The sequence below is a fragment of the Suricata suricatta genome, chromosome 9 (genome assembly GCF_006229205.1).
Source record: "Suricata suricatta isolate VVHF042 chromosome 9, meerkat_22Aug2017_6uvM2_HiC, whole genome shotgun sequence".
Lineage (NCBI taxonomy): Eukaryota > Metazoa > Chordata > Mammalia > Carnivora > Herpestidae > Suricata > Suricata suricatta.
The window spans coordinates 75550333-75622421 of record NC_043708.1 but is presented as its reverse complement, the minus strand read 5'-3'; the positions used below and the strand labels follow the sequence as shown (position 1 = coordinate 75622421).

Genomic DNA, 72089 nt, shown 5'->3' with positions numbered 1-72089 from the left:
AATTTTTCTAGACTGAATATTATTTGCAAAATTTCTCAAAAGTCAAAAAGCACACAATGACATACAGTAAGATATGATATACTTTGACCACTGGCTCATCACATCAGTGCCAAACCTTCACGTATCGTGATTATGTTTCTGCAAGATTTTCATCAGGAGAACCCTTGAAGGTGATGCTGTTGCCATGGCACCGTACAAGTGGTTCCCTTAGATACTCAAATGGAAGAGTCACGTCACTCTAGGCTCAGGTTTCAGTTACTCTGGGCCACATTTATTTGCACAACTTCAATGTAAATGTGCCTTTAATCCTGCTTCCTGCTTCCTACTTGATATTAGAAATTGTCCACAATCATGGAATGGAATGTCTGCCCTCATGGGAAACTTGAAGCTGAAGTGTAACAGAACCATCACGGACACCCATTGTACCTGGGAAGTGTGGCTATCGCCCCGCTCTGCCTTCACAGCAGGTTTTTTAAAAACATAAACGATACTCCCCAGTTGACCTTGAGAGCAGCATCTGTACATGGGATGGAGATCCAGAGCACAATCCAGACCCTTCCAGAGTCACCGGATTTAAGAGAACAACAGTGAAAATTAGATTTCTAGGAAGAGACCGCCGCCAATGACACTGAGTGAACATCATTTCCCCAGCTGCTTGAGGAGCTGGTCAGCTGGAGAAATCTGAATTCTGTTCACACAGAATTTCAGTTAGTCAATTAGTCCACACTGCCGTTTTATTTTTAGCAGATTATGTTTAGATTCTTGTTTTCTCTTGGGTTGAAGTTTAAACAAATTTTTTTCTAGCTCCTATCACACTGCATCCTGCAGATTATGTGGGCTCTAAATCAGTCTCTCATATTTGGAGCCATAGATTTCTTTAAAGGACAAAAACCCAACCAAACCACTCCTGACCTCAAACTCATTTGGTAACATGCACCTGCAAAGTAGAAAAAGCCAACAGAATGTGGATAATTTGGGGGCATCTGGGTGGCTCAGTCAGTTGAGCATCCATATGGGGCCACGGTTGATGATGGGGAGACAATATTGCCAAGGGAGTGATTACGTGACCTCTGCACTCTGTTAAAATCGCCTGCACACTGCTGCCCCCTGACTCCCAGAGTGTTGGCAACCAGGTCTGGATTTCACAGGCAGGACACTAGTGGATTCTTGTTGGTAGTTCTGACCAGCCCAAGAGAAAGGTAAGAAAATACCTAAATCAGAGGTTTTTAAATAAATTGTCCAATGACATACCTCAGGATTTTTCAACCAAAATTACTGACATGTTGGGCAGGATAACTCTTTGTTATGGGGGTTGTCTTGTGCTTGTGGGATGTGCAGCAGCAGCCCTGGGATCCACCCACCAGACTCCAGTAGCACTGCTCTACCCTGAAGCCAGTAGTCAACAGGCCCTATCCAACCACTTAGAGTCTCCAAGCAGTTTCCTAGTACTTCATTCAGTCTTACGCATGAGTTGATAACTGGGGTGCCTGAGTGGCTCAGTGGGTCAAGCATCTAACTTTGGCTCAGATCATGATCTCACAATTGGAGGGCTCGAGCCTCACATCAGGCTCTGCACTGACAGCATGAGCCTACTTCAGATTCTCTGTCTCCCTCTCTCTCTGCCCCAACCCCCTTCCAAAAATAAATAAACATTGAAAAAAGCAAATACATGAGCTGACAACTAAATACGAGAAGATACCTGAGGAGGAAAGCCTGTAATGTGAAATATGGAGACAGAAACAAACTTTTTAAAATTTTTGTTCAATGTTTATTTTTGAGAGAAAGACAGAAACAGAGCATGAGTAGGAGAAGGGCATCGAGAGAGGGAGACACAGAATCTGAAACAGAATCTGAAATGCGGAGCTTGAACTCATGAACCAGGAGATCATGACCTGAGCCAAAATCAGACACTTAACTGACTGAGTCACCCATGAGCCCAAGACAGAAACAAACTTTAAAAATGAATTAAGTAAACACAGACCATGCAGGGAGAAGAAAACCTCAAAAATTATATTATTATCCTGAGAGATAGACAGGACAGTGCAAAAGAACTCTTGCAAATTAAAATTATGATTATAGAAATATTTAAAAAATAAAAGGAATGTAAGAAAAAGTTTGGAAATCTCCTGGAAAGCAGAACAAAGAAATAAAGAATTGGAAAGGAAGGTAAAAATTAGAGAACAAGTCCAGCAGGACCAATATCCAAGTGACCAATTCTAATGAAAGAGAACAGAGCAAATAGAGGTGAGGGTCAGAAGGAAATCATCAGATCATCAACAAAGTAATCCAAGAACCTCTCCCACAAAGGAGAGGCATGAGTTTGTAGACTGAACGGGTCTTCTGAGTATCCAGCGCAGTGGATGAAGAAAAGATCTACATTAAAGCAAATTATTATGGATTGTGAGAATACAAGGGTCAAAGAGAATAGCTGAAAAATCTTCTATGGAAAAAGTTGCACACATTTTGCAACAATGTGAACATCTTTGTACTTCTCAGGTGTCATACTCGAAGCTCTAAGACAACAAAGAGGGCCTATCCATTCTGAAGAAAATGGTTCTGCAACAGGAGGTTGAAGTCAATTGCAGATGTGAAAGGCCTTTAACATTTTCTTCCCGAGGGCTGTTTCTCAGAAAATTATTAGAGGAGATACTTCATCAAAACAAGGGAGGACCCCATAAAAGAAGAAAACCTGGGGCAAGCCATCGCACACAGGAGAGAGAGAGAAGGGAACACCCAGGATGGTAGTGAAGGTACATCCCAATGTATCAGCTGTTTACTTCTCCAATCAGTCCAGGTTAGAGAAGTCAGAATGTTCTGGAAAACGTTTCTCTAAGAAAATGTAATTGACAGAACATGGTATATTCAAATATTTTGAGGGGTGACTGGGAGAGAGAATTTGGGGTTGAAGAATTGATAAGACCTTAGAAAATCAAGCCAACCAAACAAAAATGCTCAAGATGAGAGAGAATAAAATTTTACACAAAAAAGGAGAAATTATGGAATTCCACAAAACTAAGTTGGGAATAGTACTTACATAACACAATATAAACTCTGATTATCTATTCAACAAAATTATGATGTAGTTATTTCAGGAAGATGGTAGGATAAGAAGAGTGAAATACGTGCTGAGTTGAGTTGGTAGTGATGGACGCAATTACTGAATCCTCTTCTTCCACTAAGGGGAATTAGACTGTGCCTAATACTTGATCAGTTTTGGTGAAGATATGCCTGTGTAGTTGTGCAAAGATCCTATTTCGTAGATAACATGTATACATCGATCTCATGGTTTTGCGCAGTTGTGCCAAACATGTATTGGCTTAAGCTTTCGATTTGTGTTGTGGTTTTTGGCTTAGCCATCTCCTAGCTGTATGAGTTGAACAGGTCATTTTAATGTCTCTAAGCTCCTAAAATGGGAGATTTTATTCAATGAAGAAGCAATTATTGAGCTATTCCCATGGGTCTTAGAGTAGGGAGATGAAGGACACATTCCTTGACTTGGAATCCAACCAGGGAGGCAGACATGGGAACTGATGGGATTTGTACAGAGTGCTGAGGAAGCACAAAGGGAGAGTGCAGATGACATTTATTAAGCACTTACTGTGTGCCAGGTTATATGTCATGTAATGCCCCCAGCAACCCAGTGATACTTTTGACAATTTTACAGTGAAGGAAATCAATATTCAGAAAGGCTAAATAATTGAACCTGAGTTGTACAGCTAGAAACTAGCTACAGAGCAGAATTTAGGCCCAAATCTCTCATGCCCTCATGTCATTCTCTCTTTAGAAACATATGCCCCCTAAGGGGCACCCAACCTAGATAAGAAAAATGTCAAGGTCAAAAAGGATTCCTGAGAAGATGGTGCTGGAGGTACTGCAGTATATAAAGTAAAAGCAAAACAGAAGGAAACTGCTCTGGATGTTTATGGTCTATTGGTGAGGATGATTATTATACAGCATGGAGAATTATATGCTGTGTGGGAGATGTGGTGGGGAAGGAGGGATCTTTCTAGAGGGCATAGCTGGACTGAGTCTGGAGGAGCAAGCGGGGGTCAGGAGAAGGCAGAGGAGCAGGATCACCCATGTGCACATCATAGCACCCTGTGAGTGCGCAGAATATTTTGGGAACAACTGCTGGTTGTATTTATTCTGGGCCTGGAAAGTAGGTTTCTGAATATCTTTAGTGATAGCAAACCCATTCTTTGAAGTGGAATTTGATATTGTAAAAAAACCAAAAGTTACTAGATATTCATGGACAACAGAAGGAAACTTTCCAACTTGTATCCTGGAGAAGCAGAAGGGACCCAAATCCCAGCTCACAGTTGCCAAGAAACCCAATATGAGGCAGGTGCAAAACATTTTTCCCTCTCTTTTAAATTCAGACTCATTAAAATATGTATTTTCAGAAGCCACTAATGAAAATAAATTGGGCAATCAGGCTGGCTCACACACTTATAGTAAAACACGAGGTGTGATTTTTTCAAGTAATGAGGATCTTCTTCCATGCTAACAAGGGGTTCTGGAGACAATTCTAAAAGAGGATTCTCAGAAATAGTTTGAGTTATGGCACCAAATTTGGAGCATATTTATATTCTCCTAGGAAAACAACTTTCATACTGTGTGCTGTTTATTAACAGCAGTGTTGATCTCCTTAGTTTCACTTGATAATCACGCCATCTTTAAACAATGTTATTCAAAAAAATTAGTCGGGGCACATGGGTGGCTCACTTGGTTAAGCAGCCAACCTCAGCTCAGGTCATGATCGCACAGTTTGTGAGTTCAAGCCCCGCATCAGGCTCTGTGCTGACAGCTCAGAACCTGGAGTCTGCTTTGGATTCTGGGTCTCCCTATCTCTGCCCCTCCTCCACTCCTGCTCTCTTTGTCTCTCTCAAAATTAATTTAAACATTAAAAAAATAGTCAAAATCTCAGGAAATTCCAAAATATTAGTGTCGTCTTCCTCCTTCAAGAACACTGCCCTCTACCTGGACTTTTCTCTGGCCCTTGCTGAACTGCGTAACTGAGGCAAAACATGGTTTTCTAGTGCAAAAAAAAGGTGCATGTGAGCCCTGTCCTCTTTGATTGGGGGACCCACTCTTACCATGTCTTTGAAATTGCTTGGTGCTAAGGGGCTGCCTTCCACAATTTGTTTACTGTTTTCAGAGATAAACATGTTTGAAAGAGGCATCATAATTAGTAATGCTCTTAAGATTCAACTAAATCACAGAGGTATTTATGTTGACCATTACAATCAGGGCCTTTTTATTTCTTATATAATTAAAGCAGATTATGAGTTTGGGATGGTTTCTGAGAAATCATTTAGCCCATTAACCTGAGAGCAGACAGGGTTACATACTGGAGGTGTTTCCTGGGGGTAGCAGCCACGTAGTCCCTGAGAGAAGGAAGGTAATGGGAATGGGTGTTACTTGAGTGTAACCTTTCACCAGAGGGTTGTCATCCCCAAGTTTACCTGCATCTGCTCTTGCCCACTCCCTCCAGTCTATTCTCTTCATAATGCAAATGGATTAAGCTCTAAGAAACAAACCTAATCATGTCACTTGCCTCTTTAGAAGCACTCAAAAGCAGCACATTACTCTCAGGAAAAATACCAATGTCTTTACCCTAGCCTGTAAAACACTGCCTGATGAGACCCTGCCTGCTTCTTGAGCCTTGTTGCGACCCCACCCTCACGAACCAACACTGGAGACTTCACGGTTCTGGGGATGTGCTCTCTCCTGCTCCAGGGTCTGCTTACTGCTGTTCCCTGAGTCCAGAATGCTCTCTTTCCACCGCTTTAACCTGCTTTACTATTCATGTTCCTGCCCTATTGTATACTCAGGGCTGCATAGTTCAGAGCTATCCTTTGGTAGCACTTACCACAATTTTGAAATTATACACTATTATGGATTAACTTGTATATATCTCTCCTACTAGATTTTAAACTCCATGAGATCAGGGACCATATTGTTTTACTCATTATTGTATCCCCCTGGCACATACTAGACAATGAGTAAATTTTTTAATGCTTATATATTTGTTTTGAGAGAGAGAGAATGAGTCGGGGAGGGGCAGAAAGAGAGAGAGAGAGAGAGAGAGAGAGAGAGAGAGAGAGAGAGAATCTCAAGTTGGCTCCATGCTCAGAAGGGAAGCCCGATGCCCACACTGTGGGATCATGACCTGACCCAAAATCAAGAGTCAGACGTTCAACCAACTGAGCCACTCAGGAACCCTGACAATGGCTAAATCTCCACTGAGCAAACAAATGAATGCAAGGGCCAATAATTTATATGTGCCAAGATAAAATACTAATTGTTTGGTATAACTTTGTCGTGGCAATGTACGTATATTTATATGTATGTATATTTGTCAATTTTTTAACATCTACTCTAGTAAGGTAAAAGGGTAGGAGAGAATGTAACTAGCTGATAGAGTGAGCACCATGCTATTTATTGGTTCATCCATTCTTCATTCATTTTTGTTCATTCAGATGTAACAGGATAGAAAAACTTCCTTTTTTATTTTTTTTGAATTGTGACTATAAAATTTCCTTAGAAGGAAAAAGTCTTGGTTGCAACAACAACACAAAAGACTGTGGTAAATATTTTGGCTAAGAAGTGGCTTCCTCCTTACTTTCTTCCTTACTCCACCAAGCAATGACAGAAAATACAGTCTAGGCAGTTGGCTTTCTGATCTTCTGACCTGTTGCAGAGAAACTAGAGAAAAAAAATGACAACTCAGTCTCTTGTTGCTTTTAGGTGATCTCTCTCTTTTTTTCAATTGTTTTTTAAAATTTTTTTATTGTTTATTTTGAGAGAGAGAGAGAGACAGTGCGAGTGGGGAAGGGGCAGAGAGAGATGGAGACACAGAATCTGAAGTAGGTTCCAGGTTCTGAGCTGTCAGCACAGAGCTGGATGTGAGGCTCAAACTCAAGAACCGCGAAATCATGACTTGAGCCAAAGTTGGATACTTAACCGACTGAGCCTCCCAGGTGCCCCAGGTGATCTCTCTTGTATACTAATTGTCACTACTTGGTTATTAACATGAATTATATAACAGACATTTTATTTTATCTTTTAAATGTTTATTTATTTATTGTGGGGGAGGGGCAGAGAGAGAGGGAGAGAGAGATAACAGGCAGCAAATTTGAAATTATATTGTAAGCAATAACATGTTTGATATAAACTCTAACCTTAATAGAAGACCATCCCACCCCTGCATGGAATAGAATAACTTGATTATTGACATCATGAGAGAGACAGTGATGCTGGAGAATAAAATATATAGACTATTCTTCTTCTGCTCTGAATAAAAGATGTAATCGGATGCAATCATTTCATTAATACACACATGGCCCTGTAATGGAAATACAGAGGACCAGATGGCCAGGAGTGGACTGAGATGAAATGAGATGGGTGTTTGCAGTTTAGCAACTAACTACTTAGCCTGTATGGATTATACTAAGTACTTACCCAGAACCACAGGAACACATTTTCAGAATGAAATACTGGCTTTGTGTCCAGAAGCACCATTCCCAGCACAAAAAGAAAGCCTATTTTATTGGGCTCTCACAGGGCTATTTTGCCTAAGTAGTTGGTAGTATTATTGCACTAGTGCACAAACCTGACTGTATGTTGGAATCACCTGGAGAGTTAAAAAAAAAAAATCAAAACATTGGGCCCACCTCCATAAATGTTGTTTTAATTGGTCTGGGACACAACCTAGTCATTGGGATTTTCCAAAGCTCTCCTGGTGATTCTAATGTACAGTAGAGTTTAAGAACCACTGTGTTAATGTAATTCCTGTATTTCCACAAGTAGGACCACTTTATAGGTCAATTAAAGAGGCAAATACCTGTGTGGTGTGATTTGAGGAAGCTCAGAAATCTCCTACCCCCAAAGAGCTATTCTCTTCTTCTGTATGGTGTTTGGGAAACTACCTAGAAAAATTCATGTCTTTGAATGAAGGCTTTCCAAGTTAAATGAGGATAATGCCTCTGAGAAGGATAATACATTAAGTGGTTATCAGTTATTAACACCCCAGTATGCTCATTTATCCGATTACTTTCCTTTATGGTGGTAGCCTCTAAGGGGTGGGGAGTGGGTGAAGTACAACAGTAGGAGGCTCAGAGGTCACCAGGTGTGGATTCAAGGTGAGTTCCTGGGATGAGAGGTCTGACCAAAGACAGTCTATAGTCAAAGTGGAATGATGATTTGATAACAAAAAGAGAAATCTGGTGAGGGATTTTGCAGATCAGAGAAGACTGTGACGTGGTTCAAATGGGCAAGTTGGCATCCACAGTCTTGACAAACCCTTGGCCTCCTTATCAAAACACTGCAGTGAGGGAGCTGAACACATGTTAAGCAATGAGTGAGTAATAGCTTCTTTCCAGTCTCACGCCAGTTCCAGAAACAAGAGCTCTCCATACTAGACTTGGTTTTGGTGCCCAAAAGTGATCAGAGGGCAGACAGGGAGATGAGAGCTAGAAAATGATAAAAGCTTCTGGGCTGGGTAATGCCTGAGTCTTCAGAGTCTTGGCAAAAAGAGAAATTGGCTGATTTCAGAAGGTCAAGATTCCAAGCAACCAGGAGAATCCATGTATGGTTACCAAAGCAAGAAACAGCCTTGAAACTAAGCTCCACATCTTAAAGAAGACTCCTTCGGGGATGAGTATCAATGTCACGCAATTATCTTGGCTGTTGATATGAAGCAACGAGATGAATCCAACTTTTAGCAGTACACTATGATGTGGAAGACCAGAAGGAAGGGCACACGTGGAAACTAATATCTATTCTCCCAGTTTAACAAACGTGCCAAAGGCAGGTCCAACCCATGTGCATATCCCTTGCAATTTCCTCATCTCTTTCATACAGCCTGGAAATTCACTCAGCTGGAAGCCTAGCTATATCCTGCAAGGCGGGGACTCTGGCTGGACAGCAACACTGAGAGTGTGAAGAGGCGGGTATCCAGACTCCAGGCGGCTCTTCTGCACTGTAGCTGAATGACTTCTGAATAGTGTTGACTTAAAAGAAATCTCTTCCTGTGGGTTTAATAATCCCCCGCTGGGATGCTCCTGATGTGAATGGGAATCACGATTTGACATAGATGTGAAAGATTATGTGTCAGCAGGACTGATTTGATTCTTAATGGAGTGTTAATTTATTTGCTGTGATTTCACGCATCTGCTTTGGCCACAATGTCATATTACGTTAATCCCTGAGATATCACCACACATAGGTAGATCCTATCTATACAAGGTGGGTGGAGAATGGGAAAATTGTGCATATGATTTTTTAAAAGGGATATAAACCTGGGGTGCCTGGGTGGCTTAGTTGGTTAAGCATCTGACTCTTGATCTTGGCTTAGGTCCTGATCTCACAGTTAGTGGGACTGAGTCCTGTGTCAGGGCCTCAGGCTCTGCACTGACAACATGGAGCCTGCTTGGGATTCTTCTCTCCTTCTCTCTCTCTGCCCTTCCTGCGTGCTCTCTCTCTCTCAAAAGTAATAAATAAACATCACAAAAGGGATATTAACCCTTTCATTCAAAGGACTAGCAAGCAGATTTTTTATTTCCTCACTATTTGGATACATGGTCTTTTGGGGTAAGGACATGGCTTGGTATTTGGGACCACAAGACCGAGGTATAGTTTTGAAGGTAACAGGCTCTGGGAAGAGTCACACAGAAGCCACCATATTCAGGGTTACTTATAATTGTGGGTTGGGCAGCTTTACTTCTTTTTTTTAAATTTTTATTTATTTTTGAGAGAGAAAGTGCACAAGTGAGGGAAGGGGAGAGAGAGAGAGAGAGAGAGAGAGAGAGAGAGAGAGAGAGGGAGAGAGAGAGAGAGAGAGGGAGAATCTGAAGCAGGTTCCAGGCTCTGAGCTGTCCGTGCAGAGCCTGACCTGGGGCTCAAACCCATAAACTGTAAGATCGTGACCTGAGCTGAAGTGGGATGCTTAATCAAGCACCACCCAAGTGTCCCTGGACAGCTATACTTCTGTAGAAAATATTACTCTTGTAAACTTTGTCTGGACAGCAAAAACAGAAGTATTTTCATAAGCATTTGGGCCGGGGCTTAAATATGGGGAAGGGAGCACAGAAGAAAGAAAGAGAAAAATCACTTTGCAGCAAAAAGGAGTAGATTTCACTTGCCACCTGTATTCTTTTAAGTTGCACAAGACAGGTTGGGTTTGCCCCCTCAGAAGACAACTTGATGGTTTCATTAGGAATCAGATGTATGTAGGCCATTGGGGGAGATGAAGCTCAGTTAATCCTAGCTGTTTGTGAATGAAATGTGTAGGACTTTAACACAGAGACCAATCCCAAACGGAATGTAGTCAGTCCTGAGCCACATAAATCCCGGAGGCTACAGATGCTGGCACACTGGAGTCTATGTATCCAGGCCCACGGTCAGCTCCCCAGTCTGCCTTGTCTCTGATGTGGCAGCATAAGGCTGGCAAGCCCAGCAGAGGGATGGAGACACGAGGAGTGAGAGCAGCACCAAGTGAGAGCAGAGGGCTGGAGATTAACAAAAAAGCTTTCTAGTGAGGGGTCCAGGCTGTCCCAAGTGTGTAAGGACTTTCACTTGGAAAAAGAGGACCCCTTTCCCCTCTCAGTCTGAATGTAACCTGTGGTCCCAGGGGAGCCAAGACCCACTTCTGCTCAGGGAATGTGCAGCTTTCCCAGGCTGAGGAGAATAGAGAGCCGGAGTAGCCACCCTACTCCTTCAATGAACCAAAGTCTCCACAATGCTAAAGTCACTATGGAAAGTACCATGACCTATAAGGTATGCCTTCTGCTCCCCAAGAATCCAACGTCTAGTAAAGGAGAAGTCAATAGATTTACTTTCATTCTTATCTCTTACACAAAGTTCCTAGTGGGGTTTCCTTTACCAGACGTTTGAAGCTGCAAAGCTAACAAGTTCACCTGGGAATCTGTGGCTGAGAAAAGAATGCAGTTCTAAGCATGTATAAGGATGAGAGCATACCCCAGACACACCCATGTAGTAAACTGGATCATTGTCAGTAACTCTCTGTTTTCTCCTTGTATTAGAATATGCATGCCCTTTGCTATGTGCCTTTACAGTTTTCGCCACTAAATGTGGAGAATATTTTCCTGTTCTATTAATGGAAATTACTGTTTAGTATGACATGGCTTTGCAAAACCAACAATCCAGGTATTACTTTCCTTTAGATGCTTATAGGTAGCTATGTCCCCATGATCTAAACCACCTCAATTCTCTTTTCCTTCTTTAAAGTTTTTATCTTCCATCCTTTCAAATTATTTGGTCGTCTTCTCTGGGATTCTTAAATAGCACTTTCTTCATAGTTTTTTCCTTACTAATATAAGTTTAGGCAACTCACTTAATTTTGAGGTCAATTTTAACATCTGTGAAACAAGGAGATGGGATTTCCTGATTATAGGACCCCTCTCTGCCCTAATACAGAAACAAAAGTTTTCAACTTTTTATTGTTATCAGGGCCACTGGTGAGAATTAAATGAAAATGCAGCATTTAAACTTTGCTTTCATAGATTTTAATTTAGCAGATTTGGGTGGGACCCTAGCAAATGGTCTAATGCATAGCAAAGGTTATTCTATGAGCTCTATTGTTTTTCATCCAAAGCCATTACTGTCATAGAGTAACATGAGTTTTAAATAAGAGCAAAAGGGAGGCACTTAGGTGGCTCAGTTGGTTAAGCATAAGACTTCAGCTTATGATCTCTTGGTTTGTGAGTTTGAGCCCCTAGTGAGCTTTCTGCTATCAGCCAAGAGCCCACTTAGGGTGCTCTGTCTCCTTTGCTCTTTACCCTTCCCCTGCTTGTGCTTCTCTCTCTCTCTCTCTCTCTCTCTCTCTCTTCTCTCTCTAAAAAAGAAACAAACATTAAAAAAGAAAGAGCAGAAGGAATGAACTTCCCAGTTGACTTAAATGATGATCTTCAATTAGAGGGGAACTGAGACAGTGAGAATCTAGCTGGATGAGACAGTGCTCTGAGGAAATTCAAAAGTGTCCAGCTTTACATAGAAACTTTACATATTTGGGGCACCTGGGTGGCTCAGTCTGTTAAACATCTGACTCTTGATCTCAGCTCAGTTCATGATCTCACGTTCATGGGATCAAGCCCTATGTTGGGCTCTGTGCTGACAGCATGGATTCCCTCTCCTCTTTCTGCCCCTGCCCCGCTGGTACTCATGAGCTCTCTGTCTCAATAAATAAATAAACTTAAAAAATTTATGGTCATGATCTCACGGTTCATGGGTTCGAGCCCCATATTAGGCTCTGTACTGATAGCTAGCTCAGAACCTGGAGCCTGCTTCGGATTCTGTGTCTCCCTCTCTCTCTGACCCTCCTCTGTTCATGCTGTCTCTCTCTGTCTTTCAAAATTAAATAAAAAAACAGAAAAAAATTTAAAAAAAACCAAAAAGAGGTCATTGTTTTCAAGGTGTAGGGATAAGAAGGCTTTCATCTAAAAACCGGCTACCAAATCTAAGAGGAGTCTTAAAATATAGGTTCTATGTATACATGTTTTTTGTGTTTATATGCATGTGTTGCATATATTCAATGTTGAATCTATATGACAGATTAAACTATTTCAAAATAATTAATGATTGACCCTCTAGTCATAACTTACTGCTTGGAAATTGCATTGTACAGACATTTCAAATGTATTTCTTGCAATCTCTGGCCTTAGGATCATCATCTTTAAAGGTTTGGTAAAGCCACATGTATAGATTATAATGATTTTGAGTTTTTTAGGACATTTGAAGATGTTAAACAGATTTCTATCAGACCGTCTCACTCATTCACCCCTTGTCTAAGATCCTTTACTGCAAAAGTGTCTGCCAAAGGAGAGAATATAGGGAGCCAGAGCCTAAAGAACCTGGAGGAAAGTCTGAAAAAACATACCATGTCTGAGCTGGGGGATCGCCATTCTATGTGGAAGCCAGCGGGATAATAAGATACATACATTGTCATCCTGTGTGTTCTCCCCGTCCAGCATCTGCCTCAGTCCTAGTGTACCATTTATATCCTACACCATTCCCATATTTAGTAGACTCTGTTACTTCTTTGCAGTGAAAAACTGCTTCCTTGGGGGTAAAGGTATCAGGCCTTGGAGAAATTTCACTGATCCCTCCTATACCAAATACTGAGTTGTGCTTTGAAAGTCACTTTATACAAAAGTGCAGTATGAGTGGACTTAAGCCCATGCCTGTTACCCTTCCTCCCAGAGCCAGGGCCACCAGCTACCCAACTACCTTGGTTGCTTTAGAATTGAAAGCTTATCATGGTGTGGTTTATATAATACACATATGTGCTTTGATCCTTATGGATAATTAATCCTTATGCATTATATACCTAGAATGAGTTAGCAACCCTTTTATAGCTGTATTTTCAAAAGGGTGACAACTACTTATCCATTGTGCTTTGGGTACATTTATATGAATCACTCCCAACCACTGTGTCTCCTAATACTGACCCCTGAGCTAATTAGCAGCCTGGTGTGATTGTTTCTATTTTGTAGCAATCAATTAGGCAGTTGCTGTGGACAGAACTGACAACAAAATGTAAATTTAAAGGCAGAAACCAGGATCCGTTGGTCAAGAGGAGAAAGCCAAGGCCAGATAAGGGAAGTGAAGATGGGGTGAGGTTGTGAGCGGATTTTGTTTCTGGTAGTAGAATACTGGGCCTCCTTAAGTTTAGAATTAGACCAAGGAACCCCATTACCAAATAAATAAACACATAAATAAATACACACATAAGCAAACAAACAGATAATTTAAAAAAAATAGAGCATTTGTGTTTGTGCTGGGAGAAGCCAGACCTTAAGTCATGGCCACCCACCTGCTCCCACGAGGCACTTCCTAGGTATAGACTTCTGCCCACACCCCTTTCTCAGAAGCAGCTTCACATCTGCATTTAAGCTTCAGCCTAAAGGGACTCTCATAAAGCCTTCCTCACACTAGTATCTGACCCACGGAGGCACCGAATCTCAGCCACTCAGTCCTCTCCAAGGGAGATTTAAAAGTGTCCTACTGTCGTTCCCACTCCCCCCCCCCACAACCAACATCTCCATTTAGAGAGGGAATTTCAGTTGCCTCCCTGAAGACAAAGAGCAAAAAGGTGAGGGACGCAGGTAGAGAAGCCACACGACCAACTCGCGCCCCTTCCCACTCACCCACGCATCTGCTCCCGGCTTTCCCTCCTCTCGCCCGGGGACTGGCGGTCAGGTGAGGTTACCTGTGCACCTAGAGAAGCCCCGAGAGGCGCTTCGATCCTTCCTCCCGAAGTCACCCCACTCCCCGCGGGCCCCCCAGCAGTCTTGCCCCCCTCTCCCCGTGCGCGCGTCCCCTGCCCCTCGGGCTCCGACGCGCGGCGACAGCCACACGCCGCGCTCGGCTCCCCTCCGCCGACCTGGCGTGACGCAGGCAGAGACTACTTAAGGGCGGATTAGAGGCGGCGGCCGCGGATTCCCGAGCCAGCTCCGCGCGCCGCGCCGGGCCCTTGCAGGAGGCAGCACAGGGACGCCCAGTGCCTGCAGAAGTGCCTGGCGCGGGGACCGGTGCGCGGACCCTTCCCTGGCCCCCAGCCCCGAGGGTGAGACCTCTCTCGGGCGGCCTCGAGCTCACGGACCTGCACGCTGCCTCCCCCGCCCCGCCCCACTCCCGGGCGTCCGTGGGCTCCAGACCTGAACCCCGGACGGCGCGGGAGGTTGGTGCCCGCTCTCCCGACCGCGCCAGCTGCCCCATCAGTTGGGTTGCGCTACGATTTCTTTCCTCATTTCCCTCTTTTAAGTGCAATAAAAGGGAGAGGGGATTCCTGGATTTTTTTTTTTAATTTGTTTGCTTCCTTAATTGGGGGGCAAACGCTCCCAGTCGGGAGGTGCGGCCCAGGGAGGGGCCGGGAGCGGGAACGTGCACGGTGCTGCCCAGTCTTTGTCTGCTGCCTCCGGATGCACAGCGATGGGGGAATGGACCATCTTGGAGAGGCTGCTGGAAGCCGCGGTGCAGCAGCACTCCACTATGATCGGGAGGTAAGGGCGCTGAGCCGACTGTCAGCGGGCCCCGTCGGGCGACCCCCTGGGAGTCCCTTCTCACGTTCAGACCGAGCCCCAACAGCCCCCAGACCATCCGCTGTCCCCTTCCCATCGCCCTCGGTCCGTGTGCCTGTGTCCCCTGGTAATTGTGCACCCGATGCCGATGCCCAGCGATGTCCCCCTCCCCCAGCCTCTCCAGATCAGCTCTCCATCCCTTCCCCCTGAAGCACCAGTGCGGGGTTGACTCTTCTATTAGAAAAGGAGTTGTTGGCTCAGTGGTGGTACCCCCACTCTCTGGAGTCAGAGCCAATCTCCATCCGGTTCCCTAAATAGAATCTACAAGGAAGGCAGGATTGTGTTTGGACAGAGAAGGGCAAATGGGGAGATGGATCTGCTCTTTGGAACAGATGTATCTTTCCCCATTAAATATTTATTAAGCTAAACTGATTTGGCTGTTAAAACTTACAGTAGCAGACACCTACACTCCCAGTTGATACTTTTATGTCTTCATGTATATACACTATAAATATCCATGTATATGTGTGGATATATATTCATAGCTATCTGTTTATATAAGACGTTAAGTTCAGTGTTTATACTGAGGGTAAATTAAATATCCACTTGAAATAGTTACATGCACACTCTGTGTGTAGACTTTGAAACAGGTACTTTCTGTTTAGATATTCCATTGGCATTTGTCATATCCAGAGTGAAGGTGTGTTTTTTGCCTCTGCGCATTCCTTATATGCAGATGAAATCTATTTGTTGCAAATACACCGTGTCCAATACATGGAGATATATATATGAGATCCTTGCAATGTGAAGTGTTCCCAGTCTACCAGCAACGGCAGAAAGGGAAGAGCCAAAAAAGATCTCCTACTTTCCCAGGTCAGAACCACTAGGGATGGACAGTTCCCCAGTCAAAGGACTGGCAAACACCAACTAGAGCAGGGAAAGGAGGAGCAGGGGTTTCCTAAGTCAGTGACTCAACCCTTGAGAACCTCTCTCCCTCCCTCTCCCCCTGCTCAGGATCCTGTTGACTGTGGTGGTGATCTTCCGGATCCTCATTGTGGCCATTGTGGGGGAGACGGTGTACGATGATGAGCAGACCATGTTTGTGTGCAACACCCTGCAGCCCGGCTGTAACCAGGCCTGCTATGACCGCGCCTTCCCCATCTCCCACATTCGTTATTGGGTCTTCCAGATCATAATGGTGTGTACCCCGAGTCTCTGCTTCATCACCTACTCTGTGCACCAGTCTGCCAAACAGCGAGAACGCCGCTACTCTACTGTCTTCCTAACCCTGGACAGGGAGCCCCCTGAGTCTATGGGGGGTCCTGGAGGAACTGGGGGTGGAGGCAGTGGTGGTGGCAAACGAGATGATAAGAAGTTGCAAAATGCTATTGTCAATGGGGTCCTGCAGAACACAGAGAACACCAGCAAGGAGACCGAGCCAGATTGTTTAGAGGTTAAGGAGCTGACCCCGCACCCATCAGGGCTGCGCACTGCTGCACGATCCAAGCTCCGAAGGCAGGAAGGCATCTCCCGCTTCTACATTATCCAAGTGGTGTTCAGGAATGCCCTGGAGATTGGGTTTCTGGTAGGCCAATACTTTCTCTATGGCTTCAGTGTCCCTGGGTTGTATGAGTGTGACCGCTACCCCTGCATCAAGGAGGTGGAATGTTATGTGTCCCGGCCTACTGAGAAGACTGTCTTTTTAGTGTTCATGTTCGCCGTGAGTGGCATCTGTGTTGTGCTCAACCTGGCTGAACTCAACCACCTGGGATGGCGCAAGATCAAGTTGGCTGTGCGAGGGGCCCAGGCCAAGAGGAAGTCAGTCTATGAGATCCGCAACAAGGACCTGCCCCGGGTCAGTGTTCCCAATTTTGGCAGGACTCAGTCCAGTGACTCTGCCTATGTGTGAAGAAGGGGCAGCTTTGGGGAAGGCCGGGGAATGAAAAGTAGCCCCAAGGCAGATGACTGCTCAGAGGGTGGCTGTATCTGCCCTCATTTACCATTTAGATATAGGACAAGACTGGTTAAAAGAAGACCCTGGATCATTGGGAGAGAAGAGAAGGTAGAGCCATTACCACAAGTAACACCGTTGGTTCCTACAGAGACCACTGCATAGAGTGATGAGATGGACGAGTTGGACTTCTTTGGGCCCTTTTCATTTATGGCCCAGTTTGATCCTGCTAACTGTGCTTGCACAGTTGCCCAGCAGGACTTAGCTCCACTGAGCTCTATTTCCTGGTGAATGGCATAAGACAAGTACTTCATTGGTCCAAAATTTGTGACCTATCTCAACAAACATCCCTTCATCCCGGCTGCAGGACAAATATCCTTGAGGCATCTTTTGTGTACCTCCCCCATCAGCATGCTCCTCACCTTCAACCCAGGATAGCATGCCAGCTTTTTTCTGAATCTAGCCTTACAGGAGACCCAATACGGTTTATCTGCAAGCTAGAGGGAGTTACATGGGGTGCTTTTTGGAGAATGGCCGTGACAGAGGTCTGCATTAAAGCCCCATCTGACTAGCCCTTAGTCATTGTGAAAACCTTAGGAATGTCTCAGTATCTCCAATTTTCTAACTCAAACTGCACTGGTGCTGTTTATTAGGGGCAAGGTTTGGGCGGGTGGGAGGGAATTGCAATATGCAAGTATAACACTTCTGTGAGATGGTTGTTGCACTGTTAGGCATGTGGCTGTGAGCTTTGGGATATTTCTGCCTTCCAGCTTATGGACTTTGGCTAGCATTAAAAACTTTTTGTTGCTGTTGTTGATATCAAGGATGTCTACCTGAGCCACAAAATTTCTAACTGGTGTATTCCATTCATTTTCTTATACTTTATTTTGCCATGGTTTGAATTTACCTGTGTGCTCACACCAGAGACCTTAATCAGCCCATGTCAATCCTAATTTATTATTTTATCAGTTATTTTTGAAACACACACATAATCACTAGCTTAAGAAACCTGGAATGAAACACTATTGGCTAACATGTGTTTACGGATGTGTATTTGAGACATATACCAAAGGTTCAAAAACCTATTTCTTTGGACTGTGAATATGTTTCCTTCTCTTTGCTCTTATTTATTTAAGTGCCATACTATACCTTTTACATCCACTGTGTATTTGGTTAAAGCACTGGCTGGGAATAATATTTGAATAATTGCTTTTACAGAGCCCTCAATTTCCTTTGCATTATCATTTATGATTTTTGGTTTAGGTATGCACATGGTGTAACACATAACTGAGGATTTGTTTAAAATAAAGTTCTTGCCTTTTTTGTAAATTGGGAAGAATCTTTATTTTTCTATTTTGATTTGAGTTCTATTTATTTAAATATATGTTCAAAACTGTTTTGTTTCATATTCAAAAGAGTGCAACACTGGGGGCAGGAAGTGAGGAATGGATGACGGATAAAGTCCAATCAGCCACTAACGGATGAGAAGAGGCTGGTACATTTTAGAATGTTTAGAAGACTGTGATGAGGTATTCAAATAGTATTTACTAACTACTTTCCATTTTAGCCCAATATTTCTCTGCTTACCCTTGGATATTTCTTGTAATAAAATGTCAACAGTATATCATATTAAGTCAATTCCATGAGCAAAATATTTTTCCTTCCCACATACTTTTCTGCCATGGCCTGTCACATCTGGCAGGTACACTGTGCTCCCCATAATCTCTTTAAGGCCTCATGTTTAAAATGATGCTAAACCAAGCTACGTGGGTGACTCAATAGGTTAAGTGTCAGACTCTTGATCTCAGCTCAGGTCTTGATCACAGGGTTGTGAGTTAAAGCTCCACATTGGGCTCCATGCTAAGTGTGAAGCCCACTTAAAAAATAATAAAATGAACAATTAATAAAAATAAAAATAAAAGGATGCTAACCCAGTAGTCAAACAGAACCCTCCAGAACACCACTATCCAATACAACTTTGTGTAATGATGGAAATTTCTACTATCTGTGTTGTTCAATATGGGAACAACTAGCTACATGTGGCTACTGAGCTCTTAAAATGTGGCTAGTGCAACTGATGAGTGGAATTTCTAGCTATTTAATCTTAATTTAAATAGCCATATATGGTTAGTTGCTATTGTATTATACAGCACAATTTTAGACTTTCAGTCAGTCATTGCTTATCGGGGTCTTTCAAAGGAAACTCATCCTTTGCTTATAGGTCATAAGGTATTGCTTTTTAGTCACACATTTCATTATTATTTTTGGCATTTTCTATCTACATGTGGTCCCATTCGCTTAGTAGGCTAGTGTTCTTCCTTCAGTTTATTACTATTCACCTTCTGATTCCAGAAGCACTTTTTCTGAGCGTTGTGTAGTAATGTGGCATTTCCTGGATGATTGTTTTTCAAATACAATTGTGCCACCCTTTAGCTATAGCAGAGCAGATGCCAATTTTAGAATGAAAATATGTTTATTACAATCTATAGGTTTCCATCTGCAGTATAAATAGGCAATTGAAAATTATTATCCTTGAGTAAAGAAACAGATCCTCCTCTATTTTCTGTTTGATGAGCTAAAAATGTTTTAAAACACCTCCCAGAGATGCAGGAAGAGTGTTGTTTGAGAGCTCTTAGCATATGCTTGGGTGTGAAAGAAGTAGGAATCTGTGGAAAACAAGGGCTGTTGTATTTATACATGATATAAGATTAGAAGAACGGTAGTGTTTCCTGGTGGAAATGCCTCCCAGATCAGTTGGACTGATCTATTTAAGTTCCTTGATGTTTCCAAACACCTGCAAATGGAAAAATGATTAATTCACTTGTCAGAAATGGAGGCGGGAACATACCTTCCTCTGGGCATGGAGAGTCATCCCTCCGAATGACTGATGTGTGTCAGTCTGATTCTGTTGCTTTCTATTTAATGAAGAAAATATACTGGCGATTTGATGTTTCACATAGCTATGTGACGGATGTGACCTTAATCTGTACTTTGTGAGAGGACAGTACCAATATATTGTCTTAGATTTTAGAGCCTGTTGGGGAACTGCAGGCCCTTCTGGCCTGTGTAAGAGTGTTTGTGTGTGTGTGTGTGTGTGTGTGTGTGTGTGTGCGCGCACATGTACATTGGTAAGGGTAGTGGGTGCCAATGTATGAACTGGGCTTAAAAGTTAAAGGATGGGTGCCAATGTATGAACCCTGGACAGGCTGAACTTATTTAGTTTGTGGAAAGAAAAGCTGAAAGTACAAAATTTGTACTTTTTAAATCCTCAAATATTTAAAGAGTTAAAAAAAAAGTGAAGGGTAACAGCTGTGTTCTCTAACCTCTGAGGACAGAGGCAAATTACTAGATTTAAAATTGATGGTGCAGGGGTGCTTCAGGTGGCTCAGTCGGTTAAGCTTCTGACTTTTGATTTCAGCTCAGGTTATGATCTCACAGTTCATGGGATAGAGCCCTATGTTGGGTTCTGCACTGACAACACAGAGCCTTCTTGGGATTCTCTGTCTCCTCTCTCTGCCCCTCCCCTGCATACGTGCTCTCTTGCTCTCTCTCTCAAAATAAATAAATAAACTTAAAAAAATTCAGTTTGGGTGTCCACTCACACAGGAACCTGTACTAGACTCTTCTCCAGGATGGCTTAGTGACCTTGCACTGAGCCTTCATAAAAGTTACTCTCTCTGCTACTTGTTGCATGGAGAGGAGTTGTTTCTAGATCAGAATGTAGCTCTCTGAGGGTAGGAACTGTGCCTTACCCATGATAACCACATGTGACATTTGTTGTCACCATCTCATTTACTACCCCAGAGATGGGTACCTCAGTTTTCCCTCTGGGAACAGTCTTATAGACTCAGAGTGTATGAAAACTAATGACATCAAATGAAGACATTAAGTCAAGGCCTTTATTATATAGTCAAAAAACCCCAAGAATCTAAAATCAAGACAGTGGGTTTCTGGGAAAATGCTGTAATCATTCGTCTTGGAGGGTTGGGATATTTAGGAAACAGTATTTGGTTTGGTTTTACTTTCTTTATATTTTACCAGGTGTGTTTGTTTGTTGTTCTGGTGGGACTTTTTGTTCATTTAATTTTTGTAACTGTTGCCAATCACAAAATATCATAGACTGGATGGCTTGGATAACAAAAACTTATTTCCTCACAGTTTTGGAGGCTAGAAGTCCAAGATCAAAGTGTGAGCAGGTTTGGTTTCTTCTGAGGCCTCTCTTCTTGACTTGCAGATGGCTACCTTCTTGAGTCTTGTTGTGTCACACGGTCTTTCCTCAGTGCGCATGCGTGCATCCCTGATGTCCCTCTGTGTGTCTAAATTTTCTCTTCTTATGAGAACACCAGTCAGATTAGATTAGGACCCACCCAAAGGCCTCATTTTAACTTAATTACCTCTATAAAGGTCCTTTCTATAAATACAGTCACATCTTGACCTGGGGGAGCACAATCCAACTCATCACACTAAGTGTTTTCAAATCTTCAGGTACTCTTACGCTTAGAGGGGCTGTGTACACTTATTATACAAAAAGGGGGACCTTAGAGAATGAAAGGGCAGGATTGCTAATGGACTGGGACACAAGAACAATGGGTGTAAATTGGATCTGTCCTGAGCTAAGCAAGATGTGTGGGAGATTTTATGTAAGACAATGAATGGCCACTGGGCCCCTGCCCCATGGCCTGGAGATGATAATAACACCTGAGTCTCAACCTTTGACAAGGGCTATCAAAGCTACCTCTCCAACAAAAAGATGAAAAGTTATGTCAGTAATCATGGGGAAACAGTATTTTAAAAAATCCAGTCCTTTTGACTCACTCCCGACCACCTAAATTAGAATCTCTGATGCGGTAGCCTCACCATCAGTAGTTTTTATCTTCCATTCCTAGGGGATTCTAATGTGTGGTCAGGGTTGAAATCAACAGTCAGAGACACTAGCATAAAATAATGAGAATCAGATATTTGGAGGAGAAACTAGGAAGGGAGGAAAAGGGAAGTGAGAGGTTCTCACAACAGAGCTCCCCTTGTTTATATTTTATGTAAAGTTAATGATGAAAAGTTAGGGCTGGAAGACTAACAACAATTCTCAAGGCTTCTAGAGCTTAAGCAGTGGCCATGGCAGTGAGGGGGACTGACCAAGGATAAAACCTGGAGTGGACAGAGGAGGAGGAGCCTATAATGGAGACTGAAAAGAGCTGGCTAGCAAAGGATAGTTGAAAAGTGATGTCAGGCTAAGCGAAATAAGTCAGGCAGAAAAGGACAGATACCATATGTTTTCACTCATAGGTCTAACAGGAGAAACCTAATGGGACCATGGGAAGGAGAAAGGAGGTGGGGGAGAGTTAGGGAGAGGGAGGGAGGCAAATCATGAGAGATTCTTGAATACTGAAAACAAACTGAGGGCTGAAGAGGTGGTGGGGGAAGAGGAGAGGGGTGATGGTCATGGAGAGGGGCACTTGTGGGGAAGAGCACTGGGTGTTATATGGAAACCAACTTGGTAATAGACTATTTAATTAAAAAAAAAGAAAAGTGATATCATAAAGTTAAGGGAGACAATTTTAGGGAAGAAGATCTGTTATTAGCTCAATTTATAAAATAGCTAAATAACAGCTAGATAAAAGCCTCAAGAACATTAACTAGATTTGCTGAGTGGGATGTGAGAAGACAGAGACAGTGAGCACAGTCTATCCTTTGCCTGAGATACTCCCAGACCTCCTGCAGGTTCCCTGGAAGCAATTAAAATTAGAGCAGGCAAAGGGTAAATCATTAGTCTGGTCTCAGCCACGGCTCTGATACCCAGACAGGCATGCCTAGCCGGCTTTGTGACTACCCAAAGGCCATGTTCATTTAGAAGATTATTACACATCAGATAGACTGTACATTAGCTAAAACCGACCTGGTTGAACTAAGCCCAGATGAGTAGCTGTGGCTACAATGTACTCAGCTTTGGGCCTTGAGGGCTGTAGACAAGATCAGTGCATCATAAATCTAGAGATCTCTGACGGACAATTGGTGCCCAGTATCAATGCATGAGCTGCTGCTGTGAATCAGATCCATTATTTACCCAGGCCGGTGTTCTAAAGTCTCTGACAAATGGCAAATGGAGTTGTGAGGAATGGACCAGTTCTTTTCTCTGGCTCCAAAACCAGCGATGCCTTATCAAACATATTTATTTAACTTAACAAATAAAATATCTATCTCTATACTTACACACCAAATCCCCAGTTCCCAACCTCTTCCTTTAAAGTCCCAATCTCCCAAAAAAAAAAAACAAGCAATAGAAAATCATTCAATTCAATTCAGTGCTTCCTTGACATTGATGGTGTGTAAGGGGCCTGGACTGGATGTAAAAGGAAATATAGACAGGTGTGACGCACTTTCTACCCTCATAGGGCCTACAGACTACCTGAGCCAAATGAGACAACTTCATAAGGCAGAATGCGAACTGTGCCACCCTCAGTGCTCAAAGCATTCGGAGTTCCAAAGAGAGAGCCATCACAACTGGGCTGTGTGTTTGTATTCATGAGTGTGCATCTGTGTGTGTGTGTGTGTGTGTGTGTGTGTGTGTGTGTGTGTGTTTGGGTATAAGGGTGTGGAACTAGTATAGAAAAACTTCACCAAAAAGGTAGGATTGAAATGGGTTTCCTTGAAGAAGAGAGAAGTAGGAAGGGACCAATATAAATGTTCTCCTCTGGCAGAGAAGTCTGGGGCATATGTGGAAGACTGGGGGGTTTTGTTTGGCTCGGACATCACACAGCAGTGGGAGGTGGGCTTGGAAATGAGCAAACTACATTGTGCATCGAGAAAAGGAAGCCTCAGTGACAATGTGAAGACACACCTTTCAGCAAAGCTCCTGAATACCCTCATTTCAAGTGCTGTGGGTCCCAGGGCATCAGCCACACTGTTCCTGTCTGACAATGCAGTGATTTCATCTCAGGATCAGCTTTGATTTGGAAAACACATTTCAATCTCAACAGTAAGGAATTGGAGCACGTATACAGGGTGATGGTTGGGGATTTGACAGCATGGCCCCATTAACATTAGCAGAAGTTAGTCTGCTAAATCCCAGACACAGAATGGAATCCATATGTTTATTCACCAATGGTGACCTTTCTCCTGTAAATTGATGCAATATTTCAGAATCACTTAGAACCAATTAAGCTTTGTAGCATCTCCCTCTCCTAAAAGGGAAATCTTTCTGAAAACTGCTGCTGTATACTCTGAAATGTCTGTATTTTGGGGCAACTCTGGCCTGTAGGAACATATGGGCACCTAAATATAGATTTGGTAAATTTTGATACTTTTGGGACATTTGATCTGGGGGACTTTTGTCTGTTATACCTGGTGGCGGCCAAGTTTTTGCAAATGATAGCTTAAAAAAAACTTTTTTAAAAATTTTCTTTTACCCCCCTGTCCATATTTTTATTTTCCCAAAGACAATAAAAGAAAAAAAATCACTAAAGTTTTAAAAAAATGAAATCTGAATGGTCTAAAGATTTCTATTCATGTTCTCATAAGAGCAAATATGTGTTAAACACATCCCCACTTAATCCTTACAACAGCCCTGGAAGGAGAGTGCTAAATACGATTACACCCATTTTTCAGATGAAGGAACCAAATGTAGGTGGTAAATCAGTGTGCCTAAGTTGTACAGGCAGTCTATGATATGTCTAGTTTCCAGCCCAGGCGGTATGATGTTGAAGCCAAGTATTCTTATTGCATGATACCACTTCCAAAAAAGCTCTGCTAAATGAGGTCTCAGGAAACCTGGTTCCCTCTCAGTACATTCTTCACTAGAACATTTCTTCCTCCCCCTCCTCCCTACCAAAACTTCTTTTCATGTGTGTCTCAGTACAGCATGAGACTGTGAGGATTTCTAATGCATTGCTGTGCCAGGGTCATCTTTGTATCTGCAGTTCCTGGCACAGAACAAGGCTTCACAAATGTCTATTGATGGAATGAGTAAATGACAATATAGAATCACAAGACCTTGAGGTGGATGGGGAAGCTGAACCCATTCACTCCTTCATTCAGTACATACCACTTAGATCCAGAAGGTAAGCTTGAATAAAGAGTTCTAGATTCGATGGAAGTTGAGGCAGTGTGGGATTAAGAGAGTAGCTTCTCAAGTTTCAGGAAAGGATGGCCTGGGCCGAACAACAGATACTTAGTGGTGGCTGGCAAAGTCTGAGGTCCTCCGACTCCTGGTCCAGATCTTTCCAAAGATGGGTCATGAGAATCATGGGTTGGCCCGGTGTTGGAGAGAAGGAGATCTCGAGTTGGTTATGCACATAGCCTATCCAATTCTGAGCCACCATATTCCTGGACTTAGTCCAGGTTAGAGGATTAACTCAAGAGCACAAACCTATGGCCTTGGCCCCAAGTTGTGTGTGTACATGTGGGTGGGTGTGTCTATCTCTGGGAGTACCACCCCACCCCACCCTGAGAAACCCTGTTTTTGACTCTTCTTCCAAAATCCCTGGCCAGTTTGGTGGGTCCCAAATGGAACTCAGGCTCTCATAGGCTATGAGGAAGAACACTGACTCCCACCCAGCTTGACTACAGCTTCTCTGCAGGCTTTTCTCTCTCCCCCAGGAGCCTATGGTTGCCCTGTGCATTCTCACTGGTCAGTGTTTCCCACTGTTGTTTAGAAGATTCCCTCCCACCCCCTTTTCCCCCATCACTGTCGAACAGTACTCAGCAAAGTCATTTATTCTGTTAATACATACACAATGAATACAGTATTTGTACATATTGAATTTAAGCCAATCACTAAGGGTACAGAAAACATGTAGGAGAAAAACAAAGGAGGCAGTTTGGGGGGGCGGTGATCACTTTTTAAAGAGAAAAAAAAGCAGAGGTGGGGGACAGCCAATCACAGATGGAAAAGAGCATAAGCAAGAGAGTCCTAGGGCCTTCCTCCAGAGAAGCAAGCAGAAACTATATGCATCCGATATCATAAAAGCTAGTTTTCTATTTTATGAAAATGTATAAGAACATAATTTCAATTGGTGCTATAGGCCAAAAATAACTTGGTCACCTGGACAGCAGGGATATTCTCTCTCCCTTAGAAACTAAAGTGAAATTACAATATCCACTACTTTCCTCCGTTATAAGAGCAGGTAATAGTAATAATCATGATCATAACAAAAATCATGATAGTGATAGTAAACATTTGAATAGATGCTTTTTCTCATCTCTTCCCTATGTATTATCTTATTTAACCTTTGGAACCTCTGTCTATGGTAGGTAGAGTATAGAATTAGTGGCTCCTATTTTCCTTAGAAGAGCAGAACTTCAGAGTCTCAGTTTGGTGACTCACCTAAAACCATGGTTAATTTTTTTTTTAATTTAAAGTTTTTATTTATTTGTGAGAGAATGAGAAATACAAAGCACAAATGGGGAAGGGCAGAGAGAGAAGGAGACACAGAATCCAAAACAGGCTCCAGGCTCTGAACTATCAGCACAAAGCCCAATGCTGTGTTCAAACCCACAAACCGTGAGATCATGACCCGAGCCAAAGTCGGGTGCCAAACCAACAGAGCCACCCAAGTGCCCCCAAACCCATAGCTGGTGTTAACACAGATGGGGCAGACCCCAGTTTCTTTACTTAAAGTCTGGTACACTTTCCAGCCTATATGGCTTCTTGACTCATGAAATGTTAAGCACTAGATTGTCAAGAAAGAAATCTAGAAATATTAGGAGAGAAATGAATGTATTCTCAAAAAGTGGTTTCCAGTACTTCTTAAGAGATTGCAAAGAAATGTGGCAGGCCAATCTTTAGGACAGGATGTTGGTCTGGACTCTTGGGAACTGAAGTTTGTTAACACAGAGTGCTTTCACTTGGACCACAAACCAAGTAGAAGCTAAGTGAACATTCTGGAAAGGCAGCCAGACTTCCATGTGATCTTCCTTTTAGCTGTTTTCCATAATTTCAGAGATGAGGAAATACAGAATAACACTTTTTCCTTTTCAAAAAAGCTAGCAGTGAAAAAAATTCTGCCACTCAGAGAATCATTGTTAACCATGTCTGTCCTTTGATGTTTACCTTTGTAGGTCTTCTACTGCATAGGTACAAAGATGGGAACACATAGGACCATAGATGTAGGTTTTCTAGAGATAATATCACAGTGTCCATATTATTTTGTAGCCTTTCTCCATTTAGTTATAGATGGTTAATATTTTCCACATCAACAAATAAGTTGACGATATGTTTTGATTAGTGGATATTCTATGATATAGTGGTACCACAATTTACTTGAATAGTTCTCTAGCTTGGAGTATTTGGATCATTTCCAAATACTGTTTCACTGTTATATACAAAAGTGGAGTAAGCATTAGTGCACACTCACCACAGTATTTCTACAGGATAGGTGAGCCACAGAGCAGATCCCTAAGATTTGTTGCTACACATTGCCAAATTTTCAAAAATCAACTTGAGAAGGTTAGCAGTTGTTGGTAGTTAACAAGAATGTTCAAGAAGATAATTTCTGAGATTCTAGAAAAACTAGCTTACTAAGATAATATTAGTAAGTCTTCTCAACCTTGCTTTTGGGGGAACGGGTAGAGGGAAACACATTTTAGGGTTCATTTGTGTATTTTACTGTGTGTGTGTGTGTGTGTGTGTGTGTGTGTGTGTGAGATGAGAGCTAACTTTCTAAATATACACTCTCGGCATAGAGACTCTGAGTGGCTGTGACTTGAGTTTGAGAAAACAAATCTTGGTTCAAGGGATGAGGATGAGCATAAATCAACAGCCGGGTCAGGGAAGCATTGTGGGGTATCCATAAAATGATGACAAAGTCGTGAGTGAGAAAACTAATGGATATAATTAAATTCTGAAGTCCTGCTTCTGCATTGGGTCCTGAGCCCGCCTTTGCTATAGGAATTAGATGGCTGGAACCACACTGAGTGATCAAAACCCAGCTGGTGCACTGCAAGGAAGAGATGGAGTCCTAACTCCTGGTCACAGAGGTGGTGCTTCACCTCAGTGATAAAGCTTTTCTATGCTGCTATCAGGACTATGCTCAGTTAGAACCCAAAGACAAGTGGCAGAAATGGAAAGTTTACAGGGGAACAAATGTAAAAATGTACACATTATACACTTGTGGATTGAAGACCAGCCTAAAAAGGGTACATAAAATAGCCAGTCCTTATTTGAAGGATCAAAAATTTCCATAGGAACCCTGTTTCTATCAAGTTACTTTGAAATTTATTTAAATGAAGGTACATTTGATAAAAATAGTAGTTTCCTTCTCTGTGCCTGGGTGCTAATGAGCCCGGCAGGCATTTATTCTTCACTTTGATATATTTGTTCTCCTTACCACACCTTTCTCTGGTGTGCTCAGGGTCCTCGGGTGTTGAAATGAGAGTGGCTAGTGCTTAAAAAGATTTTCCTAGGTGAGGAAGTACAATGACGTAATGATTTCTTTTTTTAGGAATGAGGGGAGAAGGGAGGCAAGTGGTGGGCAGAAAAAGTAATGTTTTAAGAAAACTGGAAGGCAAACTCTAAGGTCACCTGTCTGCATACTTTGTGGGGATAGATTTCACACCTAACATGTGCTTGGGGTCTTTCTGGGGTCAAAGAATTAAATGAGGAAAATGGGAGGATGACAAATAGCTGGAGAGTAGTTATAAGCATAAGCTTTACAGTCAAACTGCCCTATAAAAATAATAGTGACCCCTAATTAGGTGCCTCATGATCACCTCTGATTAATGCATTTGATGCATTCGTTCTATAAGCTTCCATGTGGGTTAGACTCTGAATTAGATTCTTGACTCTTTGATTTTCTAGCTGTGTGAGCTGAGCAGTTATGTAACATCACTAAACCTCAGTTTCCAGATTTGTAAAATGGGAATAATAAAACCATCTACCTTATTGTGTTGGAAGTTTTAAATTTGGTTATATCTGTAAAAAGAACTCTTCAAACTGCCTGCTACCTACTAAGTGCTTAACAACTATTATTCATTTATTATAATAATAATTATTACTATTAATGAGGCTCCAAGTACTGGTTACGGCCATTGGTACATTGAGTTCATCACAGCCTTTTCTGCAAGAAGATTGAAAAAGGAGAAAAGAACATAGGAAGGCAGATCTGGGTAGGGACATCAGCTTTTTCCCATTCCTCAGTTGGTTTCTGGTCACTGCAATAACTCCCAGGGTCAATGTCATGGAAGGAGCAGGTACGTACAGGGAACACATGATTTAATCCAGCTTTGACACCAAAGAAGATGGACAGGACCACTAAGACATCAGATTCCTTCCTGAAGGAACAGTGGTTAGGAAAGAAATCCTTTATTTACCTAGGATTTGGTCCTGTTGCAATCTAAATAAACTACATCCACTTGTATAGATCTTCATATTGTTCAAGAAGTGTTATCCACATTTAAAATGAGCCTCTATCAGAAACTTTGTAAGACAGAATCAAAAATAACCCCATCTTACAAATATGGGAAAATGAGGTTTAGTGACACCTGTTCTTCAAACAACCAGGTTCAGAGTCAGAGTTGAAACCAAAGCCTGCACTAAACCCAAACTTCTAGTTCCCAGAATGTTCTGCTGCTCCTAATACTGACCCCTTTACAGTTCATGTGACTATCTGCTCTTCAGAGGGCTTTTTGGGGGGCAGAGAGAAACTTATTTTCACCTTGACCAGATAAGAACATGATGAATAAGCAAAATTCTTGGAGACATTGCAAAGCCTGTATAGCAAATTCTAAATACAAAGAGACATTTGGAAAATATTGTTGTAATATTTTGTATTATTTATTATATACTTATTATCTACCACCCTGATCTTGGCTCTTGATAAAGATCAAGAGGAACTGACTGCCATCTTATTTTCTTTGTGACCTCCTTGGCCATTACTAATGGACTCATGAATAGATGTGAAGCCCTCATAGAAAGTCTGGCACATAGTTATGTCCTCAATGAACTCATGTATGGTGGAATGAAAAACAAATATTGAGTGCTTTTTAAGGGTTTTGTGTGTAATGATGCATTTGGTAACCACAGCAGCCCTAAAGGCACATTTTAGAGAAGAGGAAGCTGAGACCCAAAGAGGTTATGGAGTGCTAAGTGTGGTATAAACTCATTTTTGACTATATGTATTTGCACAAAGGACAGTCTGCAAGGAATATACACATCTCTAAATGATAAAGAAATTGGGTGATTTTAAATTAAATTTCTGGATTTCCCACAAATATAATATACTTTATAATACTTAGATATGATATTGTGATATATTTAATCTTGTAATTTTTTAAGAATTTTTACTTACTGCATTTCAGGAAACTTTTGGAGTTTAACAATGGTCTTCTGTAAACTTAACCTTTGTTAATTGTTTACTCATGAAAGTTTTCCCAAATACTCAGATTAAATACACCATTAGTGTCCAGACTGGGCCCTGATTGACACCAGATAAGAAAGCAGAAGGAGGCGGAAGGGCAGAAGTAAGAGCTCAAGTCACTGACAAAGAGAGAAAGAATCTTGGTTGAATGGACCCTCCCTACTGATGATTCTAGAATCCTAACACTTTGTGTGGTGGGAGTTGGGTACAGTAAGGGTAGAATTGGGAAGCAGCAGGTAGCTATGAAGGTAGACTATCCACTGAGATTGGTCAGGTAACAGTGGGAGATGATTGAGATTTGGGGGAGGATAGATTTTTAAGATGTACCCCACAAGTAATTGAGAAATTCCAGGGGTATCTCAGCCCTTGTCAAACTTGGTCCCAAATAACTATGGTATGGGCCAAATTTCTCATAGGCCTGCCTGTCTTCCTTTTTTCTTTATCGTGTTCATGCTTTTATTGGTTTCCATCTTTTCTCTTGAGGGGGTGGGCAAGCAGTTTATCAGTTATTCCCCCCCCGATGAGCTTTTAAAATTACTACCCCTTTAAAAATTTTTTAAGAAAAATTAATATGTTTGTCACAAAGAAATTATTAATGGTGGACATTCAGGTGTCAATGAAGGAGATTTTTTTAAAAGCAGGATCTTACTAGCTCATTCAAACTATACAGAGAGGGGACTCCTACTTATTGTGAACCATTCAGCTGTCTTTTTTTTTTATGATTTTTTTTAACATGTATTTATTTTTGAGAGACAGTGTGATCAGGGGAGGGGCAGAGAGAGAGAGGGAGACACAGAATCCGAAGCAGGGCTGGATAGCTCCAGGCTCTGAGCTATCAGCACAGGACCCGACGTAGGGCTGGAACCCATGGACTGTGAGATCATGACCTGAGCTAAAGTCAGAGGCTTAATTGACTGAGCCACCAGGCGCCCCACCATTCAGCTGTTTTAGACTCACAGGCTCCTGGCGTGGGGGGGGGGGGGCAGTATTGTGTACAAGTAGTCCGGCCTCTTACTGGGTTTCGAATTCACTGTACAATCTCTTTTTCGATGGCAGCCTGCATCCAGCTGGTGAGAAGCTGGTTTCATTCAAGAGGATCCACTATTCTGACATCTCTGACTGCTTGAAAGTTCTCTCTCATGTTGACCTCGACACCTTCTCCCAGAAACTGAGGCACCTTTCAGGCAAGAGCCCAACACACCAGGTGTTTTTGCCCTCTGGATTCTTTCCACTGATATTCACCCACAGGGTTTGCTGCTTGGGGGGTAGTTGCGCACTGGCTTTCTTCTAGAGAAAATCGTTACTGCTGTGATACCTGATACAATGTTCCCAGTAGGAAGAAATAACTCTGAAATTCAAAGGTTTTGGAATTGGAAAAGACCGGGCATGGAGAAGTGCAGAGTATATCCATACCAGATTGAATGATTCTCTCCTTGCCAGGGATTAAAATTTCATTCTGAAAAGAGAAATAAAATTCTAGTAGCAAGAGCATTATTTACTCTACACACATGCAATGATCATTGTACCAGGTTCACATTTGGAAAAACAGGCAAATTTGTTCATTCAGATCAAACTGGTATCAAATAACCACAAATCCATATGTTGCCTTTTCTGTTTTGGTTGCTAGGCACAAGGAATTCACGGGAAGCTTGCTAAATACGTTTGACACATTTCTGCATGTGAATCATAAATATTAGTGGATTCTTTTCAGGAGTGGCTGTCATTCAGAGAGAGATATTGAACAAAGCTTTCTAACTTAGAGAAAAAAATACCTGGATTTCAGGCTGAAAGAAGGCCTGACTGGGCGTGAGAGCTGGTCCCCAGGTAGGATGTAAAAAAAACAGTAGTGAAAATGACAGTCCTTTACGATTGTGTGGCATTTTGCAGTTAATAAAATGCCTCCCCATTCACAATCTCATTTGATCCTCACAACTCTCCTACGAGACAGGTATTAGGGCTGGCAGCTGGCTCCGTCCAGGAATAAAGTTGTGGGCACCTAAGAGCCGTAACGAGAGAAGAAACCCTCAGGACGAGAATTTCCCGAGAATGACTAGCTCATCCTGGCAGTTCTGGGGCTGTGCATCATTGTGGGAAAGCACACTCCACCACCCTGCTGAGTCCAGACATTTCATTTCTTATCTTGCTTTACTCGGTCCTGAGCCAGTGGCGCTTGCATAAATGTCCTTCTGGCATGAGGGAGGGAGGGAGACAGAGAGAGAGAAAGGAAACAGCAGCTGTCAGCAGAGTGTCAGGCTGGGGACCTGCCATCTCACTGAACAAAGCTCCGGCCAGCTCCAACAGTGTCCCGGGTGCAGCTCTTGTCATGGCTGATGAGACTGTCCCCAGGTTCAGGATTACTTCCTGCCCTTAGAGGGAACAGGGAAAGAGGCTCCCTTAGCCGTTACCAAGGCGTCCCTTGTAAACCATTAACCAGGAGCAGAGAGAGGAACCAGAGAGAGGTGAAAATAAATGAACCCCGGTGCCGAGGCCTCCCAGCGTCACATGTCAAATGGCCACATCTGAGCATTAATCTTACCTGGTTATCACCAGCAATGCAATATGTTTGGGGCAGGGGCGGGGAGGATGCATTTTGAATTTTGTTTAACTCTGTTGGGTCCTCCAAGGTTTAGTACTTTCCACTGGCGCTGGAAAAGCCCTTTGTGTGTCTCGGTGATCCAGTCAGTCCTCCTGCCTCGGATGGCGTAGGAGACGGCTGGGCTCAGCAGCCACGCTTCCTGAGCTCCTGTCTCTTTCTTTTCTGCAGTTTTCAATGGAGGATCATTGCACAGCCACACTATAGCCCACTCCGAGGACGCAAGGCCTACTGTACTCTCTTTGCTCTGAGGATCCACCGATTAAAAGGGGATCAGGAAATAACACTGGTTTGGGGTGCCTGGGTGGCTCAGTGGGTTAAGTGTCCTGACTTCAGCTCTGGTCATGATCTCATGGTTCATGAGTTTGAGCCTTGCATTGGGCTGGATGCTGACAGCTCAGAGACTGGGGCCTGCTTTGGATTCTGTATCTTCCTCTCTCTCTGCCCCTCTCCTCATGTTCTCTGTCTCTCAAAAATAAACAAAGAAATAAGACTGGTGAATGTGGATAATGATTGAAGGTGGTTAATCATCAGTACTTAGGAAATCATTATACTATTTACTTTATATAAATAAAGTGTCCATAATAAAACATGTTTAAGGAGAGAAAGCATCAAGGAGAATGGACTTGGCTGAACCACAAAATGGAAGTCTTGATTCATTTAAGCTCTGGAGTCAGAATGGCTTGAGTATGAATTCCAGCTTGGCAACTTTCCAGCAGTAACTGGCCATTTCACTTAACCTCTTGAGGCTTCCTTATGTGTAAAATTAGAGAAAAATTAGTTACCTCATCAGGTTTCTCTCAGCATTGGATGAGATAACAAAGTTTCCTTAAGTGATGGAAATAATCTTTAGTAAGTTTAAGAAAAAAGGGGGAAAAGGGGCACCTGGGTGACTCAGACGGTTAAGCATCCACCTTAGGCTCAGGTCATGATCTCATGGTTTGTGAGTTCAGGCCCCCATCGGGCTCTGTGCTGACAGCTCAGAGCCTGGAGCCTGCTTCGGATTCTGTGTCTCCCCCTCACTCTTCCCTCCCCTTCACACTCATGCTCTGTCTCTCTCAATAATAAATAAATGTTAAAAATTTTTAAAAGAATTATATAAGATTATAAGGGTATTTCATATTTCAAAGACAGGACTGCAACTCACTCTCAAGCCCCAGCAATTGCACTACTAGGAATTTGTCCAAAGGTCACAAAAATGCGGATTCAGTGGGGAACATGCACTCCAATGTTTATAGCAGCACTATTATCAACAGTAGCCAAATTATAGAAAAGAGCCCAAATATCCACCAGCTGATTAATGGGTAAAGAAGATGTGGTGTATACACACACACAATGGAATATTACTCAGCAATCAAAAAGAGTGAATTCTGGCCATTTGCAACACATGGATTAAACTGTTTTATGCTAAACGAAAGTAGTCAGAGAAAGACAAATATCATATGACTTCAGTCATATGTGGAATTTAAGAAACAAAACAAATGAACATAGGGGAAGGGAAAGAAAAATATGATAAAAGCAGAGAGGGAAGAAAACTGTAAGAGACTCTTAAATACAGAAAACAAACTGACGGTTGCTGGAGGGGGGTTGGGTGGGGGAATGGGCCAGATGAGTGATGGTCATTAAGGCAGGCACTTGCTGGGATGAGCCCTGGGTGTTATGCGTAAGTGATGAATCACTCAATTCTACACCTGGAACCATTACTACACTAGATGTTAACCAACTTGGATTTAAATAAATAAGTAAATAAATAAAGTGATTTGAAATCAGGGATTCCAGGGAGCATACTTGGTTTCATGTCTCTGGGTCTCTCTGTTCTATCGTTCCCTTTGCCTCAGATCAGTTTTCTTCATTTGCCAGTCTGCACAAGTGAAAATTTGGCTGTCAACAGCAGCTCCCAGGTTTACGTTTTCTCATTTCAATCACACCACCAGGCTGAGTCTGGATCTCCTGGTCTGGATTCCAAGTTTTCAGGAGCATGTCTCTTGTCTAGCTTGAATAAGACAGAGGACTACCCCTGTGCCCAAAAATGAAGGTCAGGTGCCGCAGCTGTACTGTGTTCACAGTGGAGGCTCCCGTGGTGGCCATATGAATGGAGTTGGCGAGGAGAAGTTCCCAGAGGGAGAGAGAGCAGTCTCCAAAATTCAGGGTGAGGTGGTGGTGGTGCTGGGCAGACAGAATGAGGAGTCAAAAAATAAAATACTTAGAACATAGGAGTTTATGATTGAGTACTCATTTGAATCGACTCATCTTCATACACTCTGGGCGAAGTCTTAGTTTAGCTTATCCAGTAAGAAAAGGAGGAAAACAATTACAACCATTTCTGCATTCTTTTATTCCTTCATTCCAGTGTGCCTGCTCTGTGTCAGGCAAAAAGAAAACAGCAACAGAGACAAAAATCCCTGCCCTCATGGAACTGAGGCTGTGGTGATACAATAACAAAAGCTGAAATATATAAGGCGGAGCACTCGGAGAAAAATTAAACAAGCAAGTGGAACACGAAGTGTGGGGCATTTTAATTCTAAACAGGGTGCCTGACAAGAAAGTGCATTTGAACAATGACTCGAAGAAGGTGGAGGAGCGAGTCCTGTGGCTCTGAGAAAAGAGTATTCCAAGTAGAAGGAGGAGCAGGTACCAAAGCCCTGAGTCTGAGGGACCTGCAGCTGGAGTGAAGTGAGGGAAAGGCAGTGCATGAGATGGAGAAAACCAATGACCTTTACCCAGACCTTTAGGAGTTTTCTACCTGAGGAAGAAGAGGGTGGTAAATAGGAACGCTCCTGGCCAGAGCACCGGTCTCATCCATTCTTTAGTGATATCTAAATAAACCATTTTGTTTCTCCTTCTTTTTTTTTAAACTTACATCCCAGTTAGTTAGCATATCATGCAACAATGATTTTAAGAGTAGATTCCTTAATGCCCCCTTTCCCACTTAGCCCATTCACCTCCCACAATCCCGCCAGCAAAACCCTCTGCTTGTTCTCTATATTTGAGTCTCTTATGTTTTGTCCCCCTCCCTGTTTTTATATTATTTTTGCTTCCCTTCCCTTACATTCATCTGTTTTGTATCTTAAATTCCTCTTATGAGTGAAGTTATATGATATTTGTCTTTCTCTGACTAATTTAGCTTAGCATAATACTTACTCTCCAGTGCCATCTATGCAGTTGCAAATGGCAACATTTCATTCTTTTTTATTGCCGAGTAATACTCCATTGTATATATACCACATCTTCTTTATCTATTCATCCGTCAATGGACTTTGGCCTCTTGCCATACTTTGGCTATTGTCGGTGGTGCTGCTATAAACATTGGGGTGCATGTGTCCCTTCAAAACAGCATACCTGTATCCCTTCAATAAATACCTAGTTGTGCAATTGCTAGGTCATAGGGTAGTTCTATTTTTAATATTTTGAGGAGCCTCGATACTGTTTTCCACAGTGGCTGCACCTGTTTGCATCCCACCAGCAGTGCAAAGAGATCCTCTTTCCCTACACCCTCACCAACATCTGTTGTTGCCTGAGTTGTTAATGTTAGCCATTAACAGGTGGGAGGTGGTATCTCATTGTGGTTTTGATTTGTATAAATAAATCATTTCTAATGGAAATGATTATAAGTTATAAGTCAGTTTCTCACACTGTAAGAATAATAAGAAGTTATACACAGGTTGCAAACCGAAGGCCTAGCTGCATGGAAATGTCAGGACAACCCTCACCTCCACAAGAAACTAAAGCAACTAAAAATAGGTGCACAGTGTATGACAACCAAGGGTTCTATGAAGACTGAGTGGCCTTTTGTATGCCGATGGTCCACTGAAGAGAGAAAATGCAAGGCCAGGATTTCTCATTAGAAAGAAAACTAATAACCACCTACCTCTTAAAAAAAAACATACAGTTTTTTTTCCCAGTGCCCTTCATTCTGCATATTAATCAAGAGAGGATGCATTTAGTACCAGAGAAAAAAAAGCATGTTATGTTTGCTATGTTATGTTTGCAATGGTCACAGCTGAGTGTTTTGAGCAAGGATATTAGCTAATCAAGGACCAGGAGAAAATGGAAAGAGAGAGCCAGAGAGAAAGACTTCATGGTCCCAGAACATCAACACAAATCCAAAGCCCACACTAATGTCCTGCTCTTCTCTGGAAGCCATGATTTGTTTAATATCAGAATAGTCGGTACTTTCATGCAAAACACGGTTTGTTCTGACCCTTGGACAACTACCCATAAGAAAGGACGTGTGGTTATTGAGCAAGGGATTCCAGAAGTTGAGCACCTGTCAAACATCTGGGCAGAATGAAAGAGGAAAATGTAATTTAGACAGAGGAAATGAATTACAAAGAAGAAGCACAGCAAATCCAATCCTCCTGTAGCAGGTGGGCCAGGAAAAGGGAGGGTGGGCAGAAGAAGCCTCTTACCTGACCTAGATTAGTAACAATATTCTCCCTCTTTAATACCTGATTCTGATGATCAGCTCAGGAAACTTCTTTCTGTAGTTTGGAATGGATGGTGTCTCCAAGAGGAACCTTTTCTAACAGGTACTTCGCATCTATCTTTAAACTTGTGACACAATGTGTAAACGTATGCAAAAATATTGGTTTCATGGAGGAATGAAATAGGCAAGGCAAAGGAAGTAGGACATTTTTCAACCTTTTTCTCGCACGTGTACACTTTGGTACATCGAGCCAACATGTGAGTTTGATTTTGTCATCATGAAATGAATTATGATAACTATTGCTTCTTCCTCCTGGGCATTTTTGATTCCAAGAGAAGAGGATTTGGGGGTAAAATATGCTAAGTCACATTATATCACAGAACACATCATTATTAAAATGTGGGTCTATCTATCTTTTCATGTCTAAATGTATCTATCTATTATCTATCAACTATCAATATATGTATCTATTAATATCTATTTCTCATCTATCACTTATCTATTAATCATCTATCCTATTTAATCATCTATTTATCTATCTATGTAATAAACAGTACAGATATATGGCACAAAATTTGAAGGTTATATATTCTTTTCCCCATTTCATCCAATCACATTCCCCAGAAAAAAGAGACATTATATGCATCCTTTGTTTAACAATACCATACACATTATTTCTACTATGCCTTTTCATTTCACAAAGTAACATTGAGATGGCTCCATATCACTGCCATGTCTATTTTTTTCATAGGCTGCACAGTATTCCATTGCCTCTTGTTCCATTGCATCTTCTCTTTAACCACTCTCCTCACGATGAATGTTTTGGTTGTTTCCAAGCTTTTGTCACCACAAGTGATAACTCTACTTCTGGATGTTAGGCATTAGTAAACACAGCCAGTGTAGAAATTGCTCAATTTGTTGATAGATCATGCTTTACAGTTAAACTGGAAATGTGGAATGACAGTCTTGTGTCTCAGCTTGATGCGATGGGGAGTAATAAAGCATTATGTTTTCCTACCATCAATTACCATGAAGTAAATAAGCAGTGTCAGGAAGGAAGAAGGGAAGTACTCTTGATTATTTTTTAATCAACTTTCAATCTTGTATTCACCTGGACAGAGTAAGAATAGGATGGATAGCGCTTTCTCTATTCCAACTTAAACGTTTTTGATGCCTTTATTTAAGCATAAGTCTAGACAGTAATTACAAAACACAGAAAGGTGATACAATAGGCTAGATTATGCTATTTCAACCAGTTATGCTGGTAACCAGAGCTGGTCGAGGAAGAAATTTGTGTGAGATTTGCAAGATGGAAGCAAAGTGGTAGACATAACCATGAAGACTCTGTGGTTATATATGGTGAGGGGCAGAAACAGAGGTATAGGGCATGTTCCAGCTGGTCCTTGCTGTCCTCTGCTCTGCTGCTGGGTCATCATTACAACCTCCAGCCCTGTAGACCAGCAGAAGCATCAAGCCCTCCAGAGGCTGGGCTGCCTATAGCTGAACAGAACCACAGCCACACTTGCATCTTTCCATGAGTTCCTCCTTCATGGCCCTACTCTAGCAGTTAGACATAGTTGGCTTCTCAGATTTCCCTGGAAGGGCTCACATGTCCATCCATGTCAGTGCTTCAGTTGCACTGGCTGATGATTCTTTCTTTGATCCTCTGACTCTTTCTTGTTGTCCTTTCCCATTCTAGTGTATTCAAACTCTTACTGTAGTGAGTTTGGCTCTTCTTTTCTGCCTGGACCCTGACTGCTACATACAGGAAACGCTCACTTGATTATGTCCTTCCTGAAATACCTTATCCATTTCCAGGCTCTTTGTTGTGAGAGGCAGTTGAGAAACTTGAAGGTAACAACAAGATGGTGATTCTTTCTCTACTTCTAATTAGGCACCAAAAAAGGAGCAGTTTAAGCTTTCATTAGATGTGAATTCAACATCCAGGGCATGATTTTGGTGGTCTTCAGAAAAAGTGGAAGTTCTCAGTTTCAGATGGCTTAATTGCAGTCCTTCAAAGAGATGAGTAAATGGCCCTAAGAGTCCTTTCTAGTTCTAATGTCATACAACAGCCACAGAAGACTCAAGAAATGCCACATTAAGTCATTTCATTGGTTCTAGCCCATCCTTTTTCTCCCAGTGGCCCTGGGAGACGTTTGTGTGAGGATACAGCCGTACTCCAGTGTATCACCTAAATGTGAAGGATGCCTTTCAGCAGACTTTCCCAAACCCTATTAACATCCCTTCTTTTGCCTCCTAGTTAATGCCATTTGTTATTTCATTGCTTCTGTTTGGAGGACAACCTTGTTTTCCCAATAGAATGTTGCTTGTCTAAAGTCCTAAAGTCAGATATTTTCTCTATAACTTTGCTGGCCTAAATACCTGGTTAAATTTGCCTGTTGGCCTCACCTAAATGGTGTTATTTTTCTTCTCTGTGAGACCTACTTTTGGGATACCAAACTCTTCTCCTTTTCTTATTGTGGTAGAATATATATAACATGAAAGTGACCATTTTAACAATTTTAAATTGTATGATTTAATGGCATTGATGACACTCACAATGTTGTAAAACCATCATGACTATCTAGTTCCAAAACTTTTCATTTCCCCAAAGAGAAGCTCTCCAACTGAGCAATACTTCCCATTCCTCTCTCTCCCCAGGCCCTGGTAACCTTGAATCTACTTTCTATCTCTATGATTTTGCCTCTTGTAGATATTTCATCTAAGTTCAATAATAGAGTACATGCCTGGTATGTTTTGTGTCTGGTTTATTTCACTTAGCATAATATTAATCTTAAGTTTCTAGACTTCTTCTGTTCAGATTGAATATAAGGTTCCTGCTCCTCTTATCTTGGGAATCTTTTTATGACTTCACTTTATCTTGGTTTCTAAACTGTCTTTCTAGGAGGAGAAGAGAGACCCAAATATATTGGGTCTTGTTCAAATGTGATGTTTTAAAAACATGAAGAAATAAGTTCAACATATATTCTTTTATAAGGCTCGATAGTCTTAAGCACAATTATTGTGCAGATTAAACAATCAATAAAATTTTTTTCTTTGTGGTGAAAGTTGAAATTATAGAGCTACTGATATAAACATTATTTCAAGGTTCCTAAGTTCCTGACTATCTAATAATGGTCTACAAATACTTAAACATATCCCAGTCCTTCAATATATGGGAGAGATAACATGTCCGTGCATCTTTAATGCATGATTAATCCTTTTTGACGTTTCTCTTCAGTGCTGAGGAAGATGGTTGAATTTGCTTGTGGCTGCATTGACAATAACTTATCTCTTCCTCTTTCATTCCTGAAGGGAAATGTCATAACAAGAACCCACCATTAAGTAAAACATGTACATCACAGCTTTTTTTTTAATTTCTGAAATACAAAAGAGGCTGACCTCAGAGTCAGAAGGAATTTATACTGAACAAAGAAACGAGACCTAAATATAGAATCTTATTTGTTTTAGCATTTGCTATTTTTCCTGTAGCAAGAAAACTGCTCCAGAGTAGAATGCAACAGGAAAATAGCTGCTTTCTACCTAGGAAAGTAGATTGTAAAATTATCTACTTGTAAAAATATCAACACTGCAACATATAATTTATAGTTTAGCTTATTTAATCATTTATTCAGCCAGCCAGCCAGCCAATAAATGTTACTGAGTGTCTGCTTTGTGCAAGGTATTGTGGTAGACATTGTCTGCTCTGTCCAATATGGTAGCCAATAGACATGTTGGCCTTTGTGATATAAATTCAATAAAATAAAAAATCACTTCCTTTGTTGCTCTAGCCACATTTCAAGTACTCAACACCACATGAAGACAAGGGCTAGCATATTGGACAGCACAGTTGGTAGACCATTTCCATTAATGCAGAAAGTTCTAATGGGCAGCCCTGGTGCAGAGTATAAAAAAGTATAATATAAGGCTTTTTCTTAAAAGAGTTTGCAGTCTAGTTGCACATTTGTAAGGAAAATGAGTATAATTCTTGCTTCATTTTGCAATGTATTAGAGCAATAGTATAGCAATAATATGTCTTTTCTCTGCCCTTATTAACCTTTCCCTCGTTCTCATCTTGCAAGTGTGTGTGGGCCAGTAGGCCCTTGCAGATCTGGCCATGTTGCTATGCAGGTTTACAAGAATGGAGAAATGGACACAGGACTAGAGTGGAGCCAGGAAATGGTAGAAGATAAAACAGCAAGATCCTGTGGTCTCAAACTGGGAGAGGAGTTGAATATCATAAAAAGAAAGGTTCTGAGCAGTTACGGGGTATAAGGGAAGTATATAGTAAAAGAAAGGGGATTGTCAAGGGTTTTTTTTGTTTGTTTTTTTGGCCAAAAATATATATTCCTTCCAGAAATTAAAAAATGTGAGGAAAAAAAGTACAGTTATTTTGAGGTTGATATTTTTTTAACTGGACTGTATTCTTTGATCATCACACTCTGAGATAAGACAATGAAAGTCACAAATAAAGTTATAGTATCATTTTCATTAATTTCACTTTTACTACTACTTTGCAAGGTAGACTATTTTTTTATTAATGCACAGCCTGAAAGTTAGAGACATTAATATCTGCCTAGTAAGTGGTAGTGTCAGATTTGAACCTAGGGATATGACTTCAATGTCCATGCTTCAGTTGTTCTGAGTTACTGCCTCCATACAAGAAAGATCAGGTAGTTAGTATGTGATAAAGTGCCAAGAAAGTCATACAGAAATTAATAAAAGCTATGAAGTCCAAAGGAACATAGGCCATTGTGAGCTGGAGTGGCTAGTACATGCTTCATGAACAGAGTAAAATATAAACTGGCCTTGGTGGACTGATAGGATTTGATGGAGAATGGGCAGAGGTGGACAAAGGAATAAACAAACAGAGCCTGAACAAGGGCACTGGCCATAACAGAGGTCTCCTGATATTGGCATGAGAAGCTGGACCAAATTAGGGGTAAAAAGACTAAACAAACACTTTGATGAAATTGTTGCTGGAGGGCATTTAAAGATTTAAAGATGATGGTTGAGATAATACTTAAACTTCAGCCTATTTGCTCAGTCCTGGCTGGTAAATGGTGGAGCTGGACCCAATTCATCTTTCTGTGGGCTTAAAAAATTTTTTTAAGAGAGAGGGAGAACATAAGCTGGTGAGAGGGGCAGAGAGAGGGAGAATCTTAAGCAGGCCAGATGTCTAGCACAGAGCCTGATGTGGGGCTCAGTCTCACAACTGTGAGATCATGACCTGAGCTGAAATCAAGAGCCAGACACTTAACCGAGCCATCCAGGCACCCCACTATGAGAATCTATATGTGTCAACCTGACTGGGCCAAGGATGCTCAGATATTTGGTTAAAAATGACTCTAGGTGTGCCTGTGTAGGTGTTGCTAAATGAGATTAACACTGGAATCAGTAGACTGAGTAAACCATATTGTCCTTTCCATTGTGGGTGGACCTCTCCCAATCCTTTGGAGCCAAGTATAACAAAACTGTGGACCAAGGGAGAATTTGAAGACTCAGACTTGGTCTGGACCTACACCACCCTCCTGTATCTCCAGCTTGCTGACTCTGGATCTTAGAACTTCTCAGCCTCCATAATCTTGTGAACCAATACCTTATAATAAATTGTGTGTGTGTGTGTGTGTGTGTGTGTGTGTGTGTGTGTATCCTATTGGTTCTGTTTCTCTGGGGAACTGTAATATACATGGCCCCTGCAGGTTGATCATGATGCAACAGTTTATCAGAAAGTTCAACTCTATCTGCACCTCCTCAGGGTGTGAATTCAGAGCCAGGACAGGCACTTCTATCTACTTCCATATCCAGGTGTAGCCTAGAACTAGAGGGATTCCTACATAAGCCTGGGTGGACAAGAAGATCCAGAGGCCAAGGATCGGGTCTGAGTGGCCCTTCCTATGGCCAAAGACTAGTCTTCTCAGACTTCTTAAAGAAACTTTATTGAAACAGCATAACTTTCCGTAACAGATAAAATCGGAAAGGAAAAGACAAGACTATCCAAGGGACACGTGAATTTTGTGAGCAGATTTGCATTGGGAATGTTCTGTTCATGATTCTATCTGGTATCCCTCTAAAAAAAATTCTTCAAGTATAATCCAGTAATCCCAAAATAGCAAAATGACCAAGCTTCAATTCTTCACCTAAGTAGGACAACTTGTTCCACTGAATCATACTCTGGGGTTAGCCTTGTCCCAGCTAGAGTATGAACTTCTGTGTCCAGGTTTTTTTTTTGCACATAATCTTTGCTGCATGGAACAATTAGACCAAGGGTTCTCAACCTGGAGAGATTTAAAATAAGGAAACAAACTTGGAGCTAGGGCTCTACCTCCAGATATTAAGATTTAATTCTCTGGATGGTAATCTAACACGGATACATTTTCATGACTCCAGTGAATCTAAAATGCAACCACTTGGAGGTGCCTGGGGGGCTCAGTTGGTTAAGTGTCCAACTCTTCTGCTCTGTTCATGATCTTACAGATTGTGAGATTGAGCCCCACATCAAGCTTTGTGCTGACAGCATAGAACCTGCTTGGGATTTTCTCTCTGCTCCTCCGTTGCTCATGTGCACATGCTCGCGTGCACACACACACACACACACACACACACACACACACACAGTCTCTATCTCTCAAAATAAACATTTTAAAAAATAATAAAAATAAAATGCTACCATTGTGAGTTGAGAAGCACTCATCTGAACCATTCCACAGCAATAGCCCACATAGAACCAAGACGTTGTTGGATTAGCCCACAGATTCTGAGGAAAATTAAATTCCTGCAATGCTCTTTCATGCAGTTTTGCAAGAATAAGGCATAAACCACATCCTTCACTCCCCCAATCTCCTGTTTTGTAGTGACTAAGGAGTGTCCTTTAGGGGGCTATGGTCTCCTCTCTTTTCCCCCATATTTCTCTGATCCCCATCACCTTCCTCTGGCTCTGGGCCTTTGCTATCAAAGTATAGTCTTGAGACCAGCTCCCGCAGCAGTACTTATATTTGATAGAAATGCAGACTCCCAGCCTCTACCTAATGAGTCAAATTTTGAATTGTAACAAGATCCCCAGGTGATTTTTATGCACTTTATAATTTGTGAATCACTGTTCTGTACATCCTCTACATGGATACCACCGGGATAAATGCCCTGCATTAGGACATTTATTATGCAGATGGTACACTCTGTTACTTCTTTCATCTCCTAAAAATTGAGGTCATCAGTGGGGCACCTGGGTGGCTCATTCAGTTAAGCATCTGACTCTTGATTGTGGCTCAGGTCATGATCTCACGGTTTGTGGGTTTGAGCCCTGACTAGGGTTCCATGCTGATGATGCAGAACCTCTTAGGATTCTCCCTCTGTCTCTCCCCCTCCCCTACTTGTGCACATGTGCACATGCCCTCTCTCCCTCTCTCAAAATAAACTTAAAAAAAATGAGGTCATTAGTTTCCTACCATAAAGCCTACTCTCCAATGTTAGTCATTAAGTGACATTACATATAAAGTATACTCAGAGTCAGAGAGAGTGAGAGAGAGAGAGAGAGAAAGAGAGAGACCATCCAGTTGTCACTGCAGTTGGCCAGACAACTGACTGATGGGTGAGGAGAAGATGCATTGAATGCCAAAGCTCAGCCCTCTGTTATGTACTCAATGCACAACAGCTGAATGTATGAGCTAGTCAGATGCCATCCATTATTTCTTAAATCTCTTGTTTTCTACTTGATTTGGCTTTGGCCTCTCTTAGCTGTGTTGAGTGGGATCTCTTTCCAGTATGGCTTAGTGGCTCCAGGGTGGCACTGGCAGCTGGGTCTGAGCAATGCCTTAGGTATTTGACTATTTCAATAGACATGGCAAGGGACTGATGGATCCAAAATAAATCTCTGGAGCACACGCTGCTCTTCAACTCCTCATTATTAGCTGAGAAGAGTCTCCTGCTTTTGAGGTAGAACCCCAGAGAAATTTCAGTCAAGATGAGCTTCCTCTTCTCTCCTAGTCTCTCACCTTGGCCACTCCCAATCAATGAGGACTGTGTCTGGGTTCCAAAGGGGGCAGCATAACAAAATGTTACATTGAGATTAATATGGGTTTTGGAGACAGGAAAATTTTGTTTGAATCCTACTTCTGCCACACTCAAATTTTAACCTCAGGTGTATTTCTTCTTGAATGTCAACATCAATGTTTTCTTCTGTAGAGCTAGGATGGTGAGAATACCCATCTAATAGGAAGTTTGTGAAGATTAAATATATAGTACATAGCATTGCATCTATGACCCAGAAGGGCTCCGTAAATAGTATTAAGATCACCATTATTATCATAGTCTGCATTATATACATTAGCAAGCACTGTGGATCTAGGGTGAGACTGGGATTCCCTTAGGACTGTAGCTTGGTCTCACTTAGGTATACATAGTGTTCCGTGTGAGTTGCTTTGAAGCACTCTAAGTGTGAAGAACATAGGCCTCCTCCTCTTAAAAATAGCAGGTATATTTACTTATACACAGGCTCCTGGGGAAACACACTTTCTGAAGAACAAGAATAAGCTGGAGCAGTCTTGGATGATTCTTGGGAATCCATCCAAGAGTGTACAGCAACAAAATTCAAGTCCTTTTGCAAAAGGACTCAGCACCATGCATATATTTGTTAAAGGAAGCTACTACCAAGTTTTACTCATTGTGTTGATTTTTGAGCCATGCTCTAGTTTCAGCAAAGGGCTAGACTGCATTTACTGTCCCCAGTCTGCTGAACTTCTCTGTGACAGCTCTAACTCAGCCTCTACTGGAATGCCAGAGCTTCAAGGCCAAGAGTTTGAATATCCTGATGCCAGGTTATTCTTGGCAATAACCTTGGCCCAGATGGAGTCATGAGGCTCTGTCCTCTTTATTCAGGGCTGGAACCAGAAGAGAGCTCCTCTATGTAGAGGAAAGCAGACATGAGAATCCCACCTGGGCACACCCAGGGGCATCCCTGTGGATAAAGGAAGGGTACGATGGGTTCACAGTCTTTTTCAAATGATTTTCTTTAAATAACAGAATCCTTTTATTGAGCAAGGAGGTACCCATTACATGAAAGTGATAAACCGTATTTTGTTCTGGTTGATAAATACATCTATGTGCCTGTGGGACATTGGGAGCCTTCCTTTTTCTAGACAGTCACTGCTGCGTGTGTGCTTATTTGCTCACTCACACACATACCTGCATCCTCAGTGGCCTCTGTTGCTTGCCGCTTAGGAATCCCAAGACTCCATGAACATTATTTAAAAATCACCGCGCTAACTGATGTCTGAGGCATAGTCAGCTCCTGTTTTCCATTATACAAATGAAACAAGTACGGCTCTGGCTCTGAGGATAAGAAGGGATTCCATGTGCTGGGGCAAGGGTGGGATAGAGTCTGGAAGAGAAGCCAAAGCTTGGAGAGTGAGCTTGGTGTTGAAGCACATGAAACAACTAAGGGAGGAGGGAAGGGCTGAGTCTTAGTGGTAGAGGTGAGTGGCTTTTTAAGAGCAAACCAGACAGGGATTGCTTCTGTGTTCTCAGGAACGAAACCCGCGCCAGCAGCTCACCTGAGGCGGTATTTGGCTGTGGTACATTCATGGCCTAGAGTGTTCCTGTACCATTAGTCCCAATCTGCTTCCCTGCCGGTTTTGGTTAGATGCTCCTCCTCTGTGGTTGGCTTCCTGTGTGGGCTGAGTAAGGAAGCCTGGGAGGTTGGCAAAGTGCAAAGGGCAAGTGATGAGCTCAAGTTTGCATGCAGTGAAGTCTATCTAGGGCCCCAGAGCTCTGGGCCTTTTGAGTTATCATTTATACTTACAAGGTGTATGCTTCCAACCATATAGAAGCCGTTTTGTACTTACTCCCTACCCTGAGATCTGTAAGAAAGAAATCTGACATTTTGATCAATCAAAAATCTTCATTGACTAAATCTTTAGAAAGATTGAAACTTAAAGAATGGGTGGTTTAGAGGCGTGTGGGTGGCTCTGTTGATTAAGAGTTTGACTTCAGCTCTGGTCTAATCTCACCGTTCGTGAGTTCGAACCCCACATCAGGCTCTCTGTGCTGACAGCTTGGAGACTGGAGCCTGCTTTGGATTCTGTGTCTCCCTTGCTCTCTGCCCCTGCCCCACTCTCATTGTGTCTCTCTCTCTCAAAAATAAATAAACATTAAAAACAATTAAAACGAATAGGTGGCTTACACAGAAACAAGGAAAACATTAAGTAATAGGTTAGGCAAAACACGCTGGCAGGAGTAGAAAATTTAGGGGGAAATAATCTCAACCATGGCCAAAAAATACCAATAAAAACAGAGACAATCCTTTCTTTAAATGTTGCCCTAACATTTAGATGTTTAGGTACTATCTATTTTTTTAATGTTTTGTTTTGTTTTTTTGAGATAGTGTGAGCAGGGAGGGGCAGAGAGAGAGGGAGACACAGAATCCAAAAGCAGGCTCCAGGCCCTGAGCTGTCAGCACAGCATCCCAAGTGGGGCTCAAAGTGAGATCATGACCTGAGCTGAAGTCCAAAGCTTACCAACTGAGCCACCCAGGTGCCCCAAGATGGTTAGATACTATCTAAATATCGAATACTTAGGTACTATCTAAATATCTAACATTTCGATATTTAAAGCTTTAGATTTTCAAAACTCTCTCACAGAGTCATTAATAAAACCTGCAAGAATGTTCTCCATGATTCAAATGTGCTGCTTCTGCTTGGGAAGGGCTGATGAAAGCGACAAAAAGAAAAAAAAAAGTCAGCCGTCAAGATTGACTTAAAATGCAATTTCCATTCACAATTGGGCTTCAAGTATTCAACTGCTGTTTTATCTTTTTTCTTTTTCCCTCTCCTCCCTGTCATATCTTTGGAAAGCAACCCCTGAAGGAATCTCTCGGCTGCCCTGTCCAGCTCAATGTAGACTGGAGATCAAATGGCCAAAGGTTGTGGGAGGGAGGAGGCCGCAGGGCATAATCTCTCCGGGGAGCTGGAGTGTAGCTTCCTGGGAAAACCTAAGGCCTTGCGGGCACTGACCCGCCCTGAGCTGTGGGGCAGCCTCAGTGAGTTGGTTTCCTTTTCATCATGCAGAGGCTGGGTGGTGACACACACCAGCCCTCATCCCAGCCTGGAGTGTGGTCTGGGGCAGGGCGGAATGCGCACTTTGGAGAAAACCCCACTGCCATGGGTGTGGACGTGCAGGAGCCCCGAGGCCGGAGAGGGTGGGTGAGAGGTGAAGGGCACGGTGTGGGTGCGCAGGGGAAAGGGCGTAACCCAGACGGCCGGGCAGATTCTAAACACAGTCTAGGTAAGAAAATTGGGTTTCTCAGAAGGGCCCACCTAAGAGATTCCATGGGCATCTGCAAGTCTAACTTTGATACTCCTCGGGCGTCAGCAGGGAACCGCCTGTCGCTGTCCAGTTTCTCTCTCGGCTTTAGGCAGCAAGTGGAGCGGTGGGTGCCAGTAAGCCTGTGCGGCTGCCTCCCTGGGTGCCCGGCCTCTGCGATGTGCAGGCATCTGCTCGAGCTGCTGGCCCAAAATAGAACGTCTCATTGTGATGGATTAATCCTTGGCTCGGATCCTGCCCGGGTCACCAGCTCAGCCTGCGCGACGTGCTGGGGGGCGGGGGAGACAAGGGGCACTTAACTTGTTCAGCACGTTCTCCCTTCTCTCCTGCACAAGTGCCCCCGTGTCCAGCTGCTTAGGCCTTATGCAGAAACAGAGATGCGACTGGCAGGTGCTTGGGGCGGGCCTCCAACCTGATGACTGTTTGCTTCCTTCTAAGTTGCTCTTGAAACTCTGGGGACAAAGAACCAAATTAAAGGAGACCTTTCCCTCTGATCTCTGAGCATTTGTTTTCTACTTCTCATTTAGTCAGTTTCTATCTCAATCTCCTCATCTGTAAAATGGGGATTATAATTTTACTTACCTTGTAAGGCTAGTGTTATGATAACCAATACATAGAAAGTGCCTACCCCTACAGCTTCCGAAAAGGACAAATATTGAATGATTCCTTTATATGAAATGCCTCGAGGAGTCAAATTCATAGAGACAGAAAACCAGAAAGTAGACTGATAGTTGCCAGGGCTTGAGGACAGCGGAGAACGGGGAGTTAGTGTTTAATGAGTACAGAGCTTCAGCTTGGGAAGGTGGAAGAAGTTCTGGAGATGGATGCCAGTGACAGTTGCACAAGAATGTGAATGTTTTTAATGCCACTAAATTTTGCACTTAAAAATGGTTAACGTGGCAAATTTTGTATATATTTTTAACCTCAACAAAACACCAGTGTATAAAGTGCTATGCAGTGTTGGCTATTAATATTATTCTCTCATGATACATATAATTTCTCACTTGATTTTATAAATGAAGCTTGTGTTTTTTAAATATAAAAAAGCCCCTTGCTCGTACATACGTGTTTCCATCACCTCATGCAAAGGCGTCTTCAGTTACACACACAAAACGTATATGTTGAGTCAGAAAATAGTGAATTCTATTGCCCTTAACCCCCTGACTCACAAAGGAGACCGTGGGTAATGCTGAAGGCAGTCCAGACAAGACACCTGGAAAGGCTATGACAGAGTGACAATGACTCGTACTGATTCTGAAGTTTCCGCAGTGCACTGGTTCTGAGGTCTAGGAATAATCGAGGGTAACCTGTGAGAGCTGCTCAGGGACCCACTTCAGGGCCACCTCATGTTTGGGGGACTCTGGAGACTGAAGCAACATGGCAGGTGCCCCCTAGGGTGGAGACTTGAAGCTTCATTCGTGATTCTTTGTTGCCCGTCTCCTGGAGTTGACCCTTAAGTAATCCAGGCTCTGGAGGAAGAAGTAAGGGGTTGTGCGTTCTACTCTTCACTATAAAGTCCATCTTTTCAGTAGGCTGGACTCTAGTCTTTTCCTATCATCCTTTACCATCCCATCTAAAGTGAGCAGGGAAGAGAGAGCCAGGCTGTAGCTTTCAGTAAATATTCCAAACCTAACCATTGCAAACTATACAAGACATCGTGTGTGTGTGTGTGTGTGTGTGTGTGTGTGTGTGTGTGTGTATCACCTAAAAGAATTCTTTGGAAAGATCTGGAAATGATTGATTGTATCTTCTAAGCAAGGAGAAAAACCAGAGGGAACAATCTGAGGCTTAGGGCATGAAAACTCTTGAGTCTCACACCGTAAGCATGAGGCTATTTTTGTGTGGCATATTTTCACAAGCTCATTGAGGGTGTGAGGCTTCATCAGAAAGCAACAATTCACCTTGCAAAGCAAGGCTAAAGTTAATTTTCAGGGACCTTAAACAACCTTTGGCCCTGGCTGGGGAGGCTGGGGAAGGAGGAGGAGATGAGTGACACTGGGCAGCAGAAACGAAAAGCCACAGGCAGATGATTAAAATGGTGGCTGAAAAGGGCAGCAGAGGAAAGAGGAGCCAAAGGCTTGAAGGTTACAAGAGAGCATCAGCGCTGCTGGAAAAGGTTTGGGGGACAAAATGCATGTTTAGGCTCTGGCTCCTGCCCTCCCGCTGACCTGAATAATTTCTGCCCCACACTGACCTACAGTTTCACACACTTTGGTCTTCTAATACAGGTTTTGCTTAAATTCCCTGTTGGCTAAAGATTATAGATGAGTCACTATGTATTAGGGATTGTACCCTTACTGCCACCTTGGGAAGGCATATTCTGCTGAGTAGGCCCAAATAGAGTGCGTGACAAGTGGGTTCCTTGTCAGCCAAAGGCTCTCTTTTGAAGCCTCCCCATGAGCCAGGTGGAGGGACAAGGGACAGCATGTAGGAGCTGGGGAACACAAACCTGATCTGAGCCACCGTGACTATTACTCCCTGTGCAGGATCAGATGTGAAGATTCTGCCCTCACTGGGGTCCTGGCCCAGGCCTGGGGTCCAAAGGCACCTTGTTCCAGAGGAGGACGGAACAGCCTGCCAGAAAGAGCAAGCTGCTGCACTCAGCAAGGGGGTGAGACACATCATCCATGTACACTTTGCACACAGACAGAAATCTGAAATAAAAATGAATTCAGATAAAGGTATTTAACATTCACACGGACGTGAGGAGAGGCAGATTGGCTCAGTGCCCAGAGAATCAAGAAGCAGTCGTTTCTAAATCCAACTCTCCTGTTGGTGACCTTGAGCAAATCACTTAACCTCTCCATTTCTCAATTTCTCCATGTGTAAATCGGGAGCTATGGTGCTGACCAGCTAATCAGCTACACAAAGGGTTAATGGAGAGGAAAGAAGGGAAGGGAGTAGGGGAAAGAGAATGTTAGTAGAGTGCCTTGCCTATGGATACAAAGTGTTAAGAAATACAGGAAAGCCTTTGTAGTAATGTTTGGATATGCATGTTGCAATTGCATTTCTCCATCCCATGCATTTGGGTTAAGTGTTCTCACTAACTCAGGCTAACACATGCCTTCTCCCAGGCTGAGTTCTCCACAGATGGTGCTTGTCTCGGTCATCATGGTGTGATGAAATAGAGCATACTACTTCACGTACCTCTGTAGTTCCTGACTTGACCCGCAAACTGGTCAGGTGAATCTTAGTGTGGTTCAACCACGTAGGTTAAGAGTCCTGGATTATCACACAGACATTTATACTTCAGGTTTCATATTTTGCTTGGGGTTCTCAGAGATTTTGCTCTCCCCGTATTCCCCAACTGTAGTCTGCAGGTAAAAAGGAAAATGTCATCTTTTTATTAATCTATGTTTAATTTAGCTAAGAGCTAATCACTTTGGAATCTAGATCTGGAAGTATTCAATTATTTTGCACTTGTCAGAAGCAAAAATAATGGTTTCTCTTGAGCATCGATATTCTGTTCAAGGCGATTGTGAATTACAAACTCATTCCAAGAAAATCACATTTGCAGGGCCCCTGGGTGGCTCGGTCGGCTAAGCAACCCTCTTCGGCTTAGGTCAGGATCTCACAGGTCATGAGTTCTAGCCCCACATCGGGCTCTAAAGAGAAAAATCGCATTTGCTGTGAACCTCTTTGTATGACTTATATGACTAAATCTTTGTGGAAGTAGGGTGAGAGAGACAGGCTGAGGAGATGAGTGATCTATATAACATTCTATAGAGGGGTGGGATGTAGAGGGCCATTGATGGAGATATTTCACCTCTATTTGTTAACAGCCAGTGTGTTTAAACAATGAGAGAAGACCTGCCTGGCTGCTCTGTCCTCTATGGAGAGACTAATCTCATACATTTTTATTTTGCTTAGGGTCTATGCTCTAAAACTAAACAGCCAGATGCCTGGAAATGAAACGAATTAATTTCTCTCTAGCCAAAGCAATTATTGTCTTTGACTTGAATATTCTTCATGTCTGTGTTATTTTCTGCAGCATTTCAATATAAATGTCTAACAAGGTGACCAGAAATAATAAGCTCTTGACATTTCCCTCCCCCTCTCAAACAGAACCTAATTATTCCCTGACACCAACTTTCCTTGTCAGGAGAGTCCCTCAGAGCCTAGAAGCAGGGACATTTTAGCCTTTACAGATTAGCAGAGCTGAGGAATTTGTACGAGTAGCTTTAAAATAGCTGAGGTGTCAAACAGGGGTCAGTTTTCACATAGGACATTTATGGTGAAGAGTCTGGTTAGTAACTCACATTGCTTAGAGTATTTATTTATAGTATATTAACTATTGCAAAGCCTTGTCTCAATTTATTTCAGAGGGTAAAGGGAAGTCAAGCACACACACACGTGCACACACAAACACACACAGGGGACCCAGACATCATCTGAACATCAGTTCTTCAAGTTTATTCTACCTTCTAATAATGATTGAGAAGGGTTTGTCAGAATCTTAATACCAGAAGGCTTGATGGGAAAACAAGGCTTTGTGCTTACAGAGGGGAATTTTCATTAGCCAGTTTTGTAGACTCATGCTTAGCTTAGCGTGGGACGGCCCTACACAATGTAGCAAAGACTGTTTCCAGTGCCCCTCCTGGGCCTCTTTGTCCTCGTTTGCTCACCTGTGTTACCAGACCATCCTAAAACCCAAAGAGAGCGCTCTTCTAAAGACCAAGACCTTTCCTACGGGACCAGGGCCGAAAGCAAGCTAAAAGGTCATGCCCAGCCACCTATCAGGGGTTAACAGGGACCCCTTTTTAAAGCTCTTAAATGTTAAAGGAAAAGCTAGAAAAGGTGAAACTTGGAAGAGCCATCTCTCGAATGCTGGAATTGGAGGGGTCTTGGCAAGATGGGGATGGGGGAAGGGAAGTGGGTTGTGCTTGTTTTGGATGAGGGGCATTTTCCCCAATGCCCTTCAAAACACCCCAGATATGGCCCTTCCTATTGTCCTCACTTGTAAAGCCACAGCTTGGCCATGCAAAGGAAATATGGTGTTTCAGCAAACTAAATTCAGTTCCATATTGCTTGACTTTTTTTCCCCAGAAGCTGCCCGTATGTTTATTCTAATATGTTTATTGGTAAACATTGGACATGATTTTAGCAACAAGCTGTCTGACAAATCTTCCAAGGTTTCTGGCAGCTTTGCTCTGTGCACCCCACTGCTGCTCTTCTTACACCCTTTCCTAACACAGTCCTCCAGGAAACCCACCTGGTTCTATCTGCCCTATTACTGCCACCCCTGGGTGGTACGGATTTAAACGGTTACATAGTCATTTTAAAGGGGAGATGTCCCCACCAGAGAGTGACCTACAGGCTAAAACTACTGATACGTGTGAGTCTATGAGGTTCTTGCCTGAGGCACATCAGGGTCTTGTTCTGAAAGACCAGGGACGATGTGGTCACTCGGGAGGGCTGAAGGGCAGGAAACACCATGTCCTTTCCAGCCTCTGTCCGAGCAGTCCTGGCAGCTGGACAGGGCAGAGATGGCTGGAGGCAGCGAGGCACGTCTGTTCACCAGCTCTGCGCTCTTGATCCATAGAAACAGTTCAGTCATGAAGAAACATGAGCTGGTTCACACACGTGGTTTCCCGCACCCATTTGCAAAAAGAAATGTCCTAAGAACTGACTGTTTTGTGTTTCTAACTTTTCATGTTAGAGCCGGCTTTTATGGTCAGTCAAACCTTGGGAGGACGGTAGGGTGATGGAGGACAAGGTTTAAGGTGGGAATTGATTCGTGTTGCTGAACATATTTTATGCACTGTTGGTCTGAGAAAATGATGGTCAGTCGTGAGACTCTCACTGGAGGTGTTTTGGTGGATATAGCCTCTCCAACTTTCTGCAGCATAACTCAGATTCCTTTGACCTGGAGTCCTTGTTTGAGCTCAAATCACTGCTGTGGATTATTACTGGTGGATTAACTCTGACTTGTTAACCTGCTTCTCCTTCACTTTCCTTCTCGCATAATTGATATCGCTCCAATGTCACAGAGAGAGGAAAACTTGATGACCCTGGATTGCTGTTGTTATCTGTGTCTTGGTTGAAAACCACTTCCCCGGGGTCCCCTGTGATGCACTTCATTGAGCCCAGAATGCTGCCTCTGTCCTTCTATGTGATTTCAGAAGCTCTTCCACTTTTCTCTCTGAGTTCCCCTATGTCTGAGATGAGGCTTTTATTTGCCTCCCTCTCAGAGGGATATTGTCAGGAGGGAGCAAACGACATGAGAAGGTGCTGAGGCTATGGCATGAAGAACCTCCAAGAAGGCGACATGGGTTGCCAGGGGGAAAGTCACTTTGGCTGGGAGACATGGCCATGGCTTTAATCCCACCTGTACAGCCTCTTCTAAGGCTGGACTCGGGTGAGGTATAACAGTGGTCTTGTTATCACACAAGCTGTGTTGCTGGTGTGTTTACTCCATTTTGGGTTTTTTCCACCACTGGGTTTCCAGTCCAGTGGAGGTGTTCAACAAGTACTTAGTAAATAACTGAATGACTAGATGAATGAAAACACCCTTTCCTGGACTTGAAGTGCAGTGTCATATATTCAGTAGCCACTCAATAAGTGTTTGATTGATGATGTTCTATTTCAATTCATTTGTGTACAGAACTTAGAGCCTGGTGCCAACTGCTTTGGCATTGCAGCATTATTATGATGAATGAAGTGTGAAGCTCAGGGCCACCTACACCAGCACCTTATCAGCAGTGAGGTTATAGATACCTACACAATGCAGTGAAAGGCAGTGGCAACTTGAGGTCCAGAAAGTACCAGGAAGCCACTGTTGACTGTGAAGAACAAATAGATCCATTCTTTAAGCTTACCATGGAGCAAAACACCAGACATAGTCAATATCTAGCTATGCCAAGCCAACACCTTTGCTGAAGTCTGGCTCTCCAGTACTTACCTAGAAAACCCAGAAGTGTGTTTACATTTCTTTCTAAGTCCTTCTCTGGGTTGCACAGTGAGTGAACACATCTTACTTACTGTACAGCTCCAGGTCCCCAGCACCTGCTTGGGGCAGAAGGTATAGGTCCACATTTCACCCACAAGCTTTCCCTGAGTGACAGCAGAGATGTGCTAAGGCCTTTGGTCCTGTCTCATATGTAGGTTTTCATATGTGTGTGATCAACAGTGTACCAAGGAAGTCCTTTTACAGGTACTATGTCACGTGTATGTGGAGTTGCTAGGACAGCCATATTGCACCCTGTTTTCATTTGACCAAAAGTAAGTGTATGCAAATGAGTATTAAGGGGGTAATTATTCTGGTTGCTGATAAATTTACCAGTCTCAATATCTGCGAAGGTGAGTTGATAACTGATAACACAGTAAGGATTGGGGTGAACAGAAAGGACTCTGACTTTTAGGCCTTTATGATAAAATGAAGAAGAAATAATATTGAAACGGTGAGTGGGGAAATGAAAAATCAGGGCTGGATTCACATGAAGTAGTGAGCACCCAAGTGTGATGATTTCTGAAAGCTTAAGAATTTTAGTTTTGACCACCAGTGATTGGAATAGATATTTTATAACCTCTTAAGAAGGTGGCATCAAGGCTGTGCCTCTTCCCAGCAAGGTGAGCACAGCTTGCCTGCATCTCTGATTGTGATAGATGTAAAGCCCAAGTTGAAAATGCTTCATAGGAACAAGTAAGAATAAATTACTGAAATGGTAGCACGTTTTCCAAAAGCCTCTCCCACTGCTCCATCTGCTAAATTTGCTCGGGGCATTGCACAGTTCAGCATTTAGAACACTCCAATCATTTGAAGGGAAAGTGACCTTCCTCCAGGTCAGGGAACCCTGTGCTACGACCTAATGAGGACATTCCCTTCAGATCTGAGAGCCAGGAACGCTTTCTCCTCTGGAACCTGATGTTCTCTTGATGTCTGCTGACCAGCTTATCTATCCCTCTCTTGTATATGCTTTCACATCACCATGCCCATCAACAATCAAATTTTACCCACTTTTCATATGTGCCTATACAATAAAGAGAATAATTCTGTAGCTACATCTGAAAATCAGCCTCGTCGCTATGGTTATACATCCTATGTTGAAATTACATTCCCCTTTTCTCTTTAAGCTTATTAAGTGCCTTAATAAATAAAGGCCTTTTCCTGCTGTATGTTATCATCTCCTATTTCCTTAACATTCCCCCAAGCCCTAGTAGGTCATAGGCTCTACCATCTCTGGCCCAGGTACTTAGAAGCACCTTCTTTCCCTGCTTTGTACACAGCCTCCCATCTTAATCACTTCCTTGGTCATCTGCTCCCCTATCAGAGAAAGTTTAGTGACCCCAACTGACCACTGGCCCAAGTCCAACCTCCATAGCCCGACATTTAAAAGTCTTCCTAATAAATACCCAACTGCCCTTACTAGACTCCTGTCCATTTATGGACTATTTAAGCCCCATGCTACCATCACAGAAACTTCCAATTTCTAAATACACATTATACTTTCATCGTTCATACTCACCTAATTCCCCCCTTTTCATCTCCTGAGGTCTTCCCTGGTCCCTGAGGCTGAGTTCAAGTGTTTTTCCCTGCAAAGACTTCCTGGTTGCCCCAGCTGTAGGAAAGCACGTCCTCATCCAAATTCCTTGTTGTTGTTGTTTTAATTTGAGCTTTAAAACATAATTTATACAAGTATTACATGTTCATTGTAGAAAAATTTAAAAAGTTAAACATAAAGAAAATAAATTTATATCTTTATCCCTGAAAGATAACTTCACCTCAGTAGAACATTCTATTATGTCCACTTCCAGACTTTTCCCACATACATATGCACATACAGGTCACATATTCTCTATCACCTAACTGGTCATTTTGGGATATTATTTTGTTTTGGTTTGTTGTTACTATTGTTTTTCCTTTGGCCACAATCCTGACCTTTTATATTGTTTATTTTACTTAATTTATTTTTAAATTTAATTTAATTTTTATTTTAGAGAGGGAGACACCATGAGCAGGGAGGAAGGACAGAGGGAGAGAGAGAATCTTAAGCAGGCTCCACTCTCAGTGTGGAGCCCGACATGGGGCTTCATCCCATGACCCTTGGATCATGACCTGAGCCAAAATCAAGAGTCAGATGTTTAAGTGACAGAGCCACCCAGGTGCCCCATATATTTTTAATTTTTCTACTTAGTTAACATATAGTGCAATACTGGTTTCAGGAGTAGAATTCTCTTACACACAACATTGGGAATTCTTTTGAATTACAGATCTTATATAAATGCAATGCAGTCTATACAACACTATAATCTCCCCCAAAGACCATAATTCTTTTTATTTCCCATGGCACTGAGTACAGTAATGTAAATGTTCATTGAAAATCAGAATGAATTAATATACTTCCCTGGGCACCTGGGGAACTCTCAGTAAACATTATCCAGTGGCAATTAGGAGCTGTCCAAAAAAAGTAAGTACTTTTATTTGACCAACTACTTTTATTAGTTAATTGTGATGAAATGTTCAGGTTTTGAACTCTATAAGATCTTGGAAGGTCAATAAGCTAAGCTAAGCAATCATCTGAGTTGGCTGTTAGGTACTTAGATTCACAGACTCCACTCTTAGGTTTTTTAAAAAAAATTATTCTTTTAGTTTTACATCTTTAATTGAAGTATAGTTGACATATAACATTCTTTAGTTTCAGATGTACAATATAAAGATTTGACAATTATAACCATTACTCAGTGCTCACCATGGTTAAGTGTAGTCACCATCCGTCACCATACAACATTATGACAGTGTTATTGACCATATTCCCTATGCTGTACTTTTTATTCCTGTGGCTTATTTACCTTATAACTGAAAGTTTGTGCCTCTTAATCCTCGTCACCCATTTCACCCATCCCCTGACCTCTTTCCCTCTGATAACTACCAGTTCTCTGTATTTATGAGTCTCTTTCTATTTTTACTTGTGGTTGTTGTTTGTTTGGGTTTTTCAATTCCACATAAGTAAAATCATATGGTATTTGTCCTTCTCTATCTGACGAATTTTGATTAGCATAATATTCTCCAGGTCCATCCTTCCATGTTGTCACACACCTCAAGATCTCATTATTTTTTATGGCCGAGTATACACACACACACACACACACACACACACACACACACACACACACACACACACATCTTTATCCATCCATCTATCAATGGGCTTGGGTTTCTTCCATATGTTGGCTATTATAAATAATGTTACAATAAACATAGCGGTGCATGTCTTTTCAAATTAGTGTTCTTGTTTTATTTGGGTAAATATGAGAAGTGGAGTTACTGGATCTTGTGGTACTTCTATTTTTAGTGTTTTGAGGAACCTTCATACTGCTTTACAGCGCGGTTGTGCCAACTGATATTCCCACAAACAGTGCACAACGGTTCCTTTTTCTCCACTCCTCATCGACACTTGTACTTCTTGTCTTTTTGATACTTGCCATTCTGACTAATTTGAGGTGATATCTTGTGGTTCTGATTTGCATTTCCCTGATAATTAGTGATGTTGCCACTCTTATCTTCTTATCAGAACTGGGGAAGATGTAGGAGACAGAGGCTTCTGAGTAGGAGGGTGTGCTGGCAACTTCTCTTCCTAGTCCAGCTCTTAATGTCTCAAAGAAGGATGCAAGCTCTCATCTCTAGAGCTTCCATAACTTGCACTCAGTATACGGTTTTTAGTTGAGAAACTAAGAATTACAAATATCTCAATGCTCACAGTTTAAAAGTACTAGTCTGGCCTTAGTTTTACCTTCTTCCAATGCCCTAAAGAAGCCAGCTCTTTAACCCAGCTCTAAAGGAAATGCCCAAAGCCTGTTTCTCAAATGAAGCTAGTGTGGTTGCTGAATGCTTATTTAGAAAATATCTTCACAAGAGTGGAATGGCTATTCAAGAGCTGAACTGCCCAGTTTGCTTTTTCAGATGCCACATGTGGTGAGAGCTCAATGGACCTGCAGGCGCCAGCAACACAGAGCAAGGCTGGTAGGTGAGGCACTGCCCTAGCGTTGGGTTGGATGGGTGAATCAATGCTGTCACATCCCTTTCTTAGGGGCTATGGAAAAGGAAAGAAATGTGGCTTCCAGATCCACTGTAAGCATTTATTAAGAAGTAGGGGACAATTCTATTACCAGATCTTCTAGGGTCTGACAAAGCAAATTGAAAAGGAAAGTCTGAGACTCATGATCTATGAAGATGCTGATATTGTTTTGTTGTCATGTTTATTTGCTTTGGAAAGAATACTTTTTTTTTTTTTTTTACCAATTCAAAGTAAAGTGCAGAAAAAAAGCAATTCTGATTTATATAGAGAAAAGGTGTATTTATGAAGAGGAAGAGGGGGAATAAATCTTTTGTTATTTTATACCCATATCTTATGGAGACATTATTATTTTTTAAATCCTGTGTTAAGCAAAGTTCAAAATAATCAAATAGGAAAGTTATTTGGGGAGACACACTGGTAATGGCAATTTCTTGGGCAAATTAAAATAGATCTGAATGAATCTCAGCTACAAGGATTGGGCTATTGTTTTGTCTGAGCAATTCTGCAGAAGTGTGACATATGCTGTGGGCAATCAGAATTGATGCATTTTCCCAAGTGAGTTAGTGCCTGTCAGGGAATGGTACCTCTTTCTCCAGGAAAGGATGATGAGAAGATGTCTATCTCTAGGATGGGAGTTTTCTTCCTCAGAAGCAGAATAGTCAAGATGCTATATTTTCTGGAAACTAGTTCACACAATAAGGCTTTCTGTTCCCATTAATCAGTCTCTTAATATTAAATAGCTGGTCTCTGCAAGGCATTGGACTTAGTATTTTTATCTGTGTCTTGATTTAAAACCATTTTCACGAGGTCCCCTGTGATGTAGCCCATGGAGCCCAGAGTGCTGGTTCAGCCTCTGTCCTTCTGTGTGGTTTGAGAAGCTCTTCCACTTTTCTCTCGAAGTTCCCCCATGTCTGAGATAAGGATCTTATTAGTCTCCCTCTCTCAGGGATATTGTCAGGAGGAAGTGAGACAGTGCTGAGGCTATGACACGAAGAACCTCCAAGAAGGTGACATGGGTTGTGAGGGAAAGCCACTTTGGCTAGGAGACATGGCCATGGCTTTAATCCCACCTGTACAGCCTCTTCTAAGCAGGAGGGACCAAGCAGCTCGGAATTGGGTGACGTGTAGAAATGGTCTTGTTATCACACAAGGTGTTTTGCTGGTTGTATTTACCCCATATTTTTTTTTTCATTGCTGGGTTTCCATTCCCATGGAGGTGTTCAGCCAGTACTTAGTAAATAACTGAATGACTGGATGAATGAAAATACCCTTTTCTGGACTTTTAAGTGCAGTGCCCTGTATGCCTGGGCATTGAATAAATGCTTCATTGATGCTTTGCTGTTACATTTTAATCCACATTATGTACAGAATTCAGAGCCTGCTATGGACAGCTTTGGCAATTCATTGTCTTTCAGATGAATGAGGGGTGGTGTTCAGAACTCTCCACGTTGACAATATACTAACAACAAGGGTACGGATGTCTATTCAGTGAAAGGCAGTGGCATTATGTGGGTTCACTTGGGAATAGTGAAAAGCCTGTGTATGAATCTTCCAGCTTTCTCTGGTATAGGTCTTGAGCTTTGCCATGAAGAGTTCTGTTGAAAGGCTAGTAACTAGGAGACAGACTTAATAAGTCCCATTGAAATCTGCAAGGATTGTGCATCATAATGACCATCTTCATATGATGACAAAGAAGCCCCCTTAGATAAGAGCTAATGACTCTGAGCAAATGAGTTAATTGCTGGGTAAGCAGCACAGTTGGAGGAGAGATGGGAAAGTCTGACGCCTAGTGGTCACCAGGGAGGGCCTGGAACTAACCCCACACGATACAAGAGGGGAATGTCTCAACAGCATTCCTGAATCCTAGGACCGGAAGGGACATAAAGAGAATGTTTCCAGCTTTTAAAAAATTGTTCTAAGACACCAGGTTTGAGATCCTGTCTGTACCCTGACCACTGATCTACACAATGGGGTTGGTCAAAGTTGTGGTGGAAAGGACTGATTACCAGAAAAATACAAACCCATGACACAAAGTCCAGAGCTTATAAAGCACCAGACACAGGATGGCTCCACATGAAGTTTCAGGTAACATCTTCCAGTTCAAGGAAGGACTGAGGAGGGAGGCCCTTGAGTTCAGAAAGCGCACATGTTCCTTCCTCAATTTGTCTGTTAAACTGGTGGACTTTGGATGGACTGGTTTAATCGGTCTCTCCATGTGTAAAACATCTCAGTCAACAGGTGGACATGGAGGCATCTCACCAGGTAAATAAATTATCTTTGGGAGGCCATTGAATGTTTCTATGCTGTGATCTATGGGAAAGTAATTCTATTTCCTGAAAACCTTTCTGGAAGGTAATTCATCTGTAGTTGACAAGAGTTTAAAAGTTCAAAAAGCTTTTACTACAGAGTCTAGGAATACATCCTAATAACCAAACAAGTATTGGAAGATGTATCAATGAGTTCATTGTTAAAAAATTTTTTTAAACAACCAAAATGTCTATCAGTAAGGAACTGGTTAAATAAATCAAGTAACTCCATATAATGGACACTTTGGTGGAAATTTTATTAAGTTTAAAGTAGGTCTACATGTTTTAACATTATAAAGTGTTAAGAATATCTTGATAAAAGCAGGCTACAAGACATGATCTTTTTTTTTTTGCAATATATGTTAAAATGTACAATGAAATGTCTGAAAAATCTCAGCACTGAATGGTGGGACCATTTGTGTGATCTTTTTTCATGCTTTTTTGTATTGTCTGATTTATTTTTTGCAATGAGCATATATAGCTCCAAAATAAAATAATCAACAATAAAGCATCTGAAAATATTCATTCCTATCATTTTATCACCAGAAAATGAAAAGATAAGAAGAGATAAAATATATGAAAACTTTTAAGCTTTAGTTAAGGCACATGACCTCCTTTTTGATAAGGCACTTTTACTTATTTATGCTGTTTGTTCTTACTACTGGTTTTAAATCTCAAAAATACCAAATACTTACCAAGGCAAGCAGGGCAAACCACAAGATTTGTCCTCCTGTGGTAGATGGATAAGCACAACACTGTTTTTAAGTCTGTCCACTCTTGCTTTAGCTGTCTGTCTTCAGGGGAGTTGTAATCTAGTTTCGGGGTATGGTGGATGACCAGAAGTCAACTATGAATCCTTGGAAAAGGTAATAGATAAACATCACCCACCGAAAACAAATAGACTCTATTCTTGCTTTTCTATCCATCCTTCATTTGAATGGTACACCCTAGAGACAAAGCTGTTCCTGTAGTTTTGCTCTGCCCCACAGGACCAAAGACCTCTTTTATTTACACTTTCAGTACCGGGCAGAGGTTTGGTCCCTGAGTCCCACTCACCAGGAGATGGCAGTTGGGTGGAGGTGGCAGGAAACAGAGAAGACCCGAGTCTTACTGTGATGAGAGGGGTATGTGTGTGAATGTGTCACCTGGAAAGATTAGGTGAGTGTGATCATGATGTTGGAAGTAATGGCCCTAGTGGGAAGGAGGGAGGTGAAGACGTAGCCAAAGCCCAATATAGACCATCTCAAGGGAATAGGAACAAGAGTACAAAAATGACCATGTAGGTCATATGTGGGGAGGATCAAGCCCAGTTAGCTCTTCGCCTAAAAAGAACTGTACAGGTGAGCAGAGGTGGTCTTCTGTTGTTGAACAGCTCTTCCGTGCGGAACTTTGCCCCTTCCCGTGTGCTGCATCCCTTTCTAGGATGTAGGCCACAGAAGAGGGACACTAATGTGCAGTTTCCCTGACTCTGCTTTTGAAACTCTTCCTGAGCTATTTTGCTTGCTATTAGGAGGCAGTTAATAAACAGAGTCCCAGGTTACAGGGAGTTTTTTAATTTGCTTTTTGTTTGTTTAAACATGAAGACAGGATCTGTCTACCACAAAAGATCACTAAAGAAAGCTAAATTCTATATTTGTAAAATGACCTACCTGTTTTTTATAGGCATTGTTGGGGAAAATATTGATAATAATAATGATGATGATCCTTTGGCAGCTTGCTCAGCGCTCTTCCTAATGATGTATTTTAACATTTACTAAAACCTGGGACATCTATTTTACAGGTGAGGAAACCAAGGCAGAGAGAGTTTACCATAAATTCTCCAGAATAACTCTTGTCTCTTCTCACCCAACCACATGCCTAGCTATATTGTAAACACCTTTAGAGAAGGGTCTGTGCCTCGTGCATCCTTGTAACTTTGGACCCAACTGCTTCAAAATTGCTACTTCAACCTAAGTCAACATTTGAACTTAGTCATGAGTCAGTTATCAGTAGCAACAATCTTAGTAGCTAACAGTTATCAGACAAAATGAGAGGCAATTTATAATGAGCTTGGCTTCTGAAACAAGAATTCTGGCTCTAGCACTTACTAGTTATCCATATTTGTACCACTTATTTAACCTCTCTGCTTCTCAGTTTCCTCAGCTGGAAAACGAGGAACAGAGGCTGTACCACATGGAGTTGTTGTGAGAAGTCAGTGAGTTAATATCCTTCTTACTGTCCCTATTGTGTTCTTAATTCTTAGCATTTTGCAAGCATTGTCTCATTGTGCCCTTGCAATAAATCTACTCCAATAAGGAATCTGAGGCTCAGGAGGTTAAATAGCCAGCCAACGAGAAGGGACCTACGAGTGGAAGGGCTGGAATTCCAACTCAGGTCTAACTCCAGATCGCACCCTCCTCTACTCTCCCCAGGTTGCTTACCTGACCAAGACAATAACACAGTATCATGGATTAGGGTGGACCATTGAGTTTGCTCTCCATGTTGTAACAGGAAGATTGGTGTTTCAGAGTATGTTCTTACAAGAAAATACTCAAGCTTGTTCCTGGGGCTAGCATTATGTGGTATTTTTTTTACATGCTTGCGTAAGTCAGAACTTTCTAAATCTCAGTGACAGCATCCACTTTATTGGCTCAAAAAAATTAAATAAAATGGAATATCCCAGGATAGACTTCCTCTGCCTTCAGGTATGACTAGATTTAAGTGTTCAAGGGATACCACCACGAATATTTCTTTCTCCATTTGCAAGCCATCTTTTCATCTCTTTTGGCTTCTTTTTAGTTCAGGTTTTACTTTCCTAGAGGAAGGATGGCCTTCAGGTGCTCTGAGCTTATATCTTACTGGTCACATCTATTGAACAAGGGTTTTTCTCTCCCAGTTCTCCTGCCACAAGTCTTGGATGGCATTCCATGGACCTAGAATCCTATCTCCCTCCCTGAAGCAAACCTTGTGGTCAGCGTACCTCTGATTGCCCAGGCTTAGCTTAAGTGACCCCCTCCATCTCCAAAAACACAGCTGAGACGTATGGACTAAGAGTGGGGCTGGGTGGCTCTCCAAAGGAAACATTACGCTGCTATTACCGGAAGAAGAAGGAATGGATGCTGCTTAGGCAGAAAGGATCTATGTCCACTGCCTTGCGGTCCCCTCGCAGAGTATGGTGTCTTGCACTGGAGCGAAGAGACTGGATTCCACTGCCATCTAGCTGAGGAAGCTTACACAAATCCCTTAACCCCTCACAGCTTCCCTTTCCCCACGTATAATAATATCTGCTATTTATGTATGGCCCTGTTGATTTCTCACAACAACCCAATATTGTCAACAGTTTCGTTTTATAGTTCAGCAAACAAAAGTACAGACAAGTCCATCACGTTTCCATGTGATTCCCCAGGTTACACAAGATTTGAGCTCAGCCAGGCTGACTGCTGAGCCTCCGCTCTGAACTACTAAGCTCTACTGCCATTTATCTGGACGATGATGAGACTAGACAAGATAAAGTCCGTTTTAAAAATTTTTTTGCCTCAATATTTTGTATTTAGAAAAGAAGGAGAAGGGGAGAATAATTAATAATAGAATTGAAAACCCTGAAAGCTCCACTTTATGATAAATGCTAATTTGGAAGAATAATGTAGACCTGGCCTCCTTGGTTTCTTGAATTCTTATCTTGAATGGATGCTCTCTGAACCTGTTAACAGGAAAATGTTGCTCTCTGATTTCCAAATGAATTTTGAGTCTGCCAATACACCAAGGTCTTCATTCATTGTCTATTTTGTTCCAGAAATATAATGATTTCTTAATGCAATTGCATAAAACACACATAATGAAAATTAATAGCTGAATATGACTGTGAGGAAGATATTTTTCTAACAGTCACTTCCCTTTCATTGTTTCCCTTTAATGAATTATTGAGCAAACATCAAGCTGACTTAAATATTCTCCTGCTTAAAGCTGCTTGTATTCAAAGTCTACATCTGGAACTGTGCTTTGTCACCAGATGACTTAAGGTAAAAGCAGTCTATAAATTAGTAACTTACATCAAAGTGAAAAGTAGCTGCTTCATGTTGAATAATGGATAAGGCAAAGCCTTTTCAGGTTGACAATTCACGGTTAGCTAAATAAAAATATTCATGTAATGTGAAAAGTTAACTTATTTTAGAAGGTTCAGCATACGAAAGATTAAGCAATAGCCTTTGGTATAAAAATATCAACATTCGGGGCGCTGGAGTGGCTGAACTCTCAGGTTGAGCATCCAACTCTTGATTCCAGCTCAGGTCATGATCCCAGGGTTGTCGGGGTGAGCCCTGCATAAGGCTGAACATGGAGCCTGCTTCAGATTCTCTCTCTCCCTCTGCCCCTCCCTTGCTTTTGTGTGAGTGCTCTCTCTTTCTTTCTCTCTGTCATTCTCACACACTTTCTCTCTAAAATTAAAAAAAAAAATTAGGGACACCTAGGTGGCTCGGTGGGTTAAGAATCTGACTTTGGCTCAGGTCATGATCTCATAGTTTGTGATTTTGAGCCCCGTGTCAGGCTCTGTGATGACAGCACGGAATCTGGAAGCTACTTCTGATTCTCTGTCTCCCTCCCTCTGACCCTCCCCTGCTTGCACTCTATCTCTCTGTGTCTCTCAAAAATGAGAGAAAAAATTTTAAATGTCAACATTAAATGTATATTATACTCATTTTTTAATTTGTCCAGCAAAAGAATACGTAAACTTCATGGTGTCTTGAAGAAATTTTCAAGTTTGGTACTGCTCTGGTAGAGGGGCATATGTTCCAAATTGTCCTCTTGTAGTTTAAGATTATTATTTTATTGTTGTTCAAGCTTCTCACTAACATTACATATCAAGATTTTTGAAGAGTTTATAACAGGAGGGGCACCTGGACGGCTCAGTTGGTTAAACATCTGACTTCAGCTCAGAAATGATCTTGCTGTTTGTGAGTTCCAACCCTGCGTCAGGCTCTGTGCTGACAGCTCAGAGCTTGGAGCTTGCTTCAAATTCTGTGTCTCCCTTTCTCTCTGCCCCTTCCCTGCTCACACTTGCTCTCTCTCTCTCTCAAAAATAAATTAACATTAAAAAACTTTTTAAAAACAACTGTAAACATGATTCTAATTAACTACAAGGTAGTCATGAGATTTGGTCAGTACCAGGAATTTAGCAATCACGTATAATAATTTTCTTCTACTGCGTTCCCTTCCTAAAAAGCGGAGGGGTATATGTAATAATATCTACAAATATAGCAACAGCAACAGCTGTTTTTTAATGTAGCATTTTCATTGGACCAGGCTTTGTGCTAAGCATTTTACTTAGATTTTGTCATGCAATTCTAACAAGTCTATAAACTGGATATTACTACATATTTTTTCAAAAAGTTAGAATCAAAGTTAGCTAAAATTCCTCAAATCATAGAGCTACTATGTGGTAGATTCTCTCTTTTTTTTTTTTCTTTTTTAGTTTACGTTATTTATTTTGAGAGAGAGAGAGAAAAAGAATGCCTACACAGGAGCACACACACAAAGTGCGGGAGGAGCAGAGAGAGAGGGAGAGAGAGAATCCCAGGCAGGCTCTGTGCTGTCCGCCCAGAGCTTGACATGGGGCTTGATCTCAGGAACCGTGAGATGATTAGCAGAGCCGAAGTCCAGAGTCGGACATGTAACCGCCTGAGCCCCCAGGTGCCCCAGATTAAGACATTCTTAAAGTCCAATTCCGAGGCTAGCAAATTCCTCTCAAGTTAAGATAAATTTGAATTCTAAACACTGACACACGTATAAAGTATCTCTTTGCCACTCTGTTAAGAGCATAAGAGTTTCTGAATAGGGAAGAATTTCTCTTTTATTGCTTCTCAAGAATTAGACCGATAAACTATTTTCTACGAATAATCTAGAGGGTGATAAAGGTGACCATGAATCAGGGCCCACACAGATCATATGTCATATTGAAAGTGAGCTGGGATCATGCGCAAGTTTTGCTCTTTAAGCCATTGGCATTGACTTTTTTAGCACAAAACACCACATGTATTATGCTGTCATCAGAGCCATCCTCAGTGATAATTGCAACATGCCAGCAATGAAAACACCCAGCCCTGGACCCCACGGCCTACTTCTGAAAGGAAATGCGTGGCTTTACAATTATCACTCAGACTGGCAGGGAGAAGGGGAGGGTGGGAGAAGCAGCAGGAGAAGAAATCTTTTCAATCTGGATGAACAGATCAGCTGCCTGGGACACCATGCTGTTCTGGCCAAGCCAGGGTTCCTGTGACATCATGCCCCACTCTCATACTGTCAGCAAAATTCCCTGAGGACAACAGCTGCCGCTGCCTACAAACTACCGAATTGGCCCGCTCCACTTGGCGACCACGCAGGTTCTTCCTTTCCTCTTTTCCGCGAGGCGCTTATGTCCTTTCTACTCACCCGAGGTGCCAAGTTCAGTGAGGATGAGGATTCTGGGAGACCATGTTTTCAGGATAGCTAGAGGACACCACAGGTGAGGTGGCCCCAAACTGGCCATCTCCAGAGCTTCACTGCCAGGGTGCCACAGATGGGTTCTAGGTGAGCAAAGATACAGGTCTCTTTTGCCCCCAAGCCCCCAGGAAGAGACACTGGGAGGCCAGAGGCCCAGCAGCCCCCTCCATTATTCCAGGGTGCATTCACATGCTGTTGTTGCTGAGGTTATCATCATCATCATCATCATCATCATCATCATCATCATCATCATTATCATTTCCCATATGTGCCAGGATATGATAGGGTCTGGGAACTGTAGATAACATGATTTGCAAAGACTCAAATATTATTTCATTTATCATTAATAACAAGGTAAAAGTACAAAGAACTCAAGGACAGCCACATTCTTGTTTCCTGGAAAATAGGGAAAGTATGTCAGGTATCTAAATTCTGCCTCCTATTTATTCATTTTGTGATCTATGATAAGACTATAGTTATGTCCAAATAACCAGACAATTAAAATATCCAGGTTTTCAGGTGTCCAGGTTTTCATGGCTTATAGTGAAGTTTCTTAACACCAGGGTCCTGCGTGATTATTTAGGGCCTCTGCATCATTGAAGGCTGTTGTTATTGGGTGTTTGATTGCAGTCTAATTCATTACGAAATTGTAATCTACATATGATATGGGGTTAGAATGTTTTACAGTTTTATCAGTATAGATTCAGCCCTTTAGAACACTTAGAAATTAATGTAATTTACTAAATCCTCCATAAGAGAACAGTGATTGTGCCTCAGTTATGGAGTTGTAACCATAGTACCGAGATTTCCTGACTTTGATTACTTTGTCAGCCAGGTTAATAGAGAGACTATCTTGGTCTTCTACTCAGCAGTCTCTTTTTTCTTAAATTAAATGTGACACATTTTAAAATGCTATATTTAAAATAATGATATGTGAGGAGAAAGATTTAAAGAAATCAAGTCAGACTTTCTCCTGATCCTTAACTTCTATCCATTTGGGCTTAAGTCATCCATATCTCTATACCACAGTGGACTGTTTTTTCCCTTCACTTTAAATCAGATCATTCTTGGGGTGCCTGGGTGGCTCAGTTGGTTAAACATCCAACTTCAGCTCAGGTCATGATCTTGTAGTCTGTGAGTTAGAGCCCTGTGTTGGCCCCGTGCTGACAGCTCAGAGCCTGGAGCCTGCTTTGGATTCTGTGTCTTCCTCTCTCTCCCTCTCCCCAGCTTACACACTCTCTCTCTCAAAAAATAAATATATTAAAAAAAAAAACAGATCATTCCTGGGAATTTGTCTATAGTTTCCTAAGACTCCAAACCAGTTTGGCATCAAAAGTCTCTTAGTTGATTTTCCCAGACAAGAAAGCAGCCCACCTCCTTTGCATTTGAGTGCTGGTCTAAACCAATACTCCTGCTGTCCCCTTGTCTTCCGCCTTACTTTTTTTATTTTATCACCTAGCTGTAAGTGTTATGACAGACTCCTGTTAGTGTGCTCCACATATGCAGTATTCCTGCATATTATCTTTTTTTCAATCAAGATTTCTTCCATTCAGTTTTCAAATAGAATTTCTTCTCCTACTCTTTCTCTCTGCATTTAGAAATCCAGCTTTTAACTTGTGTTTACTGGTAGTTTGTATATATCATGTCCTAAGTAACCAGCATCTTGCTTGTGATGAAACACTTGGCTAACAAAATCTTAAGCTACAGTAAGAGGCTGTTTTCTAAAAATGCTAGTGTTTTTCTTAATAAATTATTTTTAATATTTATTTATTTATTTTTGAGAGAGAGAGAGAGAGAGCACAAGTGAGGGAGGGGCAAAGAGAGAAAAGGAGACACAGAATCTGAAGCAGCCTCCAGGCTCCAAGCCCGATGCAGGTCTGGAACCCATGAACTACGAGATCATGACCTAAGCCAAAATTTGATGCTCAATGGATTGAGCCACCCAGGCATCCCCATGCTACTATTTTAAAAAATTACTAAGTAGGGACTGTAAGGCATCTTGTACATAAGGATGCTCAATAAATATTAATTTACTGTATACAACTTATTTGACATTTCCTATCAATCAATAAAAATTTATTAAACTGCAGCATCCTGCCCAGAAGTCTAGGGGAAAATGACAAAGTGTAAGGTATTGACTCTACCCTATGGAATTGGCAATGAGTTGGGATTTAAAACCAACACTTGGCCAACAATAAAGAATACCATATACTTTATGTTCAGTTGTTTAAATTGAGGCAAAATATTACAGAATGTGGAAGCATGGGTGATTTAAGTGTGGCCTTCTGAAGGCAGGTAGATGGGAGAATTTCAAACATAGAAACTGAAGGGATAAGGACAGGAGCATGCACAAGATCTTAACCATGCTCAATGAATATGAGCTAAATTAATTTAATTCAACTAAAAAGGAAGAGATGATTACTTGATTAGGAAGGACTTTGAAAGTCTGGCTAAGTGTACCTTCTCATCTCCCAGCATGTCATTTCTTCACCCTCCCCGCTCTCCCAGGCAAATACAAATTGGAGCTATTTTTAAAGACCTAGAGGCAGATTTCGCAGCCTTCTGAGGTGATTTGGCCTGTTAACAGCCCTTGCTAGGAAGCAAGCTTACCTGAGAAGATAATGTTAGAATCCTACCACTCTCTAAGCCCTGGTTCTTGTTCTGTCCTCTGTGATGTCACACAGAATGCTGGTTACTCTTCTTTAGGTTAGATGTCTTTTGAGTAATTATGTTTGTCTTTGGTCTTCTCTTCTTCTCAAAATTATTTCTGTATTCAAGCATTTCCATGTGCCTTCCGGAATGATTTTTCCTTGTTCTTTCTGGCTTTGTGGAGGTGGGAGGCCTGTGTTCCCTCCATTTCCTGTGTGTGTGATAAGAATGATGACCCGCCTGGGTAAGGACAGCCCTCCCTCAAAGCCCCTCCGCTCACACTATGCCAGCGTCTCTGGGCCCCTGGGGGAGATGCAGCAGGTGAGGAGCGTACTGGTTCTAGCAATGGCTATGGAGTGAATAGATTATAGCTGCATCTCATTAGCAGCCTTTGGAACATCGTGCAAACCACATCATCGTGATCTGAGAGATGAGGGTTACAGACCAACAAGTCCTGTGAAAGGGGAGAGACCCGTCTTCCGTTCCTGTCCCTGTGCTACGCATCTAGGCCTCAGGGATGTTCGTTTTCGCTATGTTGTGTGTATAATGGGAGGGAGGTTTCAGCTTCACTAGCGATGACCACTGGTTTCCTACCCTAAAGACACAATGTTCTTCCTAGAGTGCCCCAGCTCAGGTTCAGGGCAACGGCTTTTTCTTGCCTATAGCACCAACTTGATTTTCAAGGCATCCAATTACCTGGCCCAGGCTACCCATTTGACCACATTTTTCTGGAGTGTTCCCTTTGCTTTACTGGAGAGATCTACTCATTCAGTCCAGCATAGGCCACTAATGTTCCTACCACTACCCTTACTAACACGAAATGGAAAGGTAACCCTCCCTATCCCCTTGCTATATAACCCAATGAACTCTTCTAGGTGCACTTCAGTTTTCTCGTAGAAGTATAGATTCTCAAAATTGGAAGGAATCTTCTTTAAGTTCACCTAATCCAGCACCTAACAGAATCCTATGATTTGAACACAGGGAAACCAG

The 72089-nt window shown here is 42.1% G+C and overlaps 1 protein-coding gene and 1 long non-coding RNA gene across 5 annotated transcripts; one reads left to right on the top strand and one right to left on the bottom strand.

Annotated features, from left to right (window-relative positions):
- Positions 1-14835: 14835 nt before the first annotated feature.
- GJD2 (gap junction protein delta 2) lies at positions 14836-17643 on the top strand. Its single transcript, XM_029951399.1, has 2 exons — positions 14836-15023; positions 16056-17643. The coding sequence occupies exons 1-2, from the start codon at positions 14953-14955 to the stop codon at positions 16948-16950; spliced, it is 966 nt and encodes a 321-aa protein (XP_029807259.1). The 5' UTR covers positions 14836-14952; the 3' UTR covers positions 16951-17643.
- A 22904-nt stretch (positions 17644-40547) lies between these two features.
- Positions 40548-68633, bottom strand: LOC115302769. 4 transcript variants are annotated; one of them, XR_003913623.1, is made up of 9 exons: positions 68400-68633; positions 62693-62853; positions 57142-57289; positions 51824-51990; positions 51126-51330; positions 48670-49128; positions 46909-47045; positions 46541-46736; positions 40548-40669 (listed from the first exon to the last, which is right to left on the bottom strand). It is a non-coding gene; the product is annotated as an uncharacterized LOC115302769 (long non-coding RNA). The 4 variants fall into 4 exon arrangements; XR_003913622.1 differs by lacking the exon at positions 40548-40669 and having other exon boundaries at positions 46359-46736; XR_003913624.1 differs by lacking the exon at positions 40548-40669 and having other exon boundaries at positions 46359-46736; positions 46909-47031.
- Positions 68634-72089: the final 3456 nt, after the last annotated feature.

What these genes read in the sequence shown, in the direction of transcription:
- GJD2 (XM_029951399.1), top strand. Translation starts at nt 14,953, where the DNA reads ATGGGGGAATGGACCATCTTGGAGAGGCTGCTGGAAGCCGCGGTGCAG. An exon ending in CACTCCACTATGATCGGGAG is followed by an intron (nt 15,024 to 16,055) that starts GTAAGGGCGCTG and finishes CCCCCTGCTCAG; the next exon opens with GATCCTGTTGACTGTGGTGG.